The sequence below is a fragment of the Dermacentor andersoni genome, chromosome 8 (genome assembly GCF_023375885.2).
Source record: "Dermacentor andersoni chromosome 8, qqDerAnde1_hic_scaffold, whole genome shotgun sequence".
Lineage (NCBI taxonomy): Eukaryota > Metazoa > Arthropoda > Arachnida > Ixodida > Ixodidae > Dermacentor > Dermacentor andersoni.
Window position 1 is genome coordinate 143,202,330 of NC_092821.1, and position 60,906 is coordinate 143,263,235.

The following is a 60,906-nucleotide window of genomic DNA, read 5'->3' on the forward strand; positions in this document are numbered from 1 at the left end:
TAATGAAAAATAGACAAGGAAATTCGATCCACCCGAGAATGGCGTCAGTGTGACGTCAGCAACGGTTCCGTGGCGCTCACTTTATCCAGTCTAATTTTTCTGCGTTCCCGGGACAAAAGCACTGGCACCGTGCGCGTGCCAATATTTATTGCAGAAAAAGATAAGGGGTCAGAGTTGCTAATAACGTCCAAGTACGAATAAGTGAGAGAGCAAAAGAAAGTCTAAAGAATAGTGACCATGACTATAACACGGGCCCTTCTATATAGAAAGACCCCGCTATAACCTTGAAGGCCCCATCCACTTTAGGCGAAGCAGGCTTGTCAGGGACAGTTGAAATTTTCTCGCGTTATCTCGTGGAACGTGAGGGTGCCTAGAACTGCTGGTCAGCCATTCGCGTATCCGCCGATATTTTGCGTGAATAACAAGATAAGAAAATTGGAACCACCCAGACCGACCACTTCTTCACGAAAAATAGGAAAATACAGTTATGGTGCCCGCCCATATGGGCTGCACTCGAAGCATTCTGGCTTGTCACGGAGAGCTAATGGCCGATTTGGAAATAAAATAAGAACAGACTGGAATAGTTTTACGTTATACCCACCACGAACGGCGCAACCAGGAGGGCATCTTTTTTTCAGCACTTGTCACGTGCAAATATGCCTTCAGTCGTGTATTTGGTTCCGTCTGGATGAAGGAAACGACAGAAGACTCAAAATTTGAATAATTTCTTGGACCTAACGTCTAGCAAACATTTATAATAAAATCTGCACATTCTCCAGAGCAAGCGCGGAGCGTTTTTCCGGGCGGAACGTGTATGCTAGTCTTTCTTATTTACAAGTAGCTTTATTGGCCGTTGTGGTGTTTCTTTCCTAATGTAAATCGCGCAGAGAAGTCTACGTGGAATTACAAGTGTGAGTCATTACGATTAAGTTCTGAGGGGAGGCTGCATTTCCGAGGTATCTTAACGAGCACTTACTCGGTGTAGAATGAGGCAACTATATTTTGTTATTTCACCATTATACCCATCTTGTATTTGTTTTGTCAAAAATAAATATTGATTGATTGATTGATAAAAAAAAAAAATAGAAAAACTCACTGTTGAAGGTTTGAGAGGGTACGAGGTGAACAATGCAATCTTTCTCCCAAAGTTATCTAGTATTCTCTGGCTGATTTTGCAAAGCATTCTTCTCCGAGTCACATCAGGTTTTGTGGTGCATTTCTTGGCGCTTACGTCGCGATGTGCCTCGGGGTTATCGTGGGCCTATCCTTGAGAAAGTGAAATCTAAGGTGCGTCCCACTGGGCATGTCACCCGGGACCACTGGGCAAGTGTTGCGCAAAACAAGATACAAAAATAGTATGATCGCGTATCAAACAAGAAAGTTGGCAGACAGTTATGCATCGTGTAGCTCGATCTAAAGGAAATGCTATAGGCGTAGCTTTAGACAATTAAAGAATGGCAGTACACATAAGAGGGCAAACGTTAAAAAAGATTAAGGTGTTGACGCATGCTTTTCTGACGGAACTTGCTCGGCAATAAATACGGCTGATCCAGAAAACGAAAGGTATTTCATGTTGAAAGTAACCGCTACGTGTTTGTTCTGTCTTCTTCTGCACATGCGTGGGCCCGCGTATGGCTACACTTCATTCAAAAATTGACAACCATGACCAATAAGCCGGTATCACCAACATCCACGGACGAAAACGAGGCACGAGTACTTTTAGGAACCTTCAATCACTGCTCAAAGGGCAGACGCTGGATGGATGCAATTAGACTGTGAGGTTCCTGCCGGGAGCTCATTCTTTATCGACCGCTTCGACTCGCAGTCCTTTGTGCCAGAGCCATTGTTTTGAGTGCAGCCCATCCTTCGACCCCACCATTAGAAACTTCGTAACAAAGGAGCTTTTGTCCACGCGTGCGGGTGTCCGTGCGAACTGTGACCGACGAGTGATAGCTGCTTCCTCCTCTCTGAGACGCTTTTCTCAAAGGAGTTCTGGAGCCACGCGCTTATATGTGAGCATGCCAGCCCAATCTTGCCTTCCTGCAGTGGTCTCTTGAAGATTCACGAGGGAGTTATCTTGGCCGTGTGTTAAGAGCTTTTTTGTGCCAGAAGTAGTAACGTAAATACATCTACTGTTTTCTTTCGCTTCACTCCAGGGAAATGTGTGAAAAAAACGACACCTCGCCATTGTCTTCAACCCTTTTACTTCCAGTAGCTATTTTCACAAAGTGCATAAAGTTTCTCAAATTTATTTACTTTTCAATACTTCAATATAATCTTATCGTTAACGTAACAATTTTATAGGCTTGAGTACATTCTTGAGGAGAATACCCTCAACTATACTGTATAATTGCCATCGCACAAATATGTGCATGTTCAGTGAAACGTGTTTATAAGTATAAGGGAAAAATGCAAAGAATAAAAAAGTAAATGTGCACGTCGCCTCAGGGATCAGGCATTCAATGAATTCCAAAAAGTTACCCTAAAGAGAAACACTGAAATATTTTCCACTGATAGAGCACGCTGTGAGAACTCGATTGTCCTTACTTTTGCGATAATAAGCTAATTACTGAATAAAAAACAATGAAGGGCCATTTCTTTTTAAGTTTCATGCCACATCCCGAACCACCGGTATTTCGGTGTGATATCACGAATTCCAAAGTTTTTTTCCCCCATTAGGACCACGTTGATTCGATAAACGTTATTACAACTTGCCAGGTTCAGTTCCGAGCTCTTTTACAACGTACAATGCACTTCAATTTCGCCAGTAAATTCATTAGCGTCTAGTACAGACGTCGTCAAATACTATGACGTCATACCGAACTTCATACCGAGCGGGATCTCCGAGGCGTCGCCGTCGCTATAGTCTTTCCTTGTGAAGCGTTTGCCTGACCAAGTGTGTTCTCATGGTAAGAATTTCGCCTTACCAGAACAGATTATATATATATATATATATATATATATATATATATATATATATATATATATATATATATATATATATATATATATATGTATGCACAGTGGAGGCCAGAACCAAAGACCTCTGCATGCGTGAACTAATCAAAGCACGGCTAAATGCGGAGAAAGATAGCGGACTGTGTTAGTACACCTTCAGTTAATCTTTCTGACAAGGAAATCGCGTTCCTGGACGGTAATGGCTTGCGCATGCGTACAGCGTGATTTATCTTTTGTATTTTTTGTATTTTTTCTATCTTTCCATTCCTGCTGCGCTATATCTGCCTCTGTGTTTCAATAAACGTCGGTTGAAAGTTAGCGCTGTCCCGTGTCTCTGTCACGTCCCTGTCTTTCTTTTTGAATTGCGCTAAAGGCTTTGCCATTATGAGTGAACCGTACCAACTAGCCCAGGAATCGGCCTTGTTGAACTTCTGTTTGGAGATACGATTAGCAGAGGACACGAAGAGGAAAACTAAAGAATTTTAGGTTCGTTTTACTTTGTTAAGGTTCACCATAACGTGAAGTAGATATGTTCAGAAACCATATGCATTAGCCCTAGCAAGTACGCGGGGTGTACAGGATATCGTACGCTAGCACCACGCACGTAAACCTGGCTGTATTGGCTGTGTGTCTATGCTAGAGTTTAGCCGCTGTGCGAAACGTTCGGGTGATTGCAGTAAAGCACCGTAGCGAGGATGCGTTGCTGAGAATTTTCATGAGCGGCATATTAATGCAAAAAACGATAGAAGCAGATTTTTCCGTATCCATACGTTAGAAGATCCCGCTACACTGAAGGTGATACAGGGCAAGGCGGCGAACAATGCAATGTACCGGGCCTGCAGTGATTCTCAAGAAACATGCTGTAGTTATCCTGCCACGAACCAACTGTTTAATATGGTTATCGCCTATTGATGCTTATGATTTCCCATAGTATCGCACGTACCCACAAAGGTGGAGATTCGCCGGAAAGCGGGGGAGCATAATTAAAACAAATAAGAAGAAATGAAGAAATACAAAGTAAATATAACATTTGTCCGATTGCGTAGCGCGGGAAGCCTTCTTTGGCTCTCCTTTGCCGTAGTCTGGCGTTCGTCGTCTTTTTCTCGCCAGGTATATTTAGTGGCGCAGACTTTTTCCAGCAAGCAGTCTGCTTACCACGCACGAAAAGTCACTATTGCACGCGTGTTAAGCTGGAGTAAGGAGGCATCCGTAGCCACCAGATGATGCCTGTTTCAAGTTCACATAGACGTCACAAAAGTGCCCAAGTGGCAGAAAAGTTACATAGTGGAATTAGCAAGTGTACAAGTGGTGCAACAGAGTGTAACAATACGCAAAATATCAAACGGACACAATTGCTTGCTCATCGTCTTGAATTTCCATCTACCGCCTTCCCCATGCTTTCAGTGCATACACGTTACATCAGTACTCTTCCTGCGACAATCGCCATACGTCGCCTTTGTCCAGGTGACGCAGACAGCTAATAGCCAAAAGGAGACCAGGCTGTGCTCTTGTCAACCGTCACTGCTGCCACCTCAGTTAATCAAACAAGCATCGCACATGCCATGTAGATTCCAGCACTGCGTTGGATGTGTGTGCGTTTTACTTTTAGATACGTTAATAACGTCCAACAATGCCGCTGTCTTCGAGAACTTTTGGCTAAAATCCAATACAGCAGGCAAATTTTTTTGGCCTGCCTCGAAAAACACCTTCAAGAAAAAACCGCTTTTCGGGGAACTTGAGCGTCTGTGACATCTTTCTCGGTGATGCAAAATATAGGTGTGCGCTTTCAGTTATGGAGGGTAGTTCACGTCCAAGTCAACAGACTGCGTTGCCTTAACCGGTATTAGGCAATACCACTTTTTTCGAACTGGTATCGATTGCCGCGGTTCCACTGAAAGGAGACGTTCTTTTTTGGACGCGACAAATAATGCCTTTCTTTGGGCTCCACAACTTACGAACGTGGTTTATCGGAGCTTTGGAGCTCAGAAAATGTCTTGTTTCAATTTGGATACTTGTATTCGCTTTCCCCCGTGGCCTCTCGAAATCGACCATTCGCTACTAACCCGTATATGTAAATTTGCAAGATTACAATGCTCAAAGAAAAGAAAAAGAGGTTGAACGTTTCGCAACACTTTCTGTTTTAAATATGAATTACTAGTTATACGCAAGTGCGGAATTCTCCTTACGTAAGAAAGACGAAGAGAAAAATTTACCACTTTCTCTCTGTAGTTCGCGCAGTGAAGAATCAAGACACCCGGTCATTAAGCGCACAATGCGTTGTAACATTCATAGGACTGCTCCTTTGAACGGCTTGAGCGGAATAGGGCATTAAATAGACGGAGAAAAATACAACTCCAAATCCAGATAAAAGCGGGAGCGCTGCATACGCAAGGAATACAGGGCAGATTGGGAATAGATAGCTATGACGCAATGAGCAGCGGAACGATGTTGAGAAAATCTAACGCCACACCCAGCTGTCGTCATGGGCGCGCCTGTCGATGATACAGAAACCTTATCCTTAATAAAAGTACATGTTCTGTGATTTTACGTGCTCAAACCCCGATCTGATTATGAGGCACGCCGTAGTGTCGGACTCCGAATTAATATTGACCACCTGGCCTTGTCGCACGTGCGTCCACAGCACGGTGCTCGCGCGTTTGTGCATTTCGTTGCCATCGAAATGCAGCCGCCATAGCCGGGATTCGATCCCGCGGCCTCCTGCTTAACGGCGCAAAGACCTCGCCGCCGAGCAATCTCGGCGGGTCGACGTTAGCCTTATGGAAGTGATACAGTTCTTCTCAAGTCGTGCTCGTTTCAGTAAACGTCGCGAGAAGTCTGACTAAACACGGCGGCCACGTATTCTATTTTCTTCGTTATCACGGACCAGCCAGTTATCTCACATTTTTCATTTCAACCGCCTTTCTACTTCCTATATCCTTTTACTCCGTGAGTAAACGTGAACTTTCTCAAATAAAATATCTAAGACAACTAGGCGGGCGGTTGCCACCAGTTTTCGATCACCTTGCCCACATCTTATCACTACCAAGGTTCCTCACTGGCTTGATTCCCAGCCCAACTATCTCAGAAAATCGATTTCTTCCGCTTTGAAGGTTTCTTTTTTGAGCAAACGCTGCGCGTTTCATTTGGAGCGAAGCGCGAGTTTCAGCTGTGCATTTCGTTTCTATTCCCATTCGCGAAACCTTCTTCTGTCTGCAGGATTCCGGAGAGCCCACACACCGACGTTGTGCACATTAGAGAAAATATTCATGTCCTGCGTGCCACCGAGTCCTGTAACCCGCGTGTGGTATTCATTTCCATGGGAAAACGTGAAAAAAAGCATCCACCCCGGGTAACAGTACCAGTGTTGCAATGGAATAGTTCATGCGTGGTGTTCTATTCACAACTAGGGAAAAGTGCCATCTGCGAAAATTGGAACGAGACAGTGAACACACTAATAGGAAGACCTTTCGCGCCCAAATTACGTGGAGTGCAAGTTGCAATCATACTGCAACTGGTTTTCATGCACTGTGTTTCCAGAATGTATGCTTTGAAGCCCGAAAGAAGCGGCCGTTACAACTGCAGCCTGAACTTGGAAACGAAAGAACAAATTCTAGTTGTTCTTGAATTGTTTGCTTTTAAGTTCATGCTCGTTTTACATCGCGTTAGTACTTTCGAGAAACCGCCGAGTCGAAGACACGGCGTAAACCTTTGTAAAGTTTCCTTTAGAAGAAAATCGCAGTTCATTTGTCATGAGCACAATTCCATGAGCTGTCACCAACTTTTACAGCGATTGCTAAATGTTCTGGTTTCTACGCCACTTTTTGTTTAAATATGAAATACTACAGTCGACAGCACCGTGAAAAACGGCGAACACAATGCGCGAGCCTGCCCAAGTAAACACGTAATTACAAACTTGTAGACGCATAGAAGCAAAATCTCGAGTTTCATTCATTCTTACGCACTGTAACGTTAAAACAGCATGGCGCAAAGGTTTTTCCGAACGCGTGTACGCGGGTGTTTTGAAGGAGCAACTGGCGGTTGAACAAAATTATTGCGACATCTTCCCGCTACCAAGCATGACTAAAGGCGGAATGCTGCAGCCAAATGAACGCAAGTCTCGGGCTCGCTGACTGCTATGCTGCCCATAGTGAAAAGTTGATTGCAGTCGTGTGTTCTCGATATTTTCCCATGGAGACAAATACTCACACGCAAAGAAGAATGTTACGGAGTCTTAGAAAGGAAACGTTGGCAGTATTTCATTGGCCTAAGAAAACTTCAAGTACGAGAACGGAAAAAAAAGTCCATATAGCATTGTCCATTACGTTTTCGTTCTATCTATGCATGGTTGGATGCCGGTGCTTGCGGAGATGCGATTATTCATGCCCGTCCCAGCAAAGTCCTAGTGTCACCTTAGCGACCGTCATATTGTGACAGCGTATGAGAGTGCAGTTTACTATTGAAATAGTAAACCCATAAGCTCGTGTGTAGTTATAGTTCCCATAAGCTCGTGTGTGACAATCCCAAATGATCATATGGAAAATACATGATACACTACAGCAGCCAGCTTGAATAAATACAATTTTATACGAATACTCATTTTATTTAGGTATATTGTTACCCACAGCGCCTACATGGTATTACAGAGGGGGGGGGGGCGTACAGAAAAGAACACAAACCACATAAGAACACAATAGAGTGCGAAAAGCTTGAAAAAAATATATATATTGGCTCTCTGAACGATGGGCAAGAGTTGTAATCCAGAAAAAAGGTATCCGAAGGCAAACAGTGCAGCACCGTGTACAGTGAGCTCCACAGATGCCGTAGATACGCCGTACGGAATTACATTCACGAGCCATAAGCTTAAGTACCAGTTACGTAACCGGAAAGCCGAACACCTTTCTCTTCTATTGCGAGGATAATCTAAACACAGGCGAGTTAGTAAACACAGGCGAGTTAGTAAACACAAGCGACTGTAAAGTGAGATGGTTCATGGTTGTGTCGATGACAGGGAGAACTGGAGCACAGTGGATGGTGGAGGATAGGTTCCTGGTGAAGTGCCTGTAGATCAAAAAAGAAAGGGAAATAAAAAGGACGTCCCAACCAACGGGCACCACAGCCGTTACTATCACAGAACACTGGGCACCACAGGCGTTACAATCGTAACTGGTTTATTTAAATTAATCTATTTCTCTTATATTTCTTACGAATATATTGCACACCCTTAGCCAACCAGAAAAAAGAAATAAATATAAATGAAATGAAATGAAAAGAAATCAATCGAATATAGCGAATGCGTTCACGTTCAACGCGGCAAAGGAAAAAAAGTGTAGAAAATCTACCCATACTGTCTTACATATTCCATATTTGTCGTTGCACTGTAACTTATTTTCTCTGTAATACCATAAGTTAGTCTCGTCCAGGCCCCCTACAAAGTTTCAAACACCTCGAGATTGCAACACTCACGCATCGTTTAAGATGCCTTTGTTGCCTGACACTCCTGCCTCGCAAAAACACCACCCTCTCGGGTGATGCGTAATATTCTGATCGCCGTTCAGCTAAACTGCGGTATAACATCTTTTCTTTGAGAAATGGCACAACAACACACTCAAAACAAGCTTGTGCTTTATCTTGTTCTGGTTACAAGCTTGAAAAATGTCTTGAACATTGTATCGCCGGATTGTTGGCAGTCCTACACGCTCCCAGGCAGCACGGGAAAGCCAGCTTTCGGGTAATTTGCAACCTTCGAACGATGGTGATTTAAGTTTAGCTGCGTTGGAATATATTATTGTACAAAAGATGGTAGCAACGGCAACTCTAGACGCGTTTTTGTCTTATAGGTATGACCAGGTTGATTTAGCATTATACAAAGCAACGAACAAAAGGTCATACTTATCTCAAGAGCGATCATCTGTTTACCCACCACAGTGGTTCAGTGATTTTGGTTTTAACAAACTTCACATGGCATAACCTTAGCAACAGATTTTTATTAACGAGTCTGTAGCTGCCCGCGTCAAGCGTTGTGTATTTAAAAGCATCGCATCTCTGTCTTTTATGGCTGAATATTCAATGACTTTTGAAGAACTGAATGGATAGGGGATTGTCATGGTGAAGTAACTCTTAAAAAGCAACAACAAAATTATTGAAAGAGCCTACATATATGAAAGTGCCTAAAATAAAAAGCCAATATTCGTTACTCTTTCGGAAAGAAAGAAAAAGATAAATTGGGAGGTAGCAAAGTTCGCGTACTTTTGAGCACACATTTTGAAACCAGGGTGTTTACTTAACCATGAGGACGGAGTAACGAATGAAAAAAAAAACAGAAGATATGCTATGCTGTTGCTTTTCACTGTTCGTTTGTAATGTAAAGACTCTTGCATGATTGGAACAGTAAATTAAGATAAAGAAAAATTACAACCTCGCTGGAATAAACATAAAGCAGTGATAACAAGCTGCCCACTCTCTGGGGCGTAGACCAGAAGCATAATCACGAGGCGCTTGCCTAACCGAGCAGCCGTGTTTCCATGGTGAGGCCTGTATAATTACGTGCACGACGCCATAACTTTGCCATGCAAGTGTCTTCCCCGCAGAACAGTCACCGCCGTAATAAGCAGGGCTCAACTGCATGATTGATGTGTCTGTCTGCGCAACCGTGAGCGCCGGCGCATATCATAAGGGCATGCCGGCGTAGACCCTACGCGCGGGACATTTTGATGCCCACTTCCAGCGGCCTCCTTGCGCAGCGAAAGGCAGCCTGCCGGAGTAAAGTGATTTTTTTTTTCCACACGCTGGCTCCTGGTCGTGCTACTTTGCCGCAGTGAGGGCCGGTCTGAGTTTCCGCCACAAACTCGTGCAGCGGTGGAGCCGACTGCAGCCTAACATGTGGCCGTTGAGCTGGTATGCGAAATAGGATCGTACGCTCAGTGGTGGCTTCTTGAAAAACGCATTTTTTAGCGCCAGCTTTAGACAGGGAGTTGAATGTTACTGCCAAGGCTGAAATTTTTTTTAAGAGGTTAGTCCCTCGTTAGTGACCACCCCTAGCTTGTTTTTCCAATACAATCGCATGCATTTTCGTAGCAATAATTTTTTTTCCCTCGGGTTAGAAGTCACTGGGGCATCGAGAAGCCAATAAGTCTCGTACTGCTGCTAATGAGATTAGTCTGATATGCAGAAGGCAGTATAAGTATCTCCATCGTATGCCCCTCCTGGGGACGAACACGGGAAGACCACTTCGGTCGCATTCTTTGGCGTTTCATTGCTAAGCTCCCAAAGTCTACAAATGTCAATTAATCCTGGTATTAGGCCAGAGGTCGACTACTGCGCAGGCTTGATGAATGTCTTCGTTCGTGAAGTACACATTTTTCATCCGGTGCCTTACGCACTCTTCATTTAACATCAATATCTTGGGATGGAATCTTTATGGCCAGTCTGCTTAAATTACGTTAGCTCGAGAGCGAGTCTTGCTCTTCGACTGGTGCGCTTTGTTTCACAATACCTAACCGGCTAGTGTGAAGTGTGAAAATAAGCAAACCTGAGTTGCAGATCATTTAAAGAAATTAGCTCTCTTTGCACATTTCTTTATGCCTTTAGAATTAGTATTATTTCAGTGTACAGTGAAATAAAATACTATTTACGGACATTATCTCTTGCATACTACGCTCTCATTTTAGACATGCGTGGGCGAGAAACAGCGTTACTTATTCTACCTCGATTTCTTGAAGAGGATATTTTCTCGTCGATTTCTAGCACAGAAAAATATTTAATTATATGTCATTACGTTGCGAGGCACATTTAGCGTCACAGAATTCGTTGTGATGAACCTCTGACGAGTTCCATGGCCATCCTGTCACGGTAACGCTATGAACTAGACTCACATTTATTTTGTGGGGCGAGGTCGTAACTTTATGCTTAGTTCTCAGTTAAGATATTTACCGCTGGTTGCCTTCTACAACCCCGCGAGGAGAACCGAAGAATGACCAAACAAGGTAAGAGAATTTCGCAACATCAGGCGTGTTTAGCATCACAATCGGAAGGAAGTCCGGCGTCTGCCAACCGCCTTGGAAACAAAGCTGCATGCCCAATTAATCAGCGTAAGTTTCTGGCACGCTTAGTTGGTTTGACTGCTTCTGGTTTACTACAACTGCTTACTTCCTGATGTGGGAGCAGGAAGACGTAAGCGTATTTGCTTTCGATTAGGCCGTTTAGTAAACACGTCAAGCGTAAGCACTTTGATGCCGGTTTATCAAGGTCTCTGTAACATCCCATTGCCTTTAGTTCAGCGTGTTCGCGTGGCGTGACGGGTGTAACTGCGAGATAGTTCTGCAGTGGACTGATGCGCTGTAGTGTAGAATTGAGCCTGTTTGGATCGGAAGTCCCACTTCGATTGGGTGAATAAAAGCGGGGAATCCTCACTGCGTTCCATCTTATCTGGAAAGATGCGAGCGGGACAAGCCATTTAGCACAATCCTCAGTTCCCCAATTTAGTGCAATCGACGAGGTAAAGATGGGAGCCATAGCAGATAAAGGAAGTCTTCTTCCCTGGAGTACGTTGATTATTTATTGGTCTTCCTGGCAGCGTATTTATTAAAGCGGCTTTGACTCTAGTACTGACCGTGCACGTCTCCATACCGTCTCTCTCTCTCTCCCTTCCCCTTCTTTCCCCCAGCGTAGGGTAGCCAACCAGACTCTCGACTGGTTAACATCCCTTCCTTCCTTACATTTCTCTCTCTCTCTGTGTTCCTGTACTCTGTACCCTTCCTTCCCGGATTGTAAGAAACTACGAGGGGACATCATGCCGATTGGAAGAAGCCTGGTCGTATTTATAATCATAATAACCATCATCATTATAATCAGACCATTCACACTCAGATTTCGAAGCGATTGACTGCTCCAGCCAGCGCGGCACCAAAAAACCGAGCATCACTCAGGGAAAGGGGGGGGGATGGGGGCATGTTTTTAGTGGTTACCGTGACCTGTTGGGGATTGCGCAATCCTACTTACAGTTACAAATTATTGCGTTCCCTTACTGTGAAGGTTACTGCGAACTACCGAAAGAAAAATTACGCAGTTCGCATCACAGGCCTTCGCTGTAGCATTTAATTATGAGGTTACAGATAATATAATCATAACCTTCTGTGTAGTATAATGTGGCGGGACGTGTGTTCATGGAATTTCGTTAAACCCGTTTTCATTGATAGTTCTAGCATGAAACAAAAATATTTGGCAGGCTCAGCCGTAGTTAACGTATACGTGATGCGAAGCATTCATGATGTGTATAGAGAACGGTTTCATGAATAAACTAACTGCGGTGTAGCGAACATTCATCTAGGGGTTATAGAATGTAGTGTTTATATTTATGCTAAGTAAGGCATATCCTTTGTACTGGCAAGATATACGATTGAATGCAAACTGAAACCCACTGATATATGGCCAGTGGCCCAAGTGCCGATACGAAGTGCCCATACCGAGTCGCCCCTGGGGCTCGTCATTTTAGACTGCACTATCACAGGTATCAGCCCAAGAAAACAGTGAGATAGGCTCGCCGGAGAAGGTTGCGTCGCACTAGAAAATTAAATCACGAAGAGTGAGAGAGAAGGATGAAGATCCTCTTGATCAGAACGCATTCACTACACTCATCTCCCGGTAACAAAAATGTTCGCATTGTGCCATCGCAGGACATTAGTTTTGAGTCACCTAAGAAACGTTGTACATTTGCATATCGACAAATCTACGTGTAATATGGGCGCGTTCGTGACACGTGAGTGTAACAATAAATGTTGTTTGTAAGGCAATTGAGTTTTGCGATTTTACGTATAAAGATTTTAAACGAAATCTGGCTGTTTCTGGTCTTGGGGGGAAGGGGGGGTTATAACGAGAGCATGAAGATGGCAACAGCGAGGCTGAAAAGTAACTTGCCATGCATCCAAGCAGGTAGCCAAAAAGCCGGCTTTTTGTCAAGCAAAAAAAAAAAAAAATAGACGAAAGAAAGAAAATGCATTAGCAAGCCCTTTACTAGTTATCTTTCCAGCTTAATCTGAAATGTTGACAACGAAGTTTCGTAACCGCGCTCCTCAGTGCGTGTTAAGCCTTGGCACGTGTAGTCATCAAATTGGACTGGATTATTATCACACTGCGTAAGGTATGCCCAAGTAAATAGTTTTCAGTCCAAAATTTCAAGGATTTCATGGAGGTTGTCGTCTTTCTTTTTAATACTGCGCACGTTTAGATTCAAGATTGATACAAACTTAGTATTGCTTAAATCAGGAACTGAAGTATTAGAAGAAGAATAATTGCGACCGATGCAAGAGCTACATCCAGCACTACCCCCATTGTAGCCCCTTTAGTAAACACTTTAGCACAAAGAAAACGAGGCTATTCAATGATTTTTCCAACATGATCCGAACCGACTGGACGAAGGACTGGCAACGTTTTGTTTACCAAACTTTCTTTTTGTCAGCCGCTGCTCAGCGCAAACATCTAGTTAACAACCCTTTTCTTCCTAATGGCATCGCCGAGCAGCTGCTTGTTTTCCTTCGTCAAGTGTTCATTGATGAACACGCGACCAGACTTGTCCAATCCGAGCATTGTGGCGTCAATTCTTGCTTTCTTTACTTGAGCGAGAATGGCATTTCTCTTGTCACGATGCACTAATCAAACAATATGGTTGATCTCATCATGCTTAGGGCAATGGAGACCTTGTGACAAAATTTCTATGCTACGTTCTTCAATTTTATTTTCTCTTTAACAAGCTGCCAAAATTATTTTTTGTCTCCACGCCTATGTACTGCCAAGAGGAAAGCCTTTGATCTCCCGGCTTGTTAGATCTTTGGTGCTGTTCCAGCTCTTCCAGCGTACGCGTAAGCTTTGCGTTTTGCCATTTCAGGTCGTGAGTCCTTGTTTATAGATTCGTGTTCCCGTATATTGTGTCTCAGTCCTTTCAGCTCGTTCAAAAGCATCCTAGATTTCGCACAGCTCGTCGGCTAGTTCGCTCTGCACTTGGTCCTATGGCTGTGCCATACCACGTCCATCTTCATGTTTGCAGCCTGTGTGCCACAAGCCATAGCAGCTGATGGTGACAAGGCAACCATTACAGCTCGTAAGGCCTACAGGCCTGTAGAAGAGGCTGTGTAGCATCAGTTGGGGTCCACACTGCCACAAGCGCAACTGTGCTGTGTAAGTGGGTGGCGATAGGCACCAGTTGCAATTGTGCTTGTGCTCCTCCTATATCTGTCCATTTTTCTGCCCCTTTACTTACATACCCGCTGGCCACTGTGGTCTATCAAACAGGATTTTACCTACCGTTTAACTTCACCTGTAATTTCATTTCTTCTGTCTCTTCTTAACTGCACTTTGGGGATCATTAAATGTGCATTTATTGTTTCAGTAGGACTCTGGTGCGCGTTAGTTAGTTCGTGATGTTGTTTCTTCCTGCTCCTTGTCTTTTATCTCGTTTCAGTTGCACTAGTCAAAGTTTGCTTCAAGAGCATTGATTGTCTTTCTCCTGGGCCCAATTTGCTGTAGCTTCTGTCTTTTCTTACATTAATGGTTAGGCCTAAGAAAATATATGCACCCACATATCACTCTAAACATCTCATTGTCCTGTAAATTTATTTCACTTTTTGAACATATAACCATACACAGGACGCATTTAAACACGCAGATAACTGTCAGGTTATTTATTATTCAGGTTATTTATTAGTCATATCATCAGAAGCCAACAAACACTGGCACCAAGGACAACATAGGGGAAATTACTTGTGCTTAATAAATGAAATGAAGAAACGATAAATTAATGGAAATGAAAGTGGATGAAGAAACAACTTGCCTCAGGTGGGGACCGAACCCTGAACCTCCGCATTTCGCGCGCGATCCTCTACCACTACCGCTTACATACAACAGCGCGGCAGCGACTGCTAGGTATTTCGTGAAAGAGCAGCTTGACTGAGTGTGCTAATATTATTTCCCTGTCGACAGAATAACAACTTTTTCTTGTGCTTTTATACAGTTGTGCCGTAGTGACTGCTAAGTATTTCGTGTAAGAGCACCTTGATTGAGTGTGCTAATATTTCCCTATCGACAGAATAACTACGCACGTGGCATCGAAATTATGCGGATCATCTACTTTAGAGACACCACGAAACACAACTCATTTATTCAGCTGTATCACTTTCCATTTTACATCGCCAGTGTTTTCGATGAGACTACGAGCTCCCGTCTGAGGACGTCTTTCACATGGCGTTCCCATGTGCTTTCTATCCAGCATACCGGCTGCCGTCACGTACATTACGCTAACTGTTGGTGTGTATAATGGTCTAGCGTTCCTCATCCAACGTTCTACAAAATGGACACTGCTACTCGCGTACACAAATATCATGGCGAAATCCAATGGGTGAGACACCACAAGAAAAACATGTTTTGTTGCCTGGACATCGCTCTTTCCCACACGGCAAAAAATAGACCTCAAGAAAATACCGCAAAACAGACTGTCGTTCCGCGTTCATAGCTTCCGAGATCACCACTGTGAAACAATGCGCGTCAAACCTGACAGGAATCTCAAAGGCCATACAATATGCAGAGTAGTTGCGGTTTATTCTGTCAGGTAGCAGCATATGATAGAGAGCGTCCTTGAGGTCCTCTTTATTTGTTGCTACATACTTTAGGAAAATCGGTTTTACCAATCACATGCATCACCTATAGCGCAGCAGTGGTTTTAATTTTGTCCTCTAAGATTGATCTAGTGGCTCTTGGTCTTTGCGTTTTCGTTTTTGCCTTCTTTTCCAACATATTCAGTTGTAAATTCGACGGTGGCGAAAAATATGATCTTTCATCACTTTTCGGTACACCTTGCATTCTACGCCAGCCCTATTTTCCCAGGCAAAACTATTGCCCTCTCATTTATGTAGAACTTTTTGTTGGGCTAGTTGGTGCATATTTGTTGGGCTAGTTGGTCGTCTGTTTGGCGCTATAGTAGTTCAATCATTTATGTACGCTTGAATGAACGCTACGGCTGGCATTTCTATATCCAGCTGCCCCCTGACCACAATGTTTCACAGCAGAGGACTGATGGGCGAACCCTGTACGCTGAATGGCGCAGAAGAGGAACTGCACCTGCACAACGCAGGAAGGAGCCTGAGCAGAAAATAACAATCTACACAGTAGCCAGATTGGATGGCACGCCAATGAGGCTAATCAATGAAGTGGCAATTGAAAGCGAAGCCAGCGGAAGGCGATGTATACATGGGGTAACACGGTCGGGTATTTTTGGGGTGATTCCGGAGACGAATGTGGTTGGTTATGTCCATCGGCAGGGCAATATCGCTCCGTTAAAACGCGGTGTTAAATACATGGACCTCCAGGGGTTCTTTAAAAGTAATTTTATTCATTTCGTTATATCCATTATTTCATCATCCTGTTCTGTGATAACGAAGTTCTAGTTCACTTCACGCGATTCATTAAACAACATTCAAAAGAGCTGTAAAGGTAATTAGCTATTAGAAGCAAAGTGCTCTTAGAAAGCTATTAGAAACAAAGAAACAAAGAAACAAACTAATTATTCATTCATTTGCACAAGTATAAGTCTGAAGTTACTTACTTAAAAAGCCAGGTACCACATTGTGGTGATGGTGAAGATGCAGTGGAGCAAAGCAACGAGCAGCTCCGAGCAGACAAAAAGAATGTGTACTGAAAGAAAAGAAAAAAATGGAGCATTCTTTTTAAAAAAAGCAGCATCTAATTCAAGCTTCATTGCCATGCAATGCTGCTGAAAGCAGGCTCTGCACCAAGAACAGATATCGCAATTCTGCAAACTGGACCCCCTAAACATTCAAGCGGGCAAATTTGATTCATACATTTATATTTTATGTGGATATTTTAGATTATAAACAGAGGTTTTGCAGTGGTTCTACTCGAATCTTAGTGGTTTATTTGAAAGCCATGTATAATACATCAACTTTGTCCGAATGGAAATTGACCCTGGCAACCTTTAACCGTTGAACAATTCAACAAGGCTGATTCTTGGGCTAGTTGGCACGGTTTACTGATGATGGCAAAGCCTCTAGCACAAATAAAGGAAACAGGGACGTGACAGAGACACAGGACGGCGCTATCTTGTGTCTGTCTCACGTCCCTGTTTTTTTAATTGCACGAAAGGCTTTGTCATTACGAGTATAAGATGTTATTTGGGATATAATTGGCCTAAGGCTGATTAGAAGAACTGGTGAGGTTTATACAGTGCTGACTAACGGCCATGTCCTCTACTCTAGAGGTCCCCAAATAAGAAGCAATACGGCGTGGGATTCATAGTCCATAAGGACGTAGCAGTCAACATTGACGAATTCTACAGTGTCAATGAGAGGGTAGCAGTAGTCGTTATCAAACTTATTAAGAGATATCGATCAAAGATAGTACAAGCCTACGTTCCGACATCCAGTCACCATCACGATAAAGTAGATCAGTTTTATGAAGATGTTGAATTTGCGATGAGAAATGTACAAACAGAGTATACTGTAGTAATGCGCGACTTCGATGCCAGAGTGGGGAACAAGCAGGCTAGTGAACAAGCAATTGGCAGCTACGGCGTCGATTCTAGGAACGCTAGAGGATAGGTGCTGGTAGAATTCGCAGAAAGGAATAAGCTGCGAATAATGAACACCTTTTTCAGGAAGCGTAGCAACAGAGAGTGGACCTGGAAAAGCCCGAATAGTAAACAGGAACTGAAACTGATTTCGTACTTTCTGCCGATCCCAGCATAGTGCAGGATGTAGATGTAATAGGTAAGATAAAGTGCAGTGATCATAGCCTAGTGAAGGCTACGATTGACCTCAATTTGAACAGAGAAAGTGTAAAATAGGTCAAGAAAAACACGTCAACTTAGAGGAAGTAAAGGTAAAAGCAAACAAAGTCAGGCTGGTACTTGCAAACAATTGTGCAGCCTTAGAACAGAGAGATGAAGATGACATGGAGGTAATGAATGAAACTGTAACTAGGCTGGCTTCAGAGGCAGCAATTGAAGTGGGAGGCAAGGCACCAGGGCAACCAGTAGGCAAGCTCTCCCATGTAACAAAGGGCCTAATAAAGAAACGACAAAAAGTGAAAGCGTCGAACTCAAAAAGTTAAGAATTCGCGGGACTGTCAAAACTGCTCAACAAAGCGAAATTAAGTGATATTCGAAATTATAACGTGAGAAAGACTGAAGAATCCAAAGAAAATGGACGCAGCCTGAAATTAGAGCGAAGGAACCTTGGCATAGGACCAACCATGATGTATGCACAGAAAGATAAACAGGGTAATATCATCAGCTATCTTTAAAATATAGTCAACGCAGCGCAAGAATTCTATACTGACTTGTAGAGTACCCCGAGGCGTCAGGATACCTCAATTACAAACAGTAATGAACAGGATGCAGAAGCTCCTCCTATAACTAACGATGAGCTCAGAAAGGCCTTGCAAGACATCAAACGAGGAAGAGCAGCAGGAGAAGATGGACTAACACTCGATTTAGTCAAAGATGGAGGAGACATAATGGCTGGAAAACTGGCGGCACTCAATATGAAGTGTCTATAGACTGCAAAGGTCCCAGGACACTGAAAAAATGCAAACACTATACTAATCCACAAAAAGGAGACGTTAAAGAATAGAAAAATTAAAGGGCCATTAGCTTGCTCCCAGCATTATATAAAATATTCATCAAGATAATCTCCAATAGACTAAGGGCAACATTGGATTTTAGTCAACCAAGGAACAGGCAGGTTTAAGGAAGGGATACTCTTTAATGGATAACATTCATGTCATCAATCAGGAATTCGCTGGGCAGGTCATGTAATGCACAGGTCAGATAGGCGTTAGACCATTAGGGTTACATAATGGGTACCAGGAGAAAGAGAAGTGGAGCACAGCACCGCAGAAGTCTAGGCGGGGTGGTGAAATTAGGAAGTCCGTGGGCGCTTCTTGGAATCGCTTGACGCAGGAGAGGGGTAGTTTGAGATCACTTTGAGAGGGCTTCGTCCTGCCGGGGATATCAAATGGGCTGATGATGATGATGGTGGTGGTGGTATGGTATTCAATATACAGAATTGTGATATTCTTTCGTTGCTTAATTGCAGAGCTGTAAACTTTATAGGTAGTTTCCATTGCAGAAAATGTGTGATTTTCAACAATTCCTGCATAAAATTCTGACGGCCTCAATCTCCAATTCAATAACAATAATGCCTAGATTATAATTTCTTGTTCTAAATGCAAAAAAACCTCATCAAATGTAGTGCAGCTATTGCCTAGTAAACAATATCTCCTTTACAATGTATTTAGATGGGAGTCCCCGAGCTAACGCCTTCCTTTTAAAAACATGAATCTACTTTGCACGCGTAAAGTAACGGATGTGAACACAGCGGATAATGTGAAGTTGTCTTAAGTTGATTAGCTTGAGGAGTGTGAAAGTGTAAAAAAGATGAGCGGGAAAATGGGGACGTTGTGTATATATATATATATATATATATATATATATATATATATTGTAACGAAGACGTGTAGCCGTCCTGCGCCTCCGCACCATCGCTACCGGCATGGGCTCGTGGTTGCTGTCCTTCGCCGAACGCTTGTGACAGCTACCCGTTCGCGCCCGGCCCGTTGCTAATAAATCTCTTAGCAAGTGGTGGAGGTGCTGGGTTTCGACCACCCTGGAACTTCGAAGTCGCACTCTGCCCCCCATCATGCCCGACGACGCACGCACTCCTCCAGCTACGGCGCCGGCAACCTTGGTTTGTGCCGGTGCCTTGCTTCAGGGAGATCCCCCTATCTTCTCCAGTACAGATGACAAAGACGTCGTAGATTGGATCTTGTCTTATGAGCGAGGGAGTGCCCATAACCAGTGGGACGTTATATATATATATATATATATATATATATATATATATATATTTATATATATATATATATACAACGCGAAGAGGAAAGAAACTGAGGAGCCAGATTTTAATGACGCATATCATTAGAAGCCCACAAAGACACCAAAGATAGCTTTTGGGAAAGAACTTGTACTTATTCAATTGAAGAAACTATATATGTATAGAAATGAAATCAGATGAAAAAACAACCGGCCGCAGGTAGGGCACGAAACCACGCATTATGCATTCAAAATAGCACAATATATATATATATATGAGAGAGAGAGAGAGAGAGAGAGAGAGAGAGAGAGAGAGAGAGAGAGAGAGAGAGAGAGAGAGAGAGATGGTAGAGCGCAAAAGCACACTGGCTCCGTTGGTATAGCATAAAAGAAAATGAACACCACATTCTTGTACCATGACTGGTAGGCCAGCCTTGGTAAAGTTGACTCTAGCATCATTCTGATACAGGAAGGTCTTCGAGCCGAAACTGCTGACAGTAAAAAATAAGGTGTTTTCTCGGGCATCTCATTTCTTCTGTGCTATATAACGGCTGTTTCAGCGAATAATTTAAAAGTTTTTTACACTTTGCCGACGGAATATAGCACAATTCTATATTGTGAGCTGGTCCACTCAAACTGGACATTACTTGCAAAAAGCTTAAATGCATAATTGACTAATTAACAAAGACTATCTAAATATGTTTTAACTAATCATCTTATGGCCCATATTGAAATTTACAAATTCAAGCCGTGGAGTTCACAAGGCCGATTCAGTTGGAATGAATTCACAGGATGACACCAGTCTCGAGATATTCCCAAACTATGGCGAGAAACGCATTGGAGTTCCAGTGACTTTCTTCAGAAAAAGTCATTTTGTTCATGGAAGCGCAAAAGTAACTGGAACACCAATGCGTTTATCCGCAATGTTTGGGGAATTATTGCCGGTGTCATCCTGTTTCAACTTAACTATGTACTTTTACATGCCAAACCCACGATCTGGTTATGAGGCAGGCCGCAGTGGGGGACTCCAGATATGTGGACCACCTGGGGTTCTCTAACGTTACCCTAAATCTAAGTAGACGGGCGTTTTTGCATTTCGCCCCCATCGATGTGATGCAACCGTGGCCGGGATTCGACGACACGACCTGATGCTTAGCTGCCCAACACCATAGCTACTAAGCAACCACAGCGGGTGTGTTAACTTGAGAACTCTTTCCAAGTGGACTTACCTTGTGAACTCCAGGGCTAGAATTTGTAAAGTGCAATATGGGCCATAAAGTGATTAGTTAAAAAGTCCATTAGCAGATTTTTCTTAATTAGTTGGTAATGGACTTTGATTCTTTTGTTTGCAAGTGTTGTCCGCCGCATTGAGTAGACCACCTCATGAACAAGAATTATTAGTTATTTAATTAATTTATTTATTTATATATTTTCTTATTTACTACAATACCCTCAAGGCCATCAGCCGCGTTACAGATGGGGTGGGTGAAAAAACAAAAACAAACAAAATAGTACAGCAAAAAGCAAAAATCATAATGCAGGTGCCTGTTAAACGATATGCATTGTGATGGCTGTTTTGAAGGATGGCGTGTCTTCAATGCAGCTAATAAGGGGCGGAGGGTAGCTCCACTCTACGCTAGTCTTAGCTAAGAAAGAATTAAAAACACGCATGTTGCTTTAAAATAAGTGCATTTTACCAGTGCTGACATAAGGGGCGAGACTGACAAAGAAGCTCGAAAACAAGTTAAGGACCGTGCAAGGGGCGATGGAACAAAGAATGTTAGGCGAAACGTTGAGATGCAGAAAGAGAGCGGTTTGGATCAGAGAGCAAACGGGTATGGCCGATATTCTGACTCACATCAAGAGAAAAAAATGGAGCTGGGCAGGTCATGTAATGCGCCGGTTAGATAACCGTTGGAGCATTAGGGTTACAGAATGGATGCCAAGAAAAGGGAAACGCAGTCGAGAACGGCAGAAGACAAGGTGGAGCGATGAAATTGGGAAATTCGCGGGCGCTAGTTGAAATCGGTTGGCGCAGGACACGGTTAATCGGAGATCGCAGGGAGATGCCTTCGTCCTGCAGTGGACATAAAACACGCTGCTGTTGCTGATGATGATTAGAAAAGTAACTTCAAATGAGATGGAGCCTCAGAGACGTTTCTGCGCATGAAACCAAGGGGGCGGTTCACATTGTTTGTGGCATATTCGATGTGCACGCGCCAGGATAGGATGTTAGTAATGTGAACACCAAGATATTTATAAGATAGGACACTCTCTAGTGAAACTCGATTATTCTTGTAATCGAACGTTTTGGACGGATTAGTGTGACGTGGGATGGACATAAGTTTAGGCTTAGACGCGTTAAGAACCATACACCGTCGCTCACACCAATTATATACGTTGTCAAGATCGCACTAAAGGGCTCAAATATCGTTAGGGTTAGGAAAAAAAGAACCCAGTCGTCAGCAAAATGCTTAAGGGAAGAGTTAATTCTAATCGGAAGATCATAATTATATATATTAGAAAGAGTAGGGGCCCAAAACAGAACCTTAGAGAACAGCAGATGTGACGGCACGTGTTGATGATAACGAGTCTTTAGCTGATAAAAACTGAGAGCGGTTAGTCAACAAACAATGATTCTTTTTGATAAGATTAGGGTGAATATTCAGGGAACTAATTTTAAGATGGAGTAATTGATGTGACACCTTATCGAAAACCTTAGCAAAGTCTAGAAAGATACAGTTGGTTACCATACCACTATATAAAGCCGATGCTAAGATATTAGTGAAAGAGTTGAGTCATGCAAGAAAAATTCTTTCGAAAGCAGTGCTGACTAGAACTAAAAAACCAGTTGCGTTCAAGAAAAGAAAGGAGATTAGAGTATACAATGTGCTCTAGAAGTTTACAGGGAATGCTTGTTAATGAAATAGGCCTGTAGTTAAGAAGAGAATTTGGATTACCTTAAGTGTGTAACCACCCTTGCTACCTTTCAATCAGCTGGCATTGTGGAGTGTTCAACGGATTGAGTGAAAAGGTGCGCTAATTATACGCTGGAATAAACAGTAGAGTCTTTCAAAAACGCTAGACGATAACTTGAGGCCCTGTATTAACTTCACAATACCTGTGAAATCGATGACATTGGGGCCCATGGGCAAACATTATTCTGTCTGCTACAGGCAGCCTTCAAAAAATTTAAAATGTGCGCTGAAACACCTCTAGATATATATATATATATATATATATATATATATATATATATATATATATACAGGAAAAAGACGAACTTTTTGGAAGACCTATTTACTTAACGTTTTTGGCTGGTGGACGAGTTATCGCCTACGTGAGCCGCACTCTGTCTCACGCCGAGTACAATTTTTCCACCACTGAGAAGGAGTGCCTCGCATTTATTTTGGGTACTACAAAGTTGAGGCCGTATCTCTACGGGCGGCCATTTACATTTGTGCCCGATCATCATTCTTTGTGCTCGTTGGCCAACCTGCGAGACCCTTCTAGGCAAGTGGCACGTTGGAGCGTGCGACTCCAGGAATTTAACATCACCATTGTAAACAAGGTTGCAGCGGTGGCGTAGAGGTAGAACACCCGCCTCGCATGCAAGAGGTCCGTGGTTCGAATCCCGGTGCCGGCAATTTTCCACCGGATTAAAAAAAAAATCCGCGTGTTGATAAAATTGCACAAACAGGCCTGGAGTGTGGCCTGATCCCGGTGACCAGAACCGGTAACGCACTCCCTCACCAGAGCAGGATTGGCCACCCTGGTGCAGTACTTGGCCACAACCTCCTATATGAACACAACAATCAAACCCCGGCCCTCAGTCCCCAGCAGCTGCGAAGCAACTGACCACGGCGGCGGTCAGACCTGCGACGCTGCAGAGGGTGCTAAGAATCACTGGCTCCGGACAGGCCGCCATTGGAATATGAACCTGGCAACGTTTAACGCTAGAACGTTATCTAGTGAGGCGAGTCTAGCAGTGCTATTGGAGGAATTAGAGGGCAGTAAATGGGATATAATAGGGCTCAGTGAAGTTAGGAGGCCAAAAGAAGCATATACAGTGCTAAAAAGCGGGCACGTCCTGTGCTACCGGGGCTTAGCGGAAAGAAGAGAACTAGGAGTCGGATTCCTGATTAATAAGAACATGGCTGGTAACATACAGGAATTTTATAGCATTAACGAGAGAGCGGCAGGTCTTGTTGTTAAACTTAATAAGAGGTACAAAATGAAGATTGTACAGGTCTACGCCCCTACATCCAGTCATGATGACCAGGAAGTCGAAAGCTTCTATGAAGACGTGGAATCGGCGATGGGCAGAGTGAAAACTAAATACACTATACTAATGGGCGACTTTAATGCCAAGGTAGGCAAGAAGCAGGCTGGAGACAAGGCAGTGGGGGAATATGGCATAGGAACTAGGAATAGCAGGGGGGAGTTATTAGCAGAGTTTGCGGAACAGAATAATATGAGGATAATGAATACTTTCTTCCGCAAGCGGGATAGCCGAAAGTGGACGTGGAGGAGCCCGAACGGCGAGACTAGAAATGAAATGGACTTCATACTCTGCGTAACCCTGGCATCATACAAGATGTGGACGTGCTAGGCAAGGTGCGCTGCAGTGACCACAGGATGGTAAGAACTCGAATTAGCCTAGACCTGAGGAGGGAACGGAAGAAACTGGTACATAAGAAGCCGATCAATGAGTTAGCGGTAAGAGGGAAAATAGAGGAATTCCAGATCAAACTACAGAACAGGTATTCGGCTTTAACTCAGGAAGAGGACCTTAGTGTTGAAGCAATGAACGACAATCTTGTGGGCATCATTAAGAAGTGTGCAATGGAAGTCGGTGGTAACTCGGTTAGGCAGGATACCAGTAAACTATCGCAGGAGACGAAAGATCTGATCAAGAAACGCCAATGTATGAAAGCCTCTAACCCTACAGCTAGAATAGAACTGGCAGAACTTTCGAAGTTAATCAACAAGCGTAAGACAGCTGACATAAGGAAGTATAATATGGATAGAATTGAACATGCTCTCAGGAACGGCGGAAGCCTAAAAACAGTGAAGAAGAAACTAGGAATTGGCATGAATCAGATGTATGCGTTAAGAGACAAAGCCGGCAATATCATTACTAATATGGATGAAATAGTTCAAGTGGCTGAGGAGTTCTATAGAGATTTATACAGTACCAGTGGCACCCACGACGATAATGGAAGAGAAAATAGTCTAGAGGAATTCGAAGTCCCAAAGGTAACGCCGGAAGAAGTAAAGAAAGCCTTGGGAGATATGCAAAGGGGGAAGGCAGCTGTGGAGGATCAGGTAACAGCAGATTTGTTGAAGGATGGTGGGCAGATTGTTCTAGAGAAACTGGCCTCCCTGTAAACGCAATGCCTCATGACGTCGAGCGTACCGGAATCTTGGAAGAACGCTAACATAATCCTAATCCATAAGAAAGGGGACGCCAAAGACTTGAAAAATTATAGACCGATCAGCTTACTGTCCGTTGCCTACAAAATATTTACTAAGGTAATCGCAAATAGAATCAGGAACACTTTAGACTTCTGTCAAGCAAAGGACCAGGCAGGATTCCGTAAAGGCTACTCAACAATAGATCATATTCACACTATCAATCAGGTGATAGAGAAATGTGCGGAATATAACCAACCCTTATATATAGCTTTCATTGATTACGAGAAAGCGTTTGATTCTGTCGAAACCTCAGCAGTCATGGAGGCATTGCGGAATCAGGGTGTAGACGAGCCGTATGTAAAAATACTGAAAGATATCTATAGCGGCTCCACAGCCACCGTAGTCCTCCATTAAGAAAGCAACAAAATCCCAATAAAGAAAAGCGTCAGGCAGCGAGATACGATCTCTCCAATGCTATTCACAGCGAGTTTACAGGAGGTATTCAGAGACCTGGATTGGGAAGAATTGGGGATAAAAATTAATGGAGAATACCTTAGTAACTTGCGATTCGCTGATGATATTGCCTTGCTTAGTAACTCAGGGGACCAATTGCAATGCATGCTCACTGACCTGGAGAGGCAAAGCAGAAGAGTGGGTCTAAAAATTAATCTGCAGAAAACTAAAGTAATGTTTAACAGTCTCGGAAGAGAACAGCAATTTACAATAGGCAGCGAGGCACTGGAAGTCGTAAGGGAATACATCTACTTAGGGCAGGTAGTGACGGCGGATCCGGATCATGAGACGGAAATAATCAGAAGAATAAGAATGGGCTGGGGTGCGTTTGGCAGGCATTCTCAGATCATGAACAGTAGGTTGCCATTATCCCTCAAGAGAAAAGTGTATAATAGCTGTGTCTTACCAGTACTCACCTACGGGGCAGAAACCTGGAGGCTTACGAAAAGGGTTCTACTGAAATTGAGGACGACGCAACGAGCTATGGAAAGAAGAACGATAGGTGTAACGTTAAGGGATAAGAAAAGAGCAGATTGGGTGAGGGAACAAACGCGAGTTAATGACATCTTAGTTGAAATCAAGAAAAAGAAATGGGCATGGGCAGGACATGTAATGAGGAGGGATGATAACCGATGGTCATTAAGGGTTACGGACTGGATCCCAAGGGAAGGGAAGCGTAGCAGGGGGCGACAGAAAGTTAGGTGGGCGGATGAGATTAAGAAGTTTGCAGGGACAGCATGGCCGCAATTTGTACATGACCGGGGTTGTTGGAGAAGTATGGGAGAGGTCTTTGCCCTGCAGTGGGCGTAACCAGGCTGATGATGGTGATGATGATTGTAAACAAGTCAGGCAGAAAACATGAAGATGCTGACACGCTATCACGAGCACCTGTGGAATCTCAAAATCCTGACGAGGAAGACGACAGCGCCTTCCTGAGAGCCCTCAGCGGGCCGGATCTGCTCAATAAACAGCGATCGGACGCTGAGTTAAGACCCATCATTGATCACGTAGAAAGCGGCATCGCGTCCATTCCTCGCCCTATTTCGCGACGGTTGTCGTCATTTTGCCTAAGAGAGGGCATCTTGTACAAAAAGACACAGGTGCCGCCGACAAACCACAACTTCTTGTAGTGCCTCAAGCCCTTCGCTACGACATCCTATTAGCTTGACACGACGAGCCGACATCTCCTCATTTTGGACTCTGAACAGGGTGCGACAACTGTACTACTGACCTAGACTGACTGCTTGCATCAAACGCTACGTGAAAGGATGCCGGGAATGCCAGCGCCGCATGTCACCACCCTTCAAGCCTGCAGGCCTTTTGCAACCAATCGACCAGCGCGTATGCCGTTTGATCAAGTTGGAATGTACCTTCTTGGACCATTTTCCTTGTTTTCCTCCGGCAACAATTGGATCATTGTCGCAACTGATTACTCGACACGTTACGCTGAGACGAAGGCACTACCATGCCGGACAGCACCTGAAGTTGCCGATTTTTTTATGCATCACATTGTGCTTTGACACGGCGCACCGTCATTCATCATCACTGTCCGAGGGACGGCGTTTACGGCGAAGCTTCTGGATGACATCTTCAAGTTGAGTTACACGAGTCATCGAAAGGCCACTGCACACCACCCTGAGACTAACCGCTTAGCAGAAACACTAAACAAAACACTGGCAGACGTGATCTCTATATACGGGGATGTGCAGCACAAATCGCAGGACAAAATCCTGCCGTACGTACCATTTGCGTACAACACTGCCACGCAGGAAACTACACGGTTCCCACCGTTTCGCCTTGTTTATGGTCCAAATGTTCAAACTATGCTAGAGGCCATGATTTCGTATGAAGACATCGATCAGCTCGACCAGTTAGCTGTTGACGTCGAAGAGAACATTCAGCACACCGAGGAAGCACGTTAACTGGCCCGTGTGCGCATAAGACAGCAGCAGTGTATAGATTCAGTAAGGTACAATCTCCACCATCGACAAGTTACCTATGAGCGTGGTGATCAAGGTTGGGTTTGCACTCCCATTAGACGACGAGGCCTCAGCGAGAAACTCTTGGGCAAGTACTTCGGACCATACACAGTACTAAAGCCTGTAAGCGACGCGAACTATGAAGTGATTCCAGAAGGAGACCGGCCATCGCCCAAGCGCTGATTACCACGCGCAGAGATTGTACATGTAGTCCACCTCAAGCCGTATGTTACACGGTGATGTTAATATAATGTACTGGTGAAGCAAACTTTTTTTTGCTGTAGTCCCCACGTTCTTCAAAGAACTGCGTAGTGTTTTTTTTTTGTTGTTGTTGTTGTTCACGGCCACAGAACCCATTTTTTTGCCTCGTGTGCATGTCCGTATGTGTGCTAGTGCGTTTCCTGCTTTTTGTCTTACTTGATTTTTCTATTTTCCGTGTACGTCTTGCGTTTTCTTCAAGCGTCTTCGGTCCCTGCTTTGGCAAGCTACTGTGGTGTAGTAGCCAGGATCGACACCAGCCAGCCTGAAGATGTCCAGCGTGCAACAATTTCCATTGTTGAAGTGACATATACAATCGTATAGTTCGAACCAAACACTGCGCAGGCCTACTTAAAGATCTTTAGGGAGACGCTGCCAGAGCATCTCATTGAAGCATTTATTCGCATTCTGCGTTTTTTCGTGGAGACATTTCGTCGAAAGTTCAGAACAGAGGTCTGCATACAGAGGTTTTATTTTGTTCAGGACGTCACTGGAAAAACCCGCCATGTGCTTATAGCGTTCTGTGCCCAGAGCTCTCACTCCGTTGTAGGCACACCAACTTTTCACACCCATAGGACACAGGTCACGTCTAGGAGTTCCATCGGTCAAACTGGAGTGAAAGAAACTTGCTAATGTGGCCTGCTTCATAGCTTGTAGGCTCCCCAGATTTCCTCTGATTGCAACAACGTAATAATTTTGCAATCTATCGGTCATAACATCCGTCAAATTCCCTTTGCCTCAAAGTCCACGTACTGTCTTTTTCAGTTTCCTCAGTCGGCATCCGACACGCTTTTGCACGTGCCTAATGCATTCAAGTTTGCGCGCTGTGCCAGTTCCGCACATATGTTTCACAGCCGCATGGCATTTCGAGTCGTCTTCTCCATAAATATCAATGTTCTCACGCGTCGTTTTGGACCGCTTAAACATACGCTACCCTTCTACCGCCTCCATGCTACCAGCACTGCCTGTATGGTTGGCTTGGTAATAAGTGTAGTTCGCCTTCCATTCTTCGAACTCAATGCTTCTGGAACACTTCTTCATATTTCCACATGCCTTGCACTTTTTGGACATTACTTCCTCGTCAATCACCTTTCCTGTGTCCACTGATATCAGAGAGACGCAACCACTCAAAGAATGCCCACGCTTTTGCCAAGTGCCGTCGCCCGATACGCCACACTCGTTACTGCCGACAACCTGGCGCATTTCTGCAGCAGCATTCATCACTGACATTGACGCGACAATTTTCGCGGCATCACAGAGCTTGGAAAAATCCTTGTCATAGGCGGAATGACAAAGTGGCAGGGGCATATTCATAACCTTCGAAAATGTCAGTGTACCAGCATGCCCTTTCACCAGCTGGCGCATAGCGTAGACAAGCGGAACGTTGTTTTCAGCTGCACTTGCAGCTTTTCTTTTGATGAGCAAAACAAATATTCGTGGGCAGGTGCATTACATCCCACGGCGTATGCAAAACATACCCCTCGGCGTGAACGCTCCTCAAGCTTTAGTGAAATGTTTTTTTGCATTTCGGGCACGCCAGCGACGACAAAACTGAGGTAAGAATTTCCACATCTATAATCCTGTGCCCCTGTAGCACAACACCTTCCGGTGGCACTTCACAGTCTTCCTGCAACTGGCCCAGTTTCACTTCACTTGCGGAAACAGCCACATTCACGTCACACTTCGTCGAATAGTTCGTCGTGTACCGATTGCCGTAGAACTGGCGTTTCGGCCTTTGCTTCACTCGGAGCTTAGCCATATTATATTATGTAGGAAAACAATGCAGGACACTGAAGTGACAAAACAATAACTTTGAATGGCGGTACAACGCGTCGCTGCAGTGTAAACACGATGTCAGGTCGTGCGCCCCCATGTAGCAATTTGTTCAAATTGAATAAAGAAAAGATTGCGACCACCATTGCTCAATCCTATCAACCTTTAAGATACGTCGCCACAAACTAACCTAAATATATCCTGCATATTTGAGCACAAACATAAGTTTGGTTTAATGATTCAAATGTAGGTTTCATTTTTACAAAATGGCAGTTTTGGTTTCAGAGAGGTCTGCCGGTACTTGAAGAAAAATCATAACGTTTGGACAGAAACAGATAAAAGTATAATTTTTGCCGCAGCACAATTCTGAATGTCTGTAGGTTGTTAGAATAAAAAAAATATTTCGCTATTTTTCAACAAAAACATGGTTTTCAAGGGTGGTGACATAACTTACCACTCACAAATACCTTAGCCTTCCCATAAATAATGATCTGTCATGGGATACGCATGCTAATGCTAATCGCATGTTAGGATGTCTTCATCACAATTTTTCTACTGTTCCGACGTCTATAAACCTAACACTCTACAAAACCCTACTTTGCTAACAACTACAATACGAATCTGCCATAGAAACTCGTGCGTACATGCACTGGCGTTATGAATAAAAAAAAACTTGGGTAGCTCATGAATACCACCACGTGCACATTCAGTGGCGTCCACAAGCAAGGAACGACGCAGCAAGTGAAATGTAGGGGTGAGGGTTCACATGTAGCATAGAGCACACTAAGGATCACACCTGCTTGTGCAGTGTTCCTTTCGTTCTTTGTTTAACTTACTGCTACTTCTATGCGATCAAGGAGACTGTCACTACACCTCCACCTGCTTATATGATACCCGTATGGTAAGCTCCACTGACCTACGAGTTCGGCGAACTGCATTTCATTGCATTCTTTTTTAAAAACTGTTCCTATACAATGTTCAGGCGTATATGAAAACAAAAAGATAAATGACAAATTACGCGACATCAACATAAGTGAAGGGCTAGAAGAATCTAACTAGCGCTAGTGATCTTTTTTTTTAATATGTGAATAGCTAGCTTTCTCTGGCCCTTTTACCCGTATTTGCGGCGGTCGGTTGCTGATGGTCGGTAGTCAAACCTTTGCCGCCAAAGATGCCGATGCAAAGGCCATGTGCTCGCACACGACAGTTGTCATGCTCAACATAACAGGTACAGCTCTTTGAGGCGCGCACTGCACCGTGACAGCTCGGAGTGCCAGAGCCCATCAATACATTGGTGGAATGCTCATGAATGACTGCCCGCAACTTCTAATTGAAGCAAATACCTCGCTAGAATCACTTGGCTATTCGCTCCCATTGACAATCACCATTGTTGTACGCACACTTATTTCTTTCTCTTATTAAATTTTTATATTGCGAGAAAGTCTAAGAAAGTGTTTGCAAACGAGGAGCTATGAAAACAAAAATATAAATATCCACATTCACTTACCTAGCTTTACGCAAAACGCGTAGAAATCACTCTCCGTCATATATATCGCGATGAGCTCCTTGGCCGCTCCACTAAGTAACAACATGCCGGAGCATGTGTCGCTCGCGGAGACCAGGACGGAGGAGATTTGTCGGTACCAAGCCTGTAACAGAAAACGGCAGGTAAGTTTTGCCAATGTGTCATTGTCACATTATACGAGAAGTGACTATCCATTTTGGAACATTATGATCAAGGTTGCATTTGCTTAGCTTATAAAGTAGAATATATCTCACACTTTGCCAAAGGCTTTTGAAAAATGTAAACATATGAAACTGGCAAAAGAAGAAGGGTCAAGTATTTGGTATGGTGTTTGAGTAAACGTTAATACTTGCGATTCATATGAGAATGATTTTTGATATCAATGTTGTGATGACGAAAAAATTAATTAGACTCAAGAAAATCTGCAAGGTTGGTGAAGATACGTTCTAGTAGATTGCAGCAGGTGCTGTTTAATGATAATTTCCAAGCGTTGATTTGCTGGCGAATTTGTGCAAAGCAATAATTTTTACTGTTTTCATTTTGACAGAACAGTTTATGTGTTTTGCGATTGTTGGAATGTTTCAGCTAATATAATGAAATTGTAAGAGCAGGTGTTTTTCATAAATTAACACTGATGTTACCAAAGCCGGGGAACGAATGTATATTCAATGAATCTGTTAGTCAAATAACACTGGAAACTTCAACAGTCACTGGAGACATAATTAAAAAGTTTGTCACTCAAGACAGGTAGTTCAATATGCGTAGTGCAAGAGAAATGTTTAGCGAAGGTATTATTCAGGAGATCAATAAAGGGAAAATCAAACATCCACCCGTTTGTAGCAAGTGCTACAAAGGAAACCCATACGGGTTCCTCGAAAGAAAAGCCTCAGAGTTGAAGAAAAATTCGTCCTCGTCCGGGACTCGAACCCGGGACCACCGCTTTTCCGGGGCAGCCGCTCTACCATCTGAGCTAACCAGGCGGCTAGCAGATGGCAGAGCGAAGTCGAATTTGCCGACAACACGAAGCAAAGGCAAGTGTTTGACGTAGTAGTTCTGCGGAAACCCGCAAGGTGGAGAGAAGTAATTAATAAAAGGAAAATCAAACATCCACCCGTTCGTAGCAAGTGCTACAAAGGAAAGCCATACGGGTTCCTCGAAAGAAAAGCATCAGAGTTGAATTACTTGTCTCCACCTTGCGGGTTTCCGCGGAACTACTACGTAATTATTCAGGAGAGTTGCGCATAGGTTCTTGGGAAAAGGGTTCTCAGAGCAATTGTTAAGAGCGATAGACTCATCGGAAAGCGGTTGTATGACGCACTATAATTTTTTTTACATTAGTTGTCAACGTAGATTGTAATAAGTTTATAAGAGCGTTTCTTTAGCGCATTTGAATGTGGCTACATAGGCGTTAGTTGCTAATGTGCAGGCTTTCCATCACGAGTCAGTAGGTGATTGCTTTGAAGAACGACAGTCTTGTTTTTTGTTGGATAGCCGCTTTAAATGATTGTTGCACCAAGGCTTGCGCGGGTTGCAAGTTATAGTACGGTTAGGGATGTGCTTATTGATTAAGTGATTTACCTCTGTCGAAAATATATTCCGGTTTGACTGCACAGTAAGATGTTCAAAATCCCTCGAGAATATGTTAAGAAATAGATGCGGCTCTTTATTTATTGCTTCAAAGTTAGGTCTCTTAAAGTCTCTAATGTTTTTTTTATTTTTACTATTTGGAAGTTTCGGAAATGAAGTATTAAGGTGAATATTTAGTATTAGATGGTCACTAATACTGGATAAGCAATGGATGAAAGTTATAATCTGGATGATTGGTTAAGATCAAATTGAGAATGCTTACGGAATCGGATGCGATTCTTGTAGATTGTGTAGCTAACCGAGTTCGCGAAAATGTCGTACAAATATCCAAGAATTCTTCTGAATCAGAAAAGGATAGTAAGTTAGGTAGATCGTTGTTCCAAACTATATTAAGAAAATTAAAGTCGCCAATAAGAAAGGAGGTGAAGAAAACTTTGTGATAATAGGAGCGAATTACATCATGGCATGTAGATTGTCCGTTGTGCACGCCTCTACCACCACTTTCAGAACTGGCCGAGCCTCTAGTGCATAATTGTAAACTGCATAAAGAATCACAAAAGCATGCTTTATAACATGCTTTATGAAATTACGATGACCAATCGTCTTCCTCCGCATGGCAATATCTTTTCTTCACACGTGTGCCCTAATCCATCACACAATTATGCACAAAAGCTTATAGTGAAACACGTACTGCGACCACAGGTCGTCCTTGTTCCAGCAGCTTTTTCTGTTGACGTATTACGTCAAATGTGATGATAACATACGCCAGCAAGAAGCAGCCGTGAGGGACAGTGTAGTCCTTCGCGTTGTAATACGGCAGCGCCGCTAAGGCCGCGTCAGCGACTGTGGCGAGCCTCATCTCTGACGACTCCGATGAGAATCGGTGCCGTTGGTCTGCTGGAATGTGGAGCGTCCGGCCGATCAAATAATTAACTAGCTGGTTTAGGTATATACACTTAATTGCCCCACTGAATATCAATATCGCCGTCCATAGATCCCATCCTCGGCAGAAGCTGAGGCAGCTTGAGATAGTAGGAATGGGCGCGGTGACCTGGGAACGAGAACCAAGGAAAACGTAAATAGCAAAGGAATAAGACACTTAATAAATACAAAACCACGCAAGATATTGGTGTAAGGAACTAGTTTAATGCGGCAGGTGTGAGCAATGCGCCAAAAAGAAAGGCAGTGCAGAAAAAGAACACCATAACCATGGAGCTATTGCCACGTAATATACAGAGGTAATAATGAAAATATTGTATCCCTCTGCAAATCCGACCAAGTGTTGTAAAACAATACTAACACAACTGTAATCTTCTCATTTTCAGGCTGTAGATTGTATTACCACAGCAAGCGGGGCGAGTGGGTGACTGAACATATTCCTAGGGGTGGGCAGCACAACCCGGGCGACGCAAAAAAGGATGTGCGCGATATGAGTGGAGACTAACAACTAGCTTATATAAAGAAAAAATAAATTATGGGGATTTACGTGCCAAAACCACTTTCTGATTATGAGGCACGCCGCAGTGGAGTACTCCGGAAATTTTGACCAACGGAGGTTCATTAACGTGCACCTAAATCTAAGTACACGGGCGTTTTCACATTTCGCCCGCATCTAAATACGGCCGCCGTGGCCAGGATTCGATCCCGCAACCTCGTGCTCAGCAGCCCAACACCATAGCCACTGCGCAACCACGGCGGGTAGTTCATTTTTTCACACAAGTGAATAAATATACAGAGAATACGATCATGTGAAGTGCCGTGTAGATGTGGTGAAAGAGTGTCAGCCTATCTTGCCGTTCAAGAACTCTGCTTCCTTATCATGCTGAAAGATAGAAGTCTGGCTAATGTATGCGTTTGAGTTGACATGCATGAAGTAGCTTCCATAATTTCGTGGTTGATTTATTTCTGTTTTTATATAATATTTCAGTTTTTTTCGAGCAAGATTTGCCTCACCGATTTCAACAATACGCGCCCAGATTCGAGCCTGCTGCATTCCTAGCCGCACCTTGGTGCTCCCTAAGGTGGATGTTACGGCAATGTCCCGTCTGCGCAAAGTACGTTTTGCCACATGAAAGTGGAATAACGTAGACCACTACCACAGAGCATGCCACAAGCTGCCCCATGTGTTTGACGCGGCACGCGGTCTGGGACGACTGCTTAGGTCTATTGACGCGATTGGAAATCTAGTTTAACGAATTTTTATTCGAAAAGACGAGTTGAAAACCATATTTCATGGCTGTCATTTTTTAACGCATGCCCCATATGATGTACATAAGGGATGACTGCAAACATTTTTGCCGTTTCGATCTGTTTCTGGGGTGCTTCCACTTTTTCTATGTTCTTCACTAGCCCTTCACATATTGATACGTCAATAGATATTGAAAAACTGACCTTTTCTAGACAATTAAGCTGTTTAGAAAAGCTCAGATTAGCGATTTGATGGCATTCCTTAGCATCCCCTCTTTTCACTAGTTTTCAGTGCGCCTGCGCGTTGTATAGTATAGGTTTTCTTGTCCTGAGCTACTACTGCCAACAAACACGTTGTGCGATTAATATTACCTGTAAATCGAAAAATTAAATTTCATTACTAATAGGCAGTTCATGAGTACGTCTGAGACTCATTCCTTCCTTATCAAAGGCTGCGAGAATAACGCCAATATCTTTCGAACTTGTTTTGGAGTGGATAGCTGCTATGTAGTCGTCAACATTCCAGCACTTAATCATTGTTCATGCCAAGGTGCTCTCAAGTTCCCGGTCAACACTGCCGAGAAACACCTTGCCAAGAATTGGTGCGACATGAGAGCCAATGCAGACCTCCTGCTTCTGAATCCTAACTTTGTTATCCCACTTAATGAACGTGGAATTTAAATAAAGAACCAAGAGTTCGAGAAATGACTGAACCGGGACGTCACCCTCATTCCTGAGCTTAAACGCGTTGTTATGCATAATGCATCTTTGATTGTCGTCATCAGCTGATTTCCAGAAAGGCAGTAATATAACTCTGTGACGTCAGTGCTGAAGGCTCTGCATGCCGGATACACCCCTTCTAGAAAAAAAAAAAACTTCTGAGTTTTTTACTTTGAATGGGTCTTCTACCTGGAGCACTGTTAAGTTTTTCTGAATATAGCCAGAAACTACGTGTTGCCAAGTGTTTGTCTCAGACACAGTTGTGTGTAAAGGTTGCTCAGGTTTATGCTTTTTTATCTTAAAAAAAGCATCAAGGTTCAACCCCTGACGTTTCTATACTGTGCTACATAGACGCTCCAGGTTCATAAAACCGCAAACAGACATGAGGCAGTCCCGCAGTATCTTGGCCTGGCTCATTCCATCCGGCCGCAAGATCTTGCAAATCTTTCTGGTTTGACCAACCGTGGGGCAGAAAATTCCGCGCAGAGGCACAGCTTTTTCTGGACACGTGTCATGGCCAAGATGCCAAGACGTGTCAGACGTCCAAGATGCCAAGAGGTGCAAGGGATAAGTCTTGGCCGCTTCACAACGGCACGTGTCCAGAAGAAGTTATGGCTCTGTGCGGAATTTCCTGCCGCACAGTTGGCCACACGAGAAGGGTCGGCAAGATCTTGCAGTGCGAATGAATGAGCCAGGCCAGGATGCTGCGAGACTGCGTCAAGTCCGTTTGCGGTTTCATGAAAGGAAGACAACGAGAGTGCCCTCGATACCACGTGTTGTCTAGGGCAACCCAGTATTAGCCGGAATTCCTCCGTAGCAACGTCCGGTGCAACCTATCACCAAGGAAAAGAAACCGAAGGCCATGACCAAAGTGCTGAACCTGACCGATATTGTACTTTCAAAAAAGTACATGAACATTCTTAAATTAGGCCACTACTTATGCCTAGAACCTTGCCTACACCCACTCAATAAGATCGCCGCCGTTAGATCAGTGTCCAGGCATATAGAAATAGATGTCAAATTCAAGTGCCTTTCTCAGTGCTGTTACTTGTTCGCCAAATCTCAAGGAAACCGGAATGGTAGAGTGAAAAAGATCCAACCCCTTGTGATATTTTTAAGAGACAACGAAGTGAAATCATTGACCAGTGATAAAGAATGGTACTTCGTCCTCCTAACAGAAGGACAGTTTTCCGAGAAAGCCTCAACCGCACACACTGAACCTGTCACATTTTAATTACTATTACACACAATATGCCCATCACGGCAACAGACATAAGCACCGATCCTGTGATACAAAAGAAAAATGGCTCGGCAGCAAAGCAGCTGTGTATGCAGACTCCGCAATACTAGAGTATGTTCTTATACAACGAGTACTAGAGTCATTGAGTACGGTATAGCCAAAACACACTGAAAAATTGTAATTTCAGGTGGTTGCATTTGTGTAGAAACTTATAACATCAAAAATTATTCATGGTTTTCAATTCTCCTAGTTTATTGTGCAGAGTAATGTTCCAGAAAGAAGATGAGAAGTTTCATCAGAACATACTGGTTTACTCTAAAGTTATGACTTCCTGCGGAAGAACAGCCCTCATATAAAACCCACATCCAGGGGCAATTGATTAATAAATGAAAAATGAACTGAAAATGATGTTTTGAAAAAAAAAAATTAGTATTCCAAATATGTTATATACATCATTGCAAGATCGTGGGAGGCTAAAAGTCACCAGTCCCATAGCTGGGTCTTTCCTTAACTGCCATGAGTTCACCGTGTGATTGTTTCGCAGCTCGTGGTTTTTTTTGGGGGGGGCTTGTTTTTTGTACGCCGTTAAGTGGCGCTTGGCGTTCTTCAAGCGTCTTGGGTCCCCTCTTTGACAAGCTACTGTGGTGTAGTAGCCAGGATCGACACCAGCCTGCCTTATTATGTACAGCGTGCCACTATTTCCATTGTTGAAGTGACAAATACAATCGCATAGTTCGATCCAAAGACGTCGCAGGCCGACACAGACATATTTAGGGACACGCTGCCAGAGCATCCCATCGAAGCATTTGTTCACATTCCACGTTTTTTCGTGGAGACATTTCGTCGAAAGTTCATCAGAACAGAGGTATGCATACAGAGGTTTCACTTCGTTCAGGATGTCACTGGAAAAACCTGCCCTTTGCTTATAGCGTTCTGTGCCCAGAGCTCTCACTACGTTGTAAGCACACCAACTTTTCTCACCCATAGTACAGAGGCCATGTCTAGGAGTTCCATCGGTCAAACTGCAGTAAAAGAGACTTGCAAATGTGGCCTCCTTCATAGCTTGTAGGTTCCCCAGATTCCTTTTGATTGCGACAACGCAATAATCTTGCAATCTGTCGGTCATAACATCCGTCAAATTCCCTTTACCTCCAAGTCCACGTACTGTCTTTTTCAGTTTCCTCAGTCGGCATCCGACACGCTTTTGCACGTGCCCAATGCATTAAAGTTTGCGCACAGTGTCAATTCCGCATATATGTTTGACAGCCGCATGGCTTTTCGAGTCGTCGTCTCCATAAATATCAATGCTCTCACGCGTCGTTTCGGACCGCTTAAACAGACGCTACCCTTCTACCACCTTCATGCTACCAGCACTGCCTGTATGGTTGGCGTGGTAGTCAGTGTGGTTCGCCTTCCATTCTTCGAACTCAATGCTTGTGGAACACTTCCTCATATTTTCACATGCCTTGCACTTTTTGGACATTACTTCCTCGTGAATCACCTTTCCTGTGTCCACTGATATCAGAGAGACGCAACCATTCAACGAGTGCCCACGCTTTTGCCAAGTGCCGTCGCCCGATACGCCACACTCGTTACTGCCGACAACCTGGCGCACTTCTGCAGCAGCATCCATCACTGACTTTGACGCGACAATTTTCGCGGCATCACAGAGCTTGGAAGAATCCTTGTCATACACTCTAAAAATTTTAACACCCTTAAGGGTGTAAATGACTTGTCCCATGGGTGACACCCTTTCTGGGTGTATTGCTACACCCCAAGCAAAGGGGTGTAAATTAACACCCCACAAAGGGAAGGGTGTTAATATGACGTCACCTTGCCTATGGGTGTAAAACAAACAACACCCTTTCTATATGGGCGTAACACAGACACCACCCTTTCAAATGGGTGTAGCATGGACAACACCCTTCCAAAAGGGTGTTGTCCCTGCAAGTATTTTAGCGTTCACTACAGCCATGTAGTTAATGGACAGACTAGCTGTTGTGAATGCTGCCGTCTTAGCAATGGTACCACCTTGTTCAGTATGAGCCAGAATCTGTGAGACGTCGTCATATTGCACTTCTCGTCCGTCATGTGGTAGCATATATAACGTGCGACCCTTTCAGGCAAAAAATGTAAGTTTCACGATCGCAGCAATGCACACACCCTATGCTTTTCGTAATCTTCCTCTGCAGTGATAGTACACTGCCGGCAGGATGCAGAACGCAATAACAACGCGCGCAGCACTAAGGACACAGGATATCCCGCACCTTGATGCACCAGTACTTATCATTCCATGGAAACAGCACACAGCCAAAAGCATGATGTTACATGCATTTCAGAAATAATTAAAAACCTCCACTTTTCTTGGTCAAAAATTTTCGCAGCAACACCAGCTCGACCAGGCGGGAAAGACACCACAGCTCATTGTTGTAGCTCATATTTAATGCAATAGAGCGCAAGCAATACATGGATGGCGACGGTAACAAGCGCAGTACTACAGAAGCATACGTTTGCCTGTCAATCAGTTTTTTGCCGTTTTAAGCCCATATTTTATACCTCTATTCATCAAAGTTGGCATTTGTCTCCACGGGATGCTTCTACTAGTACCTTCACATATATGACTTAAAGGTAGCACTGAAAGCCAAACAAAGTGGAACAAAGCGCTTCAACTTAGAATAATGTTTCAGCATTTACAAACAAAACTGCATGTTTAGTTGTGCATACTGTTCAATATATAAGCATGCACTATTTCCTGAAATGTATGTATGCTTCATTTACTGCCAGTGACCTGCTTATACCCAGTAATTTAGTTTATTTTTCACCATGTGCTTGCACTGAATATCCCACAGGCATTGTAAGTTAAGCTACCAGAACAACAATCAGCTAGTCTAAGGTTACTTAATTGAACAAAATCATTGTAAAATTTGTGACGAAATGTCAGAAGAGAAATATTTATTATTTCATTAAAGAGAAATGGTTACATAATAATGTTTGCACATTTTAAAGTAAACAGGAACATAAGGAGTAAAACCATACCAATACACAGACATAAGCAACGAATAATGGCACAGGCTTGTTCAATTAAATTTTAAGCAGAAAAGTTTTTTTTAAATAACCTCACAACGAACTATCACATTTTCATTCGAAAAGCACTGCATCTTATTACAAAGTACAAAAATAACCCGCCACATAAGAAAGAACAAGTCTGAGTGTGTCTATGTGAACACAAGGATAGGAAGTTGGGCGAGTTGGTACGGTAACATCATCTTGGATTGTAGCGCGAAGTGACACGGACACAGATTAGAAGCAGACAGCATGAGCGCTAACTCTCAACTAAATTTTTATTGAAACGAAGAACACATAAATATGGGTGATTGCAAAAGAACCGCAGCATAAGAACATGACAAGGTATGAAGACATCCGTTAAACATATCAGGAAGTAGGGAAGCCAAAAAAAGTAAAAACAAAAAGACACTACTTTAGATTAGCACACGTGTTGTGAAAATACTGAAATTCGCATTCTAACAGAGACGAAGATGCCTGGCTAACGCAAGTCTCTCCTAATCATTTAATGTGGAATGCCTCGATTATTTCCTGTGTGGTTTGGCATTTGTATCTTGAAAGAATTTTCGTGTCTTAAAACAAAGGTTTACAACGGCAATTGAAACGATGTGACGCTAGAACGCTAGATGTGAAGCATTAGGATTGTTAAGTAAATGTTTGTGTTCTTTGGGTCGAATATTAATGCACCTGCCGCTCCGTCCAATGTAAGTCTTCCCGCACTTGAGAGGAATCTGATAAACTATACCAGTGTTACAAGGCACAAAAAAGGACACATGTCTAATGCCGCAATCATTTCTTTTTTACCACCCTGTTCAAGTTTCGTATTTATCATAGGGCACATGATAGACAACTTGCGGGGCCCAGAAAACTTTATCCACGTCATATCTATTGGCCACGTTCCCTAAACCATGGGATAATCTATGTACATAGGGCACCACAGCAAACTTTTTTTTCTTTTTTTCTTGTTTCTTAGCGGGGCTTTTTATCCATTTTAAAAGCTTTTCGCAGGTTAGTGATAATAAATGCACAGGATAACTAGCCTTCTCGAGCCTATTTGTTGCGAAAAACTTTGTTTTATGTTGTGTGGACATGACTAGCTTACTCAGCACTTAAGTTTGCCATTACTAAGTCATGTCCACGCAAAGTTTTTCACAACAAATAGATAGGCTCGAGAAGCCTAGTTATCCTGTGCATTTATGATCACTAACCTGCGAAAAGCTTTTAACATGGGTAAAAGGCCCTGCTAAGAAACAAGAAAAACTCAAAAATAAGGTTTGCTGTGACGCCCTATGTACATAGATTATACCATGGTTTAGGTAATGTGGCCAATAGCTATGACGTGGATAAAGTTTTTTCGGCCCCGCAAGTTGTCTATCATGTGCCCTATGATAAATAGGAAACTTGAACAGGGTGGCAAAAAAAGAAAAGATGATCGCGGTGTTAGACATGTGCCCCTTTTTGTGCCTTGTAACGCTGGTATAGTTTATCATATTCCTCTCAAATGCGGGAAGACTTACATTGGACAGAGCGGCAGGTGCATTAATATTAGACTAAAAGAACACAAACATTCACTTTACAACCCTAATACTTCACATATAGCGTCACATTGTTCCAATTGCGGTTGTAAACCTTTGTTGGAAGACACAAAATTCTTTCGAGACAAATGACAAACCACACGGGAAATAATCGAGGCATTCCACATTAAAAGATTAGGAGACTTGCATTAGCCAGGCACTTTTGTCTCCGTTAGAATGCGAATTTCAGCATCTTCACAACACGTCTTAATCTGAAGTACTGTCTTTTTGTTGTGTCCTTTTTTGACTTCCCTACTTCCTGATATGTTTAACTGATGTCTTCATACCTTGTCATGTTCTTATGCTGTGGTTTTTTGCAATCACCTATATATATATATGTTCCTCGTTTCAATAAAAATTTAGTTGAGAGTTAGCGCTCATCCTGTCTGCTTGTAGTCTGTGTCCGTGTCACTTCACGCAACAATCCATATGTGAACAAAACATGGCTAGTAATAACTAGTGAGCACTGCAAGAGTTGAACATGAAAACTAGTAATAGTAAAGATATATACTTCGCTCAGCTGAACTGCAAAATATTGCAAATATCACAGAGACAGCATAAAAACTGAGCAGGACAGAGCACTGACTGTTATAGTTGCAATATGCACACCAAATCTAGACATAAAAAGTCAAAACTATACTGCCGGAAATGGTGATCTCTCCAAGAGACCACTGAGGAACAAAAGGTATACTTTTTATAATTCCATCTCATAGATTACTGATCTAATTAAATTTGATACATGACCCCTTGTGTGTCACAAATGCCCTGTTCTCATTACCTATGCATGATTACCAGCCTTGGTGAAAGAATGACTTGCACTAATGTTTTGAACACCGGTAAAAATGCTGCTTGTTCTAAACTTTCTGTTGTGAAAGCACACTTGTGGGCAGTTGTGGACGCAGTTGCCTATAGGGCTCAAACACCATGTTTTGGCTGCACAGGTACTGTCTACCGAACACCTGGTTCAAGATAGCTTGCATCTCAGAGTGTGCAGCCACACTGGTGGCACAGCATTGTTTTTTTCACCTTGCCAGTTGATAAAGCCTAAAAGTTGATAAACTTGATAAAAGTTGATAAAAAAAGCCATCAGCCATCAGCTGTGTGGCAAATCTGGGTGCAAGGTATTCTCTTATCAAATATACCTGTAGGCATTGCGACCAATGTGCTCCCAAGATGTATGATGCATTAGTCATTGCAGAGCTGTAAGGACATGACAATCCTGGGATGATTATGTTCTTGAGGCTTTCTTCCCCACTTTCCATCTTTTGAAACGTGCATATTGTCATGAAAACAAAAATGCTACAACTGGCGTGTGATAAGTTTTGCGTCTTATTTCCTAGCAGCTCATTGAAACGAGCCACGATGACAAATTCACATGCTGTTACCTCATCAGACATTCAAATTTCTTAAACACTAACAAAACCAGATAGGCATTAGAGTGAGCATCACCTAAATATATTACACTGATTTAAAGTTATTGCACCGCATTGTGCCAGGTAAAAATGTTAGAAAAATAAGAAATGGTAAGATTCTACAGGCAACCGTGAAAACTAAATGAAAAAATCACTAAGCTTTCTTAAACGGGTTCAGAAGCTTTACAACTGGCAGTCTTGGTGATGGACACGCTGATAGATGATCAGCCATTCCACTGAGACGAGAATGTTGAGGGCTTTGCATGGAAGTCTGCGAGACACTGAAGAGTAGTTCTTGGTCAACATGAAGGAGGTTGCTTGCATACACGTCTGGGCCACCATACTGAATGCATGGTGTTACCGGAACTTTTTCTCCCTGCATTGTGGTAAAAAAAGCATGGTTAAGTTTAGACGATATTCAATATGTAAAAAAAAAGAGGTGAGGCGCGCAGACAGGACACAAGAGCAGAGAAGTGAACACGAACGCAAAAGAACATGGAACATTTCATGAAACTGTTTTAACACATAAATTTTTGTACTATGTGTCATTAATTATGAGGGCTCATAACCGCAACATATTTCATATATAAGCAGGTAGAATTATCAGCTTGGTCAGTTTGTACAAGCTCGTTTGAGGCAAGAAATCGAGTTTCACAAAGACAGCCTCAACATTCTTGATTAAAAAAGGAACACCTCAGATGACATGCCGTCCTGTGAAAGGGAATTGCACAGTTCAAGAAAAACAAATTAAAGCTGGCACACTGATCCCGAAAAAAAGAATAAGCACCTGCTACTGCAAGAAGCTAATTAATTGATAGGTTTTAGTAGCACAAGGGCATCTTTGGCCAAAGAGCGTTAAGTCTATACTGCAAAAAATAAACTTAGCGCATCTTAACAAAGCAAATATATGAAGATGACTGATGCCTCTCTGTACTACAGTTGCTTTGCTCTAGCATGAAGTCATTTTGATGCATGCACACGTACATACACACGCTACACCCAAGTGTAACAGCTGCAGAATTAAAATTTGGCAGCAACGAAGCCGCAAATTTTAACCCTTGATCCCGAGCTGTACTAGTGGCTGGAGGTAGTACCAATATCGCCAATGACGAGACGCATTTTCTCTGCCCAATGTTATGCAGCTCTGACTGTCAAAGATGAGTTACAGTCGGCATTGAGGGAAAGGTGCCCTCAAGAGCAGCTTTTATTTTTGTGTTATTTCTAACTAGAGACCAATGAAGTAATATATTTTAGAATGAGAATGACACCGAAAAAATGAGTACATAAAAAATGTGGAAAATTTGGTACATTTTTCCGGAATTAACTTGGGGGTTTACGGGTAAAGCGGCAATCCAGAAACTAGAACAAGTTTTGACATGTTTGCTACCAGTGAATGCTAGAAAATATGTTGGCATTCTGTAGTTTTGTCTAACAATGCAAAAGGGATTCTTAATAACTGAAGAAATAAATGGAAAGGTATCATGAAGTATATTTTGTGAATGTAATGCAGAATCACTCAACTTCGTTTACTATATAATCTCCACTCGATTAACCTGCACTTTCTCAACTAGTTCAGGAGGTGTTAGAAGTGCTTCTTAAAATCCTCCTATTTATTAGACTAATCATATCTCTGTACACAAAGGCTACTAATTAGGTCCCATGCTATACCATCATCTTAACAAAAACTTCACTTAGTAATACACATGCTGTGATAAGATTTGAGACCACATTGAGATGCTGTACAAGGTGAATTCATTACTTTTAAAATGAAGCTCCTGTTGTTGCAAACGGGAAGAAAGGATACTGAGGGTCAAATTTTTTTTTAAATCACAGCTGCAAGATGCCAGGGAAGGCCCGTGGAAACTTATTTGTAATTTTCTATTTAAATGTAGAAATGATAAAGGGAAATTAAAATTGTCAAAAAAAAAAAAAACAACCAGCCACGGGAGGAGAACGAACCTACAGCCTTTGCATTAGGCATGCGATGCACTAACCACTGTGCTATCAAGGCAGGATTCAACCATCCACAATGGCCCCTCAGATTGTCGACGCTCGAACGCGGCCGTAGTACCACAGTGGTTAGTATATCACATGCATAATGTGAACGTTATGGGTCCGTTCCCTACCCACAGGTGGATGTCTTTTCATCCACTTTCATTTCCCTTGAATTTATCATTTCTATACTTCATATAAAAAACTTAAAACATGTTCCTGTATGCTTTCCTTGGCCTCATCGTCTGCTAGCTTCTTCCAGTTGTTACTTCCAACACTTATACATATTCTCATCTGGTAAGTAAACAGCTTTTGGATGATGCTGGAATGCAATATAAAACATTATTGCAGGGCCGTGTTATGTAGAATGCCTTAGATTGCCCAAGCAAGGTGTATTAATGTCAATCTGAAAAAAAATCCCACTTTAGACAGAAATGCTGTATACTGCTGTGTGCAACAGGGCTTAAAGAAAGCAACTTGTTCAGAGATAAATATGAAAAGGAAAAAGGAAATATGAAAACTAGATAAAAATTTGTGCAGTTGCATGTTAAAAATTTAGCACAGCAACAGATGAAGACATAATGAAGGAAGCGCGAGGATGGTTTATTTTGGACACACTAGGCAATATACTTGAAAGATGCATATGAGCTTACATGTGGAGAAATATTGTTTATGTAGCAGCTAAACTACGAACAGGCCTAGAACACACTGCTACAAGGTGTCTAGCATGTAAATCTTAACAAGCCCTTAAGTCAAAGAAACATGGCTCTTTCTCATGATTCGCTAGACATGGCTGGCTCACACAACTTAGCCGCTTCTATATATGCCTTGTAAGTATCAGGTGGTCTGTGTGACTTGTGCAAGCTTTGAATATGTACAAGTGCCACGTAGCTGGACAGAAGAACCAAGGTAATGTCATTTGCATTCGTTTTGAGCAAGTGAAACCAATTTTCGCGTTTTTCCTAATTAGGTAATTAGTAATTAACGATTATTTAACTGCTCAAATATATTCAAAGCAAAAGTGTCAGTGCGAAAATTGTAGAGCATCCTGCAAAATTCCCAATCCAGATTTCTACTGCTCAATAGGTGCGATACAAATTTTTTTTCAAGCTTGAAATAAGCCTGTGAATGCATGCAAGAAGTGCCGTGCAACTAGCCACTCGTGCACCTGAACACCATCTGGCTCCTCCTTTCATGCTTGAAAAAAACTTTTTGAAAAGAATATTTTAGAAATTGAATAATTATTATTGACTATGTTTTAGGCAAAACGCATGAAATAGTGTGACTGCCACCTCCATTTTTGGCGACAAGAATTGACTCCATTTTCATGTCCAAATTCAGCTATACATGATGCGTGTTTTGAGCTGGTTCTGTAATTTAGGCTGGTTTTGACTACTTGAAGCTTCGCACTATAATAATGGAGTCTACAGTCTAAAAAGAAATTGGTACATAAGCGGTCGCTGTCAGTACTCCATACTCCTTTAACTTAGTGTAAAGTGCTTGTGAGCCAAGAAGTTGGTAGTTCTAAGTAGTATTTCCCATCCTGACCTGGTGTTATAGTCCAGTTCCTATGATGCCATGCTGCTCAGTTATGCTGGTCACAGCTTCAATCTAGGCCATGGCAGCTACCCTCCAATGGGGGTAAAATGCAATAACGCTTATGGGCACTTAGATTCAGGTGTACATTAAAGAAGGCCAGGTTTCCAAAACTTCAGGCTGTGACTTTGGAATGTAAAAGCCCTTAATTTAACTTTAAAATCTAAAGGTGCTTTATTGGGAGCAGGACATCATCTTGAGCTTTTACTGCACCGCCATGACACCAAGAAACTCCGAGTAAATAAAAACAATTTCTTAGACAATGTCTATATCTTGCAAACAATTACAAACACTTCTCTGCATGCACCTCTGTTGTTATATTTAGTTCCGTATGCCAAGGCGGGTTAGGATGTTAGAACATTTTTCAAACCTGTTTTCTTTTTTACGGCTTTAAAGTTGTTGGTTATTTTGCATCTCGGTGTGTGTCGAACGCACATTTCAGTGCATCAATTTCTTCAGAAAGTGCACTCCTCTTTATTTATTTGTGCATGCAAAAATGGTTCAGAAGAACTGCTTTCAGAAGATCTGTATAACAAGCAAAAAACAATTCTGTGTAGGTTGCACAAAGAGAAAGGATTGGTTTGTAAATACGTTATTTAGTTCTTAAATAAAAAGGCAGCTGTCAGCATTCTGTTCCAAAGTAAAAAATTGCCCCTACCTGGCTCTGCTTCATTTTCCGATGTTGATGGTCCATTCGGGGGCACTCAACTGATACGCTGCACTTTGGCCATGTCGGGTGTGCTATCACCAGGCCCAAGGTCGATCGACATCCTCACCAAAAGTCGAGTCCAAACTCTATAAAAGAAACATCTCATCATTTTGCTATCAGTTTTGTCATTTTGCGTGTTTCACACACGGCCGTCAGTGAAATATTTCGTCACTTGGATACTGAAAAAAAAAATTCAAGCTTTTTCTGGCAGTAAATGGAGAACATTAAAGAGCAAATACAGTTGTCAGATTGGATTGATCAAGTACAGCAGAAATGGAAATAAATCAGTGATACTGTGTCTGTTGGCTTTGAATGCAAGATACGTAAAAACAGGAACTTGCAGCCACGCCACTTTGAATTTCCCGCGTTTGCTACACCTCACGACAAGTTTGGCATCGTCCGGTACTCGGGATAGTAATCGCTTAAACTTAAGATGAACGAGCGTCGGCATAAATTAACAGGATATTTAACCGGGCAATATTTGCGCATAAAACAACTCACGTAGCGAAGCTACTGTCAAATACCCGATGACGCATCTGCGGGCGGTGCTGTTTGGGCGAAAAATTCAAAAAGGAATGCGAGTTTCACTTGTTTCACGCCTACTAAGCTAAGATAGAATTTGAGTTTCCTACTAAACTATACTGGATATTTACGCTCCGAATAAAACGCTGGAAATTTTGTTACGTCACATGGCATACGTATGAAAGTGAGGAAATTGCTTTTATTGTATTCTGCCCAGGCGGCATGTAGTAGCTACCACTCTCATGCAACAAAAGCATGAAAGTGGTACTCGCGGCACGGAAAACAAGCACATACAGCGCCAACGTTACGCCTCTTGAAGTTAGAACTAAGCACGATCAGGCCAGTTTTCTAGCCTTCATAACGCCATGAACACGACCAAACATCGAGCGAAACTGTCTGCTCTCGATAATTATTACCGCTTCCATTTACATACCTATCGCTGCCACAAGCAAAAGTCAATGGGCTAGCTGCCCACAAGCCGCAGATTAGACTGACAGCAACATATTACGGTAACGTAAAACAATTTCCACGCTGACTTAGCAGCCGCGGTGTGTGCTAAGTGCCACAGTTCTCGTTTGCCGCTCTAAATTCACACCATGATGAGGGGCACTGCATCTTTCACATGAAATATTGCACGCATTGCTCCGGAGCTCAACAGGAGGGCGAAACGCATTTGCACGTACCTGAAATCCGCATGCCGCAAGCCCGTAGACGCTTCCGAGAACGGGGCACACAGCCATACACCCGTACGGCGGCTTGACTTAGACGTGAGGCACTTCTATCAAATATTTCACATCCGACATGTCGCACACCGATTGCGCGAACACGAGAAAATGGCGCAGGTCGCAATGCGACGCCGTGCACCCGTGCATCTACCGATGAGCTGCGTGCACGGACTTGCAGAAAACAAAACTATGACAAAACGGCAGGGGCGAAGGGATGGCGGCTCTCGTTGTGGAGACGAAGCGGACAATGAAGCGCGAATGAATGTTGCCAACTGTTGGTTCCGCGTTATGCCAGCGGTGGTGGCTTTAGTGGCGTGTGTTGCGGCTGTCTAATTTTTTATTTCTTTTCCCCAAACAGTATAGCTAAGGTCAGTTCTTTGTTTGCATTTTTTACTGTGTCGTTTGGTATTGACACGTGTACTTATATTTATCGGGCGACCACGTTTCGCCGATTAAGAAATCTTATCGCCCAGCGCGGGACGCGCCTGCATGTATCCGAAGTTTCTGGAAAGTTATCGATGCTTCTATCCGCTGTATGTTGTCGCCGAACCTTGTGTTATCTGATTTCATCGCGTGACGCGAATGGTGTAGAACTTTGTGGAAGGCACGCGGGTCCCAACGATTAGTCTGGAACATTCGATGACTTCTGTATAAAAGCTGACGCGCTGGACCCGCAGATCAGATTTTCGACGATCGCCGACTGTGTTCGCCGCTCTCGTTGTGCTTTAAGTGTAGCCTGTTTTGTGGGCACAGGTTCGCCCAATAAAAGCTAGTTTTGCCTTCCACAGTATTGCTACTGTGTTCTTTGCCGTCACGACCACGTGACATCTGGTGGAGGTGCTTTTGGTCCATGTACCGGACGCCCCCGACAAGCCGTGATCCAAGCCCGGACCATAAAGAGAGCACCAACGTAGTCACGGACCATCGAGTAAGCCGTCGTCTACAACAGCTGCCCCCGGAACACGGACTTCTACCTGAGAAGACCAAGAAGATCGTGGCCAAGACAACCCCAATGGCTGCCCCAGCGACCCCCGTTGTCCTGCAACAACCTCGGGACCCACCGACCTTCCATGGAGCAGCAGCTGAAGACCCGGAATCCTGGCTGGAGACGTACGAGCGAATCGCGACTTTCAACAACTGGGACTACGACAAGTTGCGGCATGTATACTTCGCCCTAGAAGACGCCGCCAGAACGTGGTTCGAGAACAGGGAGTCGACATTGACAACATGGGACCTGTTCCGTACCGGCTTCCTGCGCACCTTTACAAGCGTCGTGCGCAAGGAAAGGGCCGAAGCTATGCTGGACGCCCGAGTGCAGCTACCTAACGAGAACGTCGCCATATTCACGGAAGAAATGAACCGCCTGTTCCGCCACGCCGACCCGCATATGCCCGAAGAGAAGAAAGTCCGCCTTCTCATGCGTGGCGTGAAGGAAGAACTTTTCGGCGCAATGATACGAAGTCCACCGAAGACCGTAGAAGAGTTTCTTCACGAGGCCACCAGCATCGAGAAGACACTCGAAATGCGGAACCGGCAATTCAACCGCCGCACGAACTCTACCAACTACACAGGAATTCAGTCACTGGCCACCGACGACCTGCGCGAGACTATCCGAGCGGTCGTTGCGGGAGGAACTACAAAAGCTGTTCCCGTCACCGCAGCCTCAAGTGGCTTCGATTGCCGACGCCGTACGTGAGGAGCTCCAACAACAACTCGGAGTAGCCCCTGAATCGCCGCAGCCTCAGCCGCAAGCGATGACATACGCCGCTGTAGCCCGCCGTCACGTTCCCCCTCCGCGCCCACGGCAGGGCCCAGGGACGCCACAGTTCCGTCGTCCACCACCAACCCCGCCGCCAGCACGCCAATCCGTCACCCCACGCGGCATTCCAAGGAAGACTGACGTTTGGCGCGCCCCTGACCATCGCCCGCTTTGCTATCACTGCGGAGAAGCCGGGCACATCTACCGCCGATGCCCATACCGGGAGATGGGACTCCGAGGGTTCGCCGTGAACGCGCCGCGACCACAGATCGGCGAACGACCTCGCGATATCGCCGACTACCTCGCCGCCACTCAGTGGAGCCCTCGACGACCGTCCCGTTCGCCGTCACCAGGCCGTTACCTGTCGCCGCAGCGCCGACCATACACTGGCCCAGCCCGGGGCCGGTCTGCGAGCCCATATCCGGAAAACTAAAAGCAGCAACTGATGGAGGTGCGGTTGCTGTTCGTCGAACTGACGAAGATCCTCCGCCGCCGACGAAGACGACAAAGAAACCATCTCGACGACCTAATGACGACACGCCGCCGTCCCAACGAAGTCAGGAAGCCAAGACTACACCGACGAAAGATGGCTTGACGACGCCACGTTCCAGCTTCAGTTCAACACGACGCAGCCGTGATCCGACGCCAAGACCCAACTGCAACGCCAGACGAAGAACCACCGACCTCGACGTACTTCTCGACGGCCACGCAGTCACTGCCTTAGTCGACACAGGGGCCGATTACTCCGTAATGAGTGGGCACATCGCCGCCCAGTTGAGGAAGGTTAAGACTGCATGGGAGGGCCCCCAAATTCGGACCGCTGGAGGACACCTCATCACGCCGACTGGAATATGCACGGCAAGAATAACCATTCATAACCGGACTTACCCTGCCACCTTCGTTATCCTCCAACAGTGTTCACGAGACGTCATTCCCGGTATGGACTTCCTGAACCAACACGGCGCAATCATCGACCTGCAGTCGAAGTCTATAACGCTGTCGGAAGATAAAGCGACACCGCCGGAGAGCCCTCGTAGTCGCCACGCCTTGAGTGTGCTCGAAGATCAAGTGAGCATCCCGCCTCGCTCCAGCATTGTTATTTCGGTTGGCACAGAAACACCCGCTGACGTAGAAGGCGTCATCGAAGGCGACCAACGTCTATTGCTAGACCGTGAAATTTGCGCCGCAAGAGGGATCGCTCGACTGCATGGAGGGAAAACTGAAGTGTTGCTGACAAACTTCAGCCAGGAGTTCAAGCACATCAACAAGGGCACGACGATCGGGTACATTGAGGAAATTCTGGAAACCAGTATTGCGTTTGTCCTCTCGGATTCCGCCGCATCTGCCCCGACGACCATGGTTCCCGAACCAAACTACGACATTAACCCAAGTCTCCCCATGGGCAAGCAGCAACAGCTCAGAAGTCTGCTCCGACGATACAAAGCCTGCTTTTCGACATCATCGAGGATTCGACAAACACCAGTCGCCAAGCATCGCATAATCACCGAGGAGTGCACTCGACCACTCCGCCAGAGCCCTTACCGAGTTTCGCCGCGAGAACGTGAAGCTATAAGAGAACAAGTCGACGAAATGCTGCGCGACGACATCATCCAGCCGTCGAAAAGCCCGTGGGCGTCCCCTGTTGTCCTGGTGAAGAAAAAGGACGGAACGCTACGTTTCTGCATCGATTATCGTCGTCTGAACAAGATCACGAAGAAGGACGTATACCCCCTCCCACGGATAGACGACTCATTGGATCGGCTCTGCAACGCTAAATACTTCTCGTCGATGGACCTCAAGTCTGGCTATTGGCAAATAGAAGTCGACGAAAGAGATCGCGAAAAGACCGCCTTCATCACCCCGGACGGCCTCTACGAGTTCAAGGTTATGCCATTTGGACTGTGCTCGGCTCCCGCAACGTTCCAGCGCGTCTTGGACACGGTTTTAGCAGGATTGAAGTGGCAAACCTGTCTCGTTTACTTGGATGACGTCGTTGTCTTCGCCGGCAATTTCGACGATCACCTTAGGCGGCTTGCAACAGTACTAGAGGCCATCATGTCATCAGCACTTACTCTGAAGCCGGAAAAGTGCCACTTCGCTTACCAGGAGCTTCTATTTTTAGGCCACGTCATCAGCAAATCTGGAGTCCGCCCCGACCCGCAGAAGACAGCTGCCATCGCAAAGTTCCCGCAGCCCATCGACAAGAAGGCAGTGTGTAGATTCCTTGGCATGTGTGCCTACTACAGGCGCTTTGTCAAGGACTTTTCACGCATCGCGGAGCCGCTAACCCATCTAACCAAATGTGATGTCGAGTTCAAGTGGGAAACGCCGCAGGCCGACGCATTTCAAGAACTCAAACGACGCATGCAGTCGCCGCCCGTACTTGCGCACTTCGACGAGCACGCCGATACCGAAATTCACACTGACGCCAGTAGCCTAGGCCTCGGTGCCGTCCTAGTCCAGAGAAAAGATGGACATGAACACGTGATAGCTTACGCTAGCCGGTCGTTGTCAAAAGGAATGCCTCGCCATCGTTTGGGCTACAGCGAAATTTCGCCCTTACCTATATGGCAGGCCATTCAAAGTGGTCAGCGACCATCACGCGTTGTGTTGGCTAGCTAACTTAAAGGACCCTTCAGGACGGCCGCCACGGTGGAGCCTCAGACTACAAGAATATGACATCACTGTAACATACAAGTCCGGACGAAAACACTCAGATGCCGATTGCCTATCACGCGCCCCCATTGACCCGCCGCCGCAAGATGACGAGGATGACGACGCCTTCCTTGGCATAATAAGCGCGGAAGATTTCACCGAACAACAACGAGGGGACCCGGAGCTAAAAGCCCTAGTCGAGTATTTGGAAGGGCACACCGACGTTGTCCCTAGGGCATTTAAGCGTGGATTATCTTCGTTCACGCTTCAAAACAACCTACTCGTGAAGAACTTCTCACCAGTCCGCGCCAACTACCTTCTTGTTGTTCCGTCGGCGCTGCGTCCAGAAGTACTGCACGCCCTACATGACGATCCGACCGCTGGGCACCTCGGTTTCTCCCGAACGCTATCGAGGATACAAGAAAAGTATTACTGGCCGCACCTAACCGCCGATGTCGCCCGTTACGTCAAGACATGCCGAGACTGTCAGCGACGCAAGACACCACCGACAAGGCCAGCGGGATTACTACAGCCGATCAAGCCTCCTCACCGACCTTTTCAGCAGATCGGGATGGACTTGTTGGGACCGTTTCCGACATCAACTTCCGGAAATAAGTGGATCGTCGTAGCGACGGACTATCTCACCCGCTTCGCTGAAACTAAAGCTCTACCGAAAGGCAGCGCAGCCGAAGTGGCGAAATTTTTCGTCGAGAACATCCTGCTGCGACATGGTGCTCCAGAAGTCCTCATCACCGACAGAGGAACGGCTTTTACAGCAGAGCTCACGCAAGCCATTCTGCAATACAGCCAGACAAGTCACAGGAGGACAACTGCCTACCATCCGCAGACGAATGGTCTCACGGAGCGCCTGAACAAGACCCTCGCCGACATGCTAGCAATGTACGTCGACGTCGAGCACAAGACGTGGGATGCGGTCCTGCCGTACGTAACATTCGCTTATAACACGGCGGTACAAGAAACAACACAGATCACGCCATTTAAGCTGGTTTGCGGCAGGAACCCGACGACGACGCTCGACGCTATGCTGCCGCACGTCACTGACGAGGAAAATCTTGACGTCGCTTCCTATCTCCAGCGCGCCGAAGAAGCTCGACAGCTCGCCCGCTTACGGATCAAGAACCAGCAGCGTACCGACAGCCGACAGTACAACCTGCGACGACGCTTCGTCGAGTACCAGCCCGGCGACCGTGTTTGGGTATGGACCCCGATACGCCGACGAGGACTAAGTGAGAAGCTACTGCGACGCTATTTCGGACCCTACAAGGTTATCCGACGTATTGGCGCACTGGACTATGAGGTCGTGCCAGACGGCATTTCGCATTCACAGCGGCGCCGCGCACGATCTGAAGTGGTCCACGTGGTGCGCCTTAAACCCTTTTACGGACGCTGACGAACTTCCTTATTTTGTTGTCCTCTTTGCTACGAGTGCTTTTCCTTATTACTTTCGTTTGTTTGCAGCATCGGGTCGATGCTTTTTAAGAGGGGGGTATTGACACGTGTACTTATATTTATCGGGCGACCACGTTTCGCGCATTAACAAATCTTATCGCACAGCGCGGGACGCGCCTGCATGTATCCGAAGTTTCTGGAAAGTTATCGATGCTTCTATCCGCTGTATGTTGTCGCCGAACCTTGTGTTATCTGATTTCATCGCGTGACGCGAATGGTGTAGAACTTTGTGGAAGGCACGCGGGTCCCAACGATTAGTCTGGAGCATTCGATGACTGCTGTATAAAAGCTGACGCGCTGGACCCGCAGATCAGATTTTCGACGATCGCCGACTGTGTTCGCCGCTCTCGTTGTGCTTTAAGTGTAGCCTGTTTTGTGGGCACAGGTTCGCCCAATAAAAGCTAGTTTTGCCTTTCACAGTATTGCGATCGACCCCCGCGATCGACGCAAATCGAGCTGTCAGAATGTGCATGACACGCATGCATGACATAATATGAATGACAAGCCGCGAAGCTGGCATGGATGTCGTCACATCATCATCAGCTTATTTTAATGTCCATCGCAGGAGGAAAGTTTCTCCAGCGATCACCAATACCCCTGTCTTGTGCTAACTAGTTCCACGTGTCTTCAAGTTTCCTAATTCCATCATGTCCACATTATTCTCTGCCGTCCTCGACTGTGCTTCCCTTCCCTTAGCACCCATTCTGCAACTCCAGTAGACCAGCAGTTCTCTCTCTTACGCATTGCAATGTCTGCCCAGCACGACTTCTTCATCTTTATGTCAACCAGAATATCAGCTATCCCCGCTCGCTCTCTAATTCACATCGCTGTCTTACAGTCTATTATCGTCATGACTAATATTTTTCATTCCATCGCTCGTTGCGCGGTCCTCAACGAATTCCCAAGCTTCTTTGGTAACTTCCAAGTTTCGGCCCCATACGTTAGTAACGGTAGAAAGCAATGATTAGCAGTAAGCTCCCTTGTCATGATTTAGTAATGCCTGCCGTAAGCTCTCCAGCTAATTCTTATTTTTGTTAATTTCCTTGATCAGAGGCCCCTGCGAGTAATTAACCTCAATAACCGTATTTCTGCGCAGGTTCTCTCGCCAGGCTGCGGAACATTACTTTTCTCTTCTGCATACTAACTTTCAATCAGACTCTTACACTTTCTTCGCCAAGGTCCTCAAGCGTTTGTTGCAAATAGTCTGCAGCGTTGCTCAGTATGCCAATGTCATGTACAAACCGTACGTCGGTGAGCTATTTACCGTTAGCCCTCACTCCTAACCGTTCCCAGTCTAACTGGTTGCACACCTTTAAGTACTCAGTGATATCATTGTAAATATTTTGCCATTGATCATATGAAGCCTTTTGCAGATATCTGGCTATGCAAAGTCTGCGCGTTAGTGTCATCCATTCGATATCAACATTCGTGGGAAACTTCATTTTTGACCGCTGTTCGGAGTCTGTACGCTGCTGCCTAGATGCCCCGATTTAATCATTCCAGCTACCTGATTCAAGCGCAGGCAGCGCGCGTTTCATGTATAGCCAATATCAACGCGTTAACTGGCAATGTTCATTTATCATATACTGTAAGCTTGTTCCCTTACTCCCTTATAATTAGGGTGTAAATTAGAAAGACTGGGGTGTTTCACGGGTGTTTTCTTGTTGAACACCCTTTTCCGTTCAAAAAGGGTGTTTCAAGGGTGTTTACAAGGGTGAAAAGATAGATACACCCGCATTACACCCATAAGGGTGTGAAAATTTTTAGAGTGTAGGCGGAATGACAAAGTGGCAGTGGCATATTCATAACCTTCGAAAATGTCAGTGCACCAGTACGTCCTTTCCCCAACTGGCGCATAGCGTAGACAAGCGGAACGTTGTTTTCAGCTGCACTTGCTTCTTTTGATTTGATGAGGAAAACAAATGTTAGTGGGCACATGCACTACATACCACGGCGTACACAAGACATACCCCTTGGCGTGAACGCTCCTCAAGCTTCAGTGAAATGTTTTTGCATTTCGGGCACGCCAGGGATGCCAAAACTGAGGAAAGAATTTCGGCATCTATAATCCTGTGCCCTTGTAACACACCTTCTGGTGGCACTTCACAGTCTTCCTGCAACTGGCCCAGTTTCATTTCATTTGCGGAAACAGCCATATTCACGTCACACTTCGACGAGTAGTTCATCGTGTGCCGATTGCCGCAGAACTGGCGTTTCGCCCTTTGCTTCACTCGGAACTTAGCCATGACTTGCTATATTCTGTAGGAAAACAATCTAGGACAACGAAGTGACGAAACAATAACTTTGAATTCCGGTACAACGCGTCGCTGCGGTGTAAATACGATGTCAGGTCGTGCGCCCCCGCTTGAAAATTTGTTCGATTTGAAAGAAATGATTGCGATCACCATTGCTCAATTCTATCAACCTTTAATATACGTCGCCATAAACTTATCTAAATGTATGCTGCATATTCGAGCACAAACATAAGTTTGGTTTAATGATTGAAATGTAGGTTTCATATTTACAAAATGTCAGTTTGGGTATCAGAGAGGTCTGCCAGTACTTGTATAAACATCATAACTTTTGAACAGAAACAGATAAAAGCATAATTTTTGCAGCAGCACAATTCTGAATGTCTGTAGGTTGTTAAAATTTAAAAAAATTATTTCACTGTTTTTTAACAAAAACATCGTTTTCAAAGTTGGCGACATACCTTAACGCTCACAAATACCTTAGCCTTCCCATAAATAATGATATGTCATGGGATATGCATGTTAATGCTAATCACATGTTAGGATATCTTCATTGTAATTTTTCTACTGTTCCGACGTCTGTAAAACGAACACTCTACAAAATCCTACTTTGTTCAAAACTACAATACGCATCTGCCATAGAAACTCGTGTGTACATGCAGTGGCGTTATGAAAAACAAAAAACAAAACTTGGGTAGCTCAAGAATACCACCACGTGAACATTCAGTGGCGTCCACAAGGAAGGAACGACGCAGCAAGTGAAATGTAGAGGTGAGGGTTCACATGTTAGCATAGAGCACTCTAAGGATCACAGATGCCTGTGGAGTGTTCCTTTTGTTCTTTAAGTTACTGCAACTTCTGAGATCAAGGAGACTGTCAGTACACCTCCACCTGCTTTTATGATGCTCGTATGGCAAGCTCCACTGACCTACGAGTTCTGCGAACTGCATTTTATTGCACTCTTTTCTAAAAACTGTTTTTATAGAACGTTCATGGGTGTATGAAAAAATAAAAGATAAATGACAAATTATGTGACATCAACATCAAAGAAGGGCAAGAAGAATCCAACCAGCGCAAGTGATCTTTTTCTTATATGTGAATAGCTTCTCTGGCCCTTTTACCCGTATTTGCGGTGGTCGGTTGCTTATGGCCGGTGGTCAAACCTTTGCCGCCAAAAGGTGCCGATGCAAAGGCCATATGCTCTCACACGACAGTTGTGATGCTCAACCTAACTAGTACAGCTCTGTGAGGCGTGCACTGCACCATGACCACTCGGAGTGTCCGAACACTTCAATGCTTCGGTGGAGTGCTCATGAATGACTGCACTCATCAACTTCTAATTAAAGCAAATACCTCGCTAGAATCACTCGGCTATTCGCCCCCATTGACAATCACTATTGTTGTGCGCACACTTATTTCTTTCTCTTATGAAATTTTATATTTTGAGAAAGTCTAAGGAAGTGTTTGCAAACGAGAAGCTACGAAAAGAGAAATAGAAATATTCGCATTCACTTACTACTTATAAGTGAATATTTATAAAAAAATTTGTCGGTGAAGTACACAGCCAAGACTTTCTTCAGTGCTCCACTTAAAAGGAGAACGTCTGACAAACCGTCACTGAATGTGATAAGCGTCTCGCGTGTTGTGGTGAACACTCCCTGTAACAGAAAACAGCAGGTAAATTTTGTCAATGAGTCAGTGTCTCATTATAAAACATTAATGTTTATTGACAGCTTGTATTTGCACATATATATATGCCGGGTGTCCGAACTACCATGTACCAAGATTTAATAAAAATGCAAATGCCACATAGCTGGACAGAACCAAAGTAATGTCGACCGTCGCTTGGAGATACTCATATTGAGATACTCATTTCTTGCATTCCGCCTAATTACATATTTGGAGTTCGCATATTAACCAACTTGTCAAATATTATAGTCAGATTAAATGTGTCAATGAGGAAATTGTAGAGCAACATGAACTTCTGATACAGCTTTCTGTTGCTCACTAGGTGCTACATGACAGTTTTTCCAAGTGTGAAAGAAGCCCGAAAATACACGCAAAAATGGCGCGTGACTGGCTGCTCGAGCAAGCGGTTGGCTTCGTTAATTAAGTATCCGACGTGATGATTCCACATTACTTTACGCGTTATATCCACGTCTAAATACTTACATGAACTTGTCGTTTCTAAAGCAACATTACTCAGGTAGTACACAGGCAGGTTATCTTAAGACCAGGATGCTCTCATAAATTTAAACTTGCTAATGTTGAGTTCCATTCACCACAATCGGCACCGATTGCTGCCGTTACTAAGGTCGCCTTGGAGCAGGGTGATGTCGTATTCGTTAGTTATTTCTCTGAAGACGATACATTTATCTCCAAATAAGTGAACATCATAAGTTATTGCTGAAGGTAAGTCATTAATTTACAAGATGTCAGTTTTGGTTTCAGAGAGGTATGCCGGTACTTGTATAAACATCATAACTTTTGAACAGAAACTGATAACAGCATAATTTTTTCAGCAGCACAATTCTGAATGTGTGTAGGTTGTTACATTACAAAAAAAATTTATTTCGCTACTTTTGAACAGAAACATCGTTTTCAGGGGTGGCGACATACCTTAACACTCAGAAATACCTTAGCCTTCCCATAAATAATGATCTGTCATGGGATATGCATGCTAATGCTAATCGCATGTTAGGATATCTTCATCGTAATTTTTCTACTGTTCCCACGTCTATAAAGCTAACACTCTACAAAACCCTACTTTGTTCAAAACTACAATACGCATCTGCCGTACAAACTCGTGTGTACATGCAGTGGCGTTGTAAAAAAAAAAAACTTGGGTAGCCCATGAATACCACCACGCGAACATTCAGTGGCGTCCAGCATGAAGGAACGACGCAGCAAGTGAAATGTAGGGGTGAGGGTTCACATGTAGCATAGAGCACACTAAGGATCACACCTGCCTGTGGAGTGTTCCTTTCGTTCTTTGTTTAACTTACTGCTACTTCTATGCGATCAAGGAGACTGTCACTACACCTCCACCTGCTTATATGATACCCGTATGGTAAGCTCCACTGACCTACGAGTTCGGCGAGCTGCATTTCATTTCATTCTTTTATAAAAACTGTTCCTATACAATGTTCAGGCGTATATGAAAAAAAAAAGATAAATGACAAATTATGTGACATCAACATAAGTGAAGGGCGAGAAGGATCTAACTAGCTCAAGTGATCTTTTTTTTTAATATGTGAATAGCTAGCTTTCTCTGGCCCTTTTACCCGTATTTGCGGCGGTCGGTTGCTGATGGTCGGTAGTCAAACCTTTGCCGCCATAGATGCCGATGCAAAGGCCATGTGCTCTCACACGACAGTTGTCATTCTCAACACAACAAGTACAGCTCTGAGGCGCGCACTGCACCGTGACAGTTCGGAGTGCCTGAACCCATCAATACATTGGTGGAATGCTCATGAATGACTGCCCGCAACTTCTAATTGAAGCAAATACCTCGCTAGAATCACTTGGCTATTCGCTCCCATTGACAATCACCATTGTTGTACGCACACTTATTTCTTTCTCTTATTAAATTTTTATATTGCGAGAAAGTCTAAGAAAGTGTTTGCAAACGAGGAGCTATGAAAACAAAAATATAAATATCCACATTCACTTACCTAGCTTTACGCAAAACGCGTAGAAATCACTTTCCGTCATATATATCGCGATGAGCTCCTTGGCCGCTCCACTAAGTAACAACATGCCGGAGCATGTGTCGCTCGCGGAGACCAGGACGGAGGAGGTTTGTCGGTACCAAGCCTGTAACAGAAAACGGCAGGTAAGTTTTGCCAATGTGTCATTGTCACATTATACGAGAAGTGACTATCCATTTTGGAACATTATGATCAAGGTTGCATTTGCTTAGCTTATAAAGTAGAATATATTTCACACTTTGCCAAAGGCTTTTGAAAAATGTAAACATATGAAACTGGCAAACGAAGAAGGGTCAAGTATTTGGTATGGTGTTTGAGTAAACGTTAATACTTGCGATTCATATGAGAATGATTTTTGATATCAATGTTGTGATGACGAAAAAATTAATTAGACTCAAGAAAATCTGCAAGGTTAGTGAAGATACGTTCTAGTAGA

General features: G+C 44.0%; 1 long non-coding RNA gene and 2 pseudogenes across 1 annotated transcript; all 3 read right to left on the reverse strand.

Moving 5' to 3' along the window:
* Positions 1-7,658: 7,658 nt before the first annotated feature.
* On the reverse strand, positions 7,659-33,930 carry LOC129383391 (uncharacterized). Its single transcript, XR_011889968.1, has 4 exons — positions 33,576-33,930; positions 31,280-31,421; positions 16,547-16,635; positions 7,659-8,016 (listed from the first exon to the last, which is right to left on the reverse strand). It is a non-coding gene; the product is annotated as an uncharacterized lncRNA (long non-coding RNA).
* LOC140213027 (uncharacterized) lies at positions 27,675-30,751 on the reverse strand (annotated as a pseudogene).
* Positions 33,931-36,620: 2,690 nt separating the features above from the next.
* Positions 36,621-56,754, reverse strand: LOC140213028 (uncharacterized; annotated as a pseudogene).
* Between the last annotated feature and the right edge of the window lie 4,152 nt (positions 56,755-60,906).